Source organism: Primulina huaijiensis, chromosome 3 (assembly GCF_012295235.1).
Source record: "Primulina huaijiensis isolate GDHJ02 chromosome 3, ASM1229523v2, whole genome shotgun sequence".
Lineage (NCBI taxonomy): Eukaryota > Viridiplantae > Streptophyta > Magnoliopsida > Lamiales > Gesneriaceae > Primulina > Primulina huaijiensis.
Genome location: NC_133308.1, coordinates 17119439 through 17191527, shown reverse-complemented (window position 1 = coordinate 17191527; position 72089 = coordinate 17119439). Strand labels below are relative to the sequence as shown.

The window sequence follows — 72089 nt, the reverse complement described above, 5'->3', positions numbered from 1 at the left end:
TTGTGACTGACACGATGACACAATGACATGTAAGGCCCGGACTCAGTGGGCGGGTAATGCCGTCGCTGATGATCCTCGCCGCCGGGTACCGCGGTTACACGTAGATGGATCCATCGACTGACATGATGACATGATGATACGAAAGTCACAGCTAATGAATGGAATTCAAATTAAGATTTTAACACGTATATGCTGATACGATGATACATGCTATTACCATGTTTTAACAGGTCATGGTTACGCATACGATATGATAACATGATGAGACAGGTTTCGACACGTTATGATTTTGCACGACACGCTTATGTTAATGTTTTTAAGCTCATGAAATGTATGTTGATTATGTTATTTTTCACTGATGTGTGCTACGTATATGTACTTGTTATTACTGGTAAATGTGTGTTGAGTCTTTAGACTCACTAGGCGTGTGTGATGCAGGTGAACATTTTGAGCAGGGGACCGGAGGTGCCGAAGACTGAGTAGGCAGGCGGGGTGTGCGGTGACATGACCCGAGGACCATTATTTTTCCGCATATTGATTCATGTGTTTTGAGAGGAGTTACACATTTTATATGTTGATGATATTATGATTTTTACATGTTTATGTTTACGTTGATTTTGGATGACGTTAGTTATTTTTAAACTGCTCTATTTTTACAGTCAAGTGTTTAAGATCATTTTTAAATGTTATATTTTTCTGCATGCAAAATATTTAAATGTTTATTTTCGAAAAATGAGCTTGTAAAAAAAAAATTTATTTCCGCACTTTTAAAATTAGTGGACGTTTCAGTTGGTATCAGAGCAAGGGTCCTGTATAGGGTTGTGCCACCGCCAGCTTCTGCCGCTCAGTCTTCAAGCCTCAAGTCTGTAAGTTGTATGATATTACATGTTTTAAATGTTTTAATGCTATCACCTGCATGTTTACATGATATATGTTTACAATACATGTTTATCGGTCGCTATGTTTTGAGATTTAATGTTTTAAATTGTTTTTTCATGTTATGACATGAAACGAGAAATTATATGATTTCCATGCATACTGGTTTTGTGATGGAATTGGACATGATTAAGAATTTGGCTATTGGGCGTTAGGAAATGGTTGAAAATGATTTGACTAAATTGATTTGTGGTTAGTAGTACTGATGTTCTCTTTGTGGGTCATAAGTTAAACTTAAAAGTTATGAATGCCTTTGGGACTTGTAGATTTTCTAAGAAATTATTGATGGTTCGTGATCGCTAGCCGAGTTAATTTTTGAAGATTCCTTGTAAGGATTAATGATTCGAAGACTACGACGATCTTTGGAAGTATAAAACATAGAATTTATTTAGGACGCATGCTCTACCTATTTGGATTTAAGGATTGAATTGCATGAATTGAGAATCTTAAGGATCTAATTGTAATAACCAATAATTTGAGGACCTAAGTGCAAAAATAAAATTTTAAGGGACTATTTTCGAATTTACCGAATTTTGGGATTAAATTTTGAGTTCGAAGATTTTAAGGTTTAATGAAGCAAAAATCGAAAATTTTATGGGGACCAAAATGCAAATTTTGAAGAGTCGTAGGGTCAAAAATATAATTTTCGAGAACTTTAAGGGTCATATTGCCAATTTTGAAATTTTGAGGATTTAGTTCGAACCTTTGAGGAGCACTTGGGTTAAATCAGTAATTTTTCGAGGCTATGGGAATTGATTTTGGGTTTTATAAACTTAAATTTTCTGAAATTTAGGTTACAAGAAACCTATGAGGTGGAATTAAGAACGCCAAGAACTTAGGGGTAATCGTTGGATTCTCGAGATTTAGGACAAATGGGATAATATTCGATGAAAATAAGAATTAATTTTGCAATATTTAAGAAATTTGGGGGCTTGTTTAGCAGTAAGTGGGACGCGAATGGTTTAATTGGCCGGAATTTTGATGATTTAGATTTGAAGGGATATTTGGAACCTTGAAATATCTGGGTTATAATGTTACAAGAAATGGTAATCAAGTACATTGTAGGATGAATCAATCTTGGGCTTGAAAATTTAAGTGTTAGTGAAATAATGTTGTGGCAAATTAAGAATTTAAAGTGATGACAATTTAAGGTGAATTTGATCGGTTAGCTAAGTTAAAAGAATAGACATTGAGTTAGCCAACTTTTGGGAATTTAAGTTAGATGTAGCATAAGTTTTAACCATGACCTTAAGAGTTTTAAAAAAAATATTATACCTGTGTCAGAGTTAAAATTTTTCTAGAAGGTTGGGTATGACTTATGGTTAGATTCTTTGATAGACGCATGTAAGAATTGAGGTAGACACCTTATCTTGAGGAATTTGTGAAAGCCATTAAGAAACTTAAAGGTTGAGTGGATATGCATGTTGGAATTATGTACCTAATACTATTTGGGTTGCGTAAGCTTGAATTTTAAGTTTATGAAATAAGTGTTCGTATGAAAATTTGTGGAGTGAGATAAAAACAAAAGGGAATTAGTTGGGTACAACATAAATTACCCACGAAAAAATTTTAAGATTTTTATCGAGTAAGAAATATAACATCTTGGCATGGGGATTTTAGAACTCCAAGGTTTATAAGCGTAGTTGATTTATTATAGTTAGTCTAAGACTACCATTGGATAACTTATTAAGTTTATATGCTATAATTAATTAAGCATTAAGAATACATAAGAATGTGACATTTGTTCCAGTGAGGAAAGTCCAGAGTTTTAAGCCTCAACTATATTGTAATTGGGAAGAGAATAGTTTAAGCATGTAATTGATACTAGAATGGTTTTATTATTAGGTAGAAGATCGATAGTGTATATTTGGGTTTTATGGATTAACATTACTCGAATTTAAGATGTGCAACAATTTTATATTTGGAGTATACTTATAAATAGTTAAGTTACGTAAGTTTGGTGCCGTAAGATAAAGATTCGATTCAAGGATCTTAGGCTAATTTGGTTATGGGGTTGAGATAAAGTTTAACGTTTAAGTGTATCACCGAGGATAGAAGTCGGTCATTAAATTTTGGGGCTAAGATTCCTAAGTTGAACTGCCTAAATGCTAATGTAATAGGTTGATAAACAATATGAGTATTGTATAAGAAAAATGAAGTGCGATAAGTTTGAAAATCCATTTCTAGTATGAGGAATTGCGAGAAAGTCATAAATTTGAGGACATGGAAAAAATAGAACTAAGTCACTATAAGTTATTTTAAGTTGTGATCCGCAAATGAGAATTTTGATAGGCAAATTTAATTAGGATTGAGGAGACGTAAGGACGGTTTAACATTTATTTTATCAGAGTAGCACAACGGAAGCGTGGATTATTGGGATACTAGAATTAAGAGTCTAAACTTTTTGTTTATCAAGGATAAGCGAATTTCGGGGACGAAATTCAATTTAAGGGGGTAGATTGTAACGTCCCAAAAATCGAAAAGTCCACGTGAACCACATACATGGAAATTATCAAATTTCTTTGGTATTTTATTAAATTCTTTTAAAACATAAAATGCATGTTTATTTTATTAAATTGTGTTTAATTATTTTTATGCATTTTATGCATTATTATTGCATGATAGGATTTAATTCATGAAATTTTAAAAGTTCATGCTTTAGGGTTTCTAGATGCATTTCACACCCAATCGAAGAACGGAGACCGGAAAATTTCAGGAAAATTATTTTAATTGCACGATTTATTTTCATAAATTATTATAGGGTGTTTTTAAGTGTGTTTTTCGAAAATGGTATTTTATTGGGTATTTTTACTCGCAGAATTTTATTTTTATCGGTACGCAAATTTTATCGAATCGAGGGACTTTTTAAGGGTTCGGCTAATATTTTCAAAATTTTTCCAACACGAAATATTTTTCGGGAGTGCGTTTGGATTTAATGGGCCTACTTTTAAGCTTGTTGGACCTAAAATCTTTTATTTAGTTTTAATTATCAATTAAGGCCCATTAGTCATTTGTTAGCTATTTAAATAATACTAATTAACCCTAAAACTTATCTTAACCTAAACCTAATCTCTCCCAACAGCCGACACCCACCCCCAGCTGCTGTCACCCTCGTTTTTCTCATCAGCAGCTCAAAGAAAAACCTTCGGCCTTCATTCCTCTCAAAGGAGAAATTCACCCGGGTCTCCCTCCTCTTGTTTTGGTCGTCGATCAACATCAGGCACGCTTGTTACTCCTTTTTGCATCATGCACGCCAATATTAATGCTGTTGTGGATGCTTTTACTCAAAATATCTCGATTCATTCATGAACTTGCAAGGTTTTCGGGTTATTTGCTTCTTTTGCATTTTCGGTTGATGCTCACGTTTTTGTATGGTTTATGTGCAAGGGGCTGCTGTCATGGGATAGTAAGGGACTGTTCAGATCGTATTTGTTGCAGTTTAAGTGCTGGGGTGCGCAGCTGGTTGTGTTGTGATGATTTAGGTGAAGGCCGATCGGGTAGAAGATGGGAGGGGGTTCGATCCGTTCTTCCAGCTACACCAGCTGTGCGAGGGCCTCCTCCAGCCCTGGACCAGACCTTGGTGGGTCTGAGTTGGGGTCTGGAAAGGCTCGAACCACGCTGGAGAAACGGTACAATCGATCGAGCTAAGGCGAGACATTTTGGTCACGGTAGGAGCCTTTTTGGTGGGTCTTAGTTCTTAGGGGTCAGTCGCGTGCATGGGGCTGGTGGCTGGGTTCTGGGACGTTCCTTGGAGTCTGGTCTAGGTCCACTATAGGCTGGTTCATGGTTGGCACGATGGATTAGCTTGAGGCGTGAGTTTCTTGCGGAAGATAAGGAAATAGAGTACAAGAGAGAAGGGGCAAGATATTTTGTGATGTTCTGAAATTTCTAGTCGTGGGGTAGGGGACTGTTGGCATTAATTTAAAAGCATCATATTGTTTTTAAGGTGTGATATAAATTTGGGAAAGTTTTGATTAAATTTCGGGTCGATTCGGGTTAAAACAGGACCCCGGTCCAAGTTTTAAAATGAATCGATTAAGTTATGATTTGGGTCGAGTTTACGTCTAAGAATGTTTTTAAAATGTTTTGGGATATTTTAAGAAGTTTGGTAAGCTTCGGGTAAATTTAAGAGGTCCAGGGATGAAACGCTAATTTTCGGGTTCCAGGGGCAAAATGGTCTTTTTGTACCCGATGTGAGATTTTTGGTCCTGGCAGCGCCCTGAGCACAAATATATGATATTTAAAATGTTTATGCATCATGTTTATGATTTTTATGCAAGTATGATAAATACGGGGCATGCTTGGTTTAAAGGAAAAATTATGTATATGAATGTTTTTTTATTAAGTGATGAATATGATGACACGTTTTGAAGGAAGTGATTTAGTTGTGACTGACACGATGACATGTAAGGCCCGGACTCAGTGGGCGGGTAATGCCGTCGCTGATGATCCTCGCCGCCGGGTACCGCGGTTACACGTAGATGGATCCATCGACTGACATGATGACATGATGATACGAAAGTCACAGCTAATGAACGGAATTCAAATTAAGATTTTAACACGTATATGCTGATACGATGATACATGCTATTACCATGTTTTAACAGGTCATGGTTACACATACGATATGATAACATGATGAGACAGGTTTTGACACGTTATGATTTTGCACGACACGCTTATGTTCATGTTTTTAACCTCATGAAATGTATGTTGATTATGTTATTTTTCACGGCTGTGTGCTACGTATATGTACTTGTTATTACTGGTACATGTGTGTTGAGTCTTTAGACTCACTAGGCGTGTGTGATGCAGGTGAGCATTTTGAGCAGGGAACCGGAGGTGCCGAAGACTGAGTAGGCAGGCGGGGTGTGCGGTGACACGACGCGAGGACCATTATTTTTCCGCATATTGATTCATGTGTTTTGAGAGAAGTTACACATTTTATATGTTGATGATATTACGATTTTTACACGTTTATGTTTACGTTGATTTTGGATGACGTTAGTTATTTTTAAACTGCTCTATTTTTACAGTCAAGTGTTTAAGATCATTTTTAAATGTTATATTTTTCTGCATGCAAAATATTTAAATGTTTATTTTCGAAAAATGAGCTTGTAAAAAAAAAATTTATTTCCGCACTTTTAAAATTAGTAGACGTTTCAAAATAGTCCCATCGAGCCCAAAAATACTGCCGAAAAATATTTCGTTTAGGTAAGTTTTTGAAAATATTTCCCGAGCCCTCAAAACGTCCCCCGACTTATTAAAATTTGCGTACTGGTTAAAAATATGGCTCGGGGAGTAAAAAATACCCAACCAAAGCTCATTTTCGAAAATTAATTTTAATTACACCATAAATTAAATAATTATGTTGCAATCAATGAAAATATTATTAAATAATTACCCAGTCAAGGAAGTATTTCAGAAGATTGAAGCATCTGGACTTCGTCATTTCTTAATTTCGTTTTTCTCTTTAAAGATTAATAAATTTTTACCACTTCACAAGACTTAAAATTTTTCTCCCTTACACAATTTTAATTTCGTTTTTTTTGAAGTTTAATAAATTTTTTAAATCAAGAATATAATATTTTCGACTGAAATTTTTTTTTTATTTTACTGACAAAAATAGCGACGGAAAGCATAAAACACCGTCGTTAATATTAGCGACGAAATTGAATTAATACCGTCGCTAAATTTAGCGACGGTGTATAAAACCGTCGCTCTTTAGCGACTATTTTAATTACGAAATTGAATTAATACCGTCGCTAAATTTAGCGACGGTTTTAGCGACAATTTTAATTACGACCGTCGCTAATTTTAGCGACGTGTAACGATGATTTCCGTCGCAAAGTGTAACGATGATTTCCGTCGCAAATTTATTTGCGACGGTTGTTTAAAAACCGCCGCAAATTGTAACTACAACAACACTCTAAAACCGTTGTCTTTTAGCGAATTCTTTAACCACATGACCTTTAACAACGGTTTTGTATACCTACGACAACGGTTTTTCACCGTCATCTTTAGACGTCTACGACAACGGTTTTTCACCATTGTGTTTGAGCACACCCTTTAACCACAGGGCTTCTAACAACGGTTTTAAAAGGCCTACAACAACGGAGAAAAACCGTTGTCGTAGGCCTTTTTTCTTATAGTGTGAAGCCAAAATTTCAGCTGCTAGAGGACATTGTTGCCCAGGGCATCCTGGCAAAAGCTTGTTCTTTTACAACCCTCATTCTTGAAAAATTTCAAGTAATAACTGCAATTGTGAAAGGCATCAAGATGAACTGGTCATCCATCTTGTTCACGATTCTGAATAACATGTTGCAATCAACAAAGCAGTTGGAGGGATTTGCACTTCAATTGAGCAGGCTGATTGAGGACTTTGGGCTCTCTCTGGAATCAACCTAAACAGTCACAAAATTCAAGCTCTATAATGCCCAGAATGTTCAGTCGAAGAAGAGTAGAGTCGACGAGGCAGATGTTAAAACAAAGAAAGTTGTTAAGTCAAAAGCAATTGCACCTCAAAAGCCAAAGAGAAAACTAGTTCTGACAACCAGTGACTCGTACAAGACTCCCTCTCCCTAATTGATAAAGAAGCTGAGGTCTCAGAAGAACAAGCCAGCTGCAGCTCCATGAGCTCTACTGAGCTTAGACTAATTTCATTTGGAGCTGAGGTACCACTCCCTGAGGTTTCAATACAATTAGTCCAACCAGCTGCTGAACTCCGTCCAAGAGCAAAAACGAATATCATCAAAAGATAGTAACTGAACATGGGGAGACGTTGAAGACGACTGGGATTCCAGCTCCCCTTATCGCAATTATCCGCCCAAACATTCTATCTCAGGCACGGTCGAAAAGAGTGTTAATCAGAGAAGTGGTGGACACCACTGGTTCTGGATCGAATCTACAGCAGGAACTAACTGATCCAATGGGCAAGGCTAAGATGATTGAAGAGTCACGGCCGCAGAATTCCATTCACACTCATATTCATATTATAAAAGAGGAAACACTACAAAAAAAACGCCATACGACAACGGTTAAAAACTGTTGTCGTAGCATTTTTAAAACCGTTGTTAAAGCCCCTGTTGTTAAAGGGTTCGCTCAAAGACAACGGTTTTTCACCGTTGTTGTAGCTACAATTTGCGATGACATTTTGAAAACCGTCACAAATAAAATTAGCGACGGATTTATGCAAAACCGTCGCTAATTAGTGACGGTTTTGCTCAATCGTCGTTAAAATTAGCGACAGTTTAACTTAAAGTCCATCGCTAATTTTAGCGAAGTTTTTTTCGTGATTTCCGTCACTAATTTTTTCATTAAAATAAAAAAAATTACTTTTAATAATTTAATAAATAAAAAAAACTTACAATTTGACTATGCTAACAATATTCATGATCTTAACTAACACTTAAAAATTTACCAAAAATTAAAGCGAAAAAATTTACCCTAAATCGAAACTAAAATCGTTTAAGAGAAAAAAATTTTAAGTGTTGTGAAGTAGTGTGAGGAAAATGGACCAAAAACACGGATATTTATAGACAATTTACGACNTGGGTGTAAAAAAATGGATCAAGGTATTTATAGACAGTTTACAATGGTTATTTGTAAAACCGTCGCTAATAGCGACGATTATAGATAAATTGTCGCTAATATTAACGACAGTTATAGCGAAATGTCGCTATTTTCAAAATTGCGATGGTTTTTCTTTTAAACCGTCGCTAATTTTACAATTGCGATGTTTTTACTTTAAATCGTTGCTAATATTAGCGACGGATTACAAACCGCAGCTAAATTTAGTTTAAACCGTCGCAATTTTGAAATTAGCGATGGTTTTGCTATGACCGTTGCTAAATTTAGCGACGGTTAAATATGGCAAACCGTTGTTGTTTGTCCAAAAAACACTTTAATCGACAAAAGTTTTTTAGAAAACCGTTGTTGATTTTCCAAAAAAACACTCTAATAGACAACGGTTCATAGAACCGTTTTCATAAACGCTCAAAGACAACGGTTTATAGAACCGTTGTCATTGACTTTAAAAACCGTCAACAATTTTATAAAACCGTTTTCTTTTGCTTAAAAAAACGCTATACAACAATGATTTTCACTAAAACCGTTGTTTTCAATGATTATGCTGAGCTGAAGATTGAACAATTTGACGAATGGGTACAATTTAGGACAGTAACCCTTACCAAGAAGTTAAAGAAGAAATCAGTTCTAAAGTGTTTCATCTCACTTGAGTCAGCAGTTATGAAGGCAGTCAAATCCACTACTGTAGCCCATGCAATGTAAAAAAGAAATTACTTCTTCGATCTGATGAGAATCAAGCAACTAACTGAAGTGACTATGGAACTGAAGGCGAACTATGATCCAATTGGTCAAACTGCATATGCCAACCGGGCAGTCTTCACACAACTGGACTCTGATCTCATTACTTTTCAGCTGAAATTGAAAAATTGGGAGATGGGACAACAATTGCATATTCCAGTGGAGACCAACAGTTTAACACCAGTTGAGAAGTTCAAGCAAACTAAAGCTTCCTAACCGAACCAGTTGCTGAACAGGTTCAAGAGTCAGTTCATCACCTTATTTCTGAAGAATTTCAACCTTCCTCCTCCACTGCACCTATAGTTCTACAAGTTTTTGATCAAGCAGCTAATATCACCACGTGCACAAATGAAGATCTATCTTTAGTTAACGTGGATGAGCTACTGCTATCAGTTGCTAAAGATATTCAGCAAGAGTACACGGAAGACCAAGTGGCTGATGCAGTTGTTATTGTACCAGTGGCAGATGAAGAAAATTCCCAACAACTGAAGCTGAGGTACGAACTGTAGAAATTCAGTTGGGAATTGAACAGCTTACTGACGATAAAGCAAAGCCAACAGTCCAGGAACCATCAGTTTTACAAGAACTGGTCTCCACTAGCTTGGTGGTTCCTGAGGTTTTTTTTTTTTTTTTTAATCTCAGAAGCCTCTCACAAACTAATCTCTCTAAGGAAGACTGCTGAGGCACCAAGGGCTTCAACTGATCATCATGTTCAGCCTCGGAGTTTTTCTGTACAAGAAGAGACAATCAATGAGGTCGCAGAAGATATTGACCAAGATACTGGTCCTGGTCAGCTAGAAGTGGTGGAATTCAGTCAAAAAGGGAAAGGAAAAGCAAAGGCTACAACTGAAAATTTCTCCCCTGAACTACCACTCGCAACTGACATGATGTTGGATAGTATATTGTCAAATCTGATAGATCCTGGTTTGAAACATATCTCAAGTCAAGTTAACTCAAATACTACACTCTTTAAGTTTGGATACTCTCCAAGACCATACAATGAAAGACTTAAAGAAGTTGTCCAATTATGTATCTGCGTTATTTTCTTTAATTGAGAAAAATGAAAAGAGAAACAGTTACAACTCCTACATTGCTCTCCTCTAAGGAGCTACTCAGCAACATAATTGATTTTGCATACTCAAGCCTGTCTAAGAAGATTGACATTGTACAAAATCAGCTGGTTTAAATATCTGCACTTGTTAGTTCAGCATTCTTTCTCTTCTCTAGAGTAGCGGTAAATGACAAAAGGTGGGAAGAACAAAAGAAGGCAGCAGAGAAATCTAAGAAGTGCAGTGAAACAGACATTTCAACTGATAAAAGACCAACTGACAAGAAAGCAAAGAAATGATCAAGTGTCCTGCATCAATTATACAGTCTGAGGTGCGTCCATATAAATCGTGTAATTTTTTATTTTTAGAATTTCTATACGAAATTGTACTTACCTCTCTCAAACTTAACGAAAAAGTTCTTTCTTATTTTTTGTACGGATCTGTACATTTCTGGAGAACTATTTTATTTACAATCAGTTTTAGTAAATCAGTTAATATAAATAGTATAAAAGTTCAGAAATCTAAGTTTTTTCAAACATTGAAAAGAAGGAAATTGTTGGAATTTATGAGTTTCAGAGTTTGACAAACAAATCGGTAAAAGAACTGAAGAACCAAAATGAACTGACGCAACTGAAATTTCATATAAGAGTTCAAAAATCTTAGTTTTTTCAAACACTGAAAATGAGGAAATTGTTGGAATTTATGAGTTTCAGAGTTTGACAAACAAATCGGTAAAAAAACTGAAGAACCAAAATGAACTGACGCAACTGAAATTTCATAACTGATATCGAAGATTATAAAGTCTTATCGGACTGAAATGGATTAAGAACTGAAGTAAATAGACTAAATTTCTTATAAGTATAAATAAGTCGTAAAACTGATTATTCGAAGTTCATTAAATAGATTAAAGATCAGAACTAAAGACTTCGCAAAACTGAGCTGAAATGATCTAACGAAACTGAAATGTCCAAACTTAAAAGACATCAGTTAAAAATGATGTAGTCCAGCTAAACTGATCAGTTGACACTGATCAGGCGACCAATTTGAATCCTGATCAGTTAGCCATGTCATCAGTTGCAATTTGAATCTCAGTAGACAAAATGACTGACAGTACCATAGCAGGGCAGATGAAGCAGAATAGTCTGATACATCGTACCTCTGTTAGAAAAAGTCATCTACATGGACTAAAAGATGATTCTACGGATATTAATCATTAAATGCATTCAATTTGACCGCTGGAATCAAAGACTATATAGCTGACGAATTCAATTGAAGAAGGATGATATACAGTTAACGAACCATCCACGAACAACTATCAGTCAGTTGCGATTAATTCTCGAGTTTATTCAGTTTACAATCGCACAATTTAACTCTTACTTCATTGATTTATTCGTTGCGTTCGGGTTACTTATTAGATCAAATCAGTTATCAACTGATAAGTAAAAAAAATGCTAAGAGTTTTGGTTTAGCCATATATAAGTCCAAGTGAAATGGGTTATTACAATTCTTTGTAATCAATCAAAGTCTTTTAGTGAATTCTTATATTTGAGATAGAAGAGGTGACGTAGGAGCAGTTGAAGTCTCGAACATGCATAAAACTTTTTTGTGTCCATCATTATATTCATTTTGTTGTCGATACCTTATTCAAACAATATTTAATTTATCCTTCAGTTTATTTCCGCACTACTACTATTAGTTAACTGATAGATATTGACACACAATATTTCAAAATCAGTTTCTTAAAGAACTGATTCATATCTGAAAAAATTTCATAAACCGGAATATTTATTCAAAAACCCCTTATAAATACATCATATCATTAACCAATCCTAACAATGTTGAAGAAGTGTTTGTGGCTGAGCCAGTCAATCAAGCTGAGCCACAAGAACAAGATGCTTATTAGATCGTCTAGGCTACGCTTTAAGTTTCAATGGAAGAGTCAGTGAGTTAAGCTAACCCAAGGGTATTAATGATTGAGCAGGCTGGTCCTTCAAGCAGTCAGGCTCTCAATCTAACTCTTATTGTCACTAGGGAATTACCAAGCATCAAGCTCTCGTCTCCTGATCTTGATCTAACTAATTAATATACGCTGGAAAGAATTCATTCTAGTTTACCTTCATTGCTTCAACTCTTATTATTCTAATGAGAGAATATTCTCCATTTCTTCAACTCTTATTATTCTGAGGAGAGAACATCTGAATACTGAAGAAAACTTGATTAGCTTCAAGGATAAAATTCTAAAGAAGTTCTATGTGATGGGATCGATTATGGGGATCATCGTTGAGTTACAATAGTTCGGTTCTTGAAATATTGAACACCTATTAATTAAATCGAGTTTTGTTTTCAAACCAAGCGGAAGACACTCGAAATAGTCTTTCGTAGAAACCGATTAAACATTTTGTAAAGCATTTAAAATATATGCAAGTTGAATGAGTAAAAAATATTTTGGTTGAAACATTTTATCAAACACTTTGTATGCAATATTTTGATATTTGAAAAACACATAAAATGCTTCAAGAATGCATATTTAAAAACAATGAAAATGATAAGTAAATGCAATAAACAAATAGACATGAATTTGTTTATGAATGTTCGGAGACTTCAAATGCTCCTACGTCACCCCTTCTTCCCCTTGGTAAGGATCCTCTAGAAGACTTTGATTTATAAAACACCTTGTACAAACTCACTCCCGAAGAGTAGCACCCAACTAGAACTCATAGCACTCAAGATTGCAGGCAACACCTCACAATCAGCATATTGTTTAATGTCTCATATGCAAAGACTACAAAAATATTGTTTTACGTATTTGTGTGAAGACTCACTCAACTAATATTTGAAGTTCAACTCTCTTGTATATGTGTGAGTGATTGTGTGTGAGGAATTTATAATTTACAATGCACATCTCAAATTTATCCTCACACAAGGGCTTGTTCTCTCAACTGGCTGTTTTTTTCATGCTAACTGTCCATGTATTGAATCCTCTTCAAAATCTCTTGTTTGATCTTCAAGATGTTGTATTTATAAGCTCCAAAAATGATATATACGTTAGATAAAAGAATATGACCATTTGAAAAGTTTCTGTACTATTTCTGAAATTAAAAAAGTCAAATTCGTCTTGCTAAACATTTTCCCGATTGGTCAACTCTGTTCAACTGGTTCAGTTCAACTGGTCTGGTTCAGTTCAGCTGGTCTAGTTTAGTGTTACTGGTCTGGTTCAGTTCAGCTGGTCTGGTTCAGTTTCAGTTGGTTAGCAGCTGATTCAGTTCAGTTGGTCAGCAGCTGGTTCGGTTCAGTTGGTCAGCTGCTGGTTCGGTTCGGTTCAGTTCAGTTGGTGTGCTGAAATCAGTGTAGCTGATTTCAGTTTGTACAGAACCAGTAAATTCATTGTCATTTATCAGCATCATAAGCTTCGATTCAGACTTTGACTTCTGAAGATGATTTGTAGATCATTGTCTTATCTTTCCAACGCATACTGAATCCTCTCATTCCAATAAACGAGCTGAGAGATATGACCAAAATACCGCAATTGCTCATACCCAACTGATTGCTATTTTCGTGCAATCAGTTCGGTAATTCAGCGATCAGTTAGACCTTGATAAGATCTGATTTTGTCCAACTGACGTAAAATACGACTTGTTTCAAATTGAGTATTCTGATCAGTCAAGTTGGTGGATTTTCATTTGAATCATCTAGATGAGAGATATCATAAAAAAAACCAAAGCTCGCAAGAAATTCAGTTTGTGCACAGTTCAGTTTCAGTTTGCTTCTTGTGTTAATAACTTCAAATTTGAGTAAATATGTTAGAATCACAATAACAAGTTTTGTTAACATCAAAATCAAGATTGCGAATATGAAATGTTCCAACACTATGACATATCCAAAAACATGTTTGACTTCTTTCTGAAGATAGAATCGATCAAGAAGGCTCAGGTAGATACTGCTACTCATCTTGGTGGATAGATTCAGATGAATGACTTTCAGACATGCACCAAGATTGAGGAAGTTCAACAAATGTTAATGAGAAAATTGATAGAGTTAGTATTCAGTTAGCCACAATAGTGTCCTACCTAAAAGCACCTTCTGTGTTGACAAAAAAAAAGTTGGAAAACTGAATCCTCTAGCGGTTAACCTCACAAGAGAGAGCCAATTGATAAATCAAAGAAGCCAACTGATTCTAGTGAAAAATATTCATACTCTAGACTTAAAGATCATCAGAAGAGATAGAGATGGTGCAGTGCCTAGAACAGTTTTATACCTTACTTATTCAGATTCACATTTTTTTTAAGAATGTGAATTCTTTCAATCTATCAAATGAATTCAGTGTTTGTACCAAAAGTGCTTAAATTTTGTCAAACAACAAGAAAGGGGAAATTGTTAAAACATTTACGTTTTGGTGATTATACAAGGCTGATGAACCAATAGATAATTACAGATCCTAGTCGAACTAAATTCAAGAAGAAAACTGATTATTCACATGTATTTGTTTCATAAGCTAAACTAATAATCAGAGTTCTACCGACTTCCTAAGAAAAACTGTTAGTTTACTATTTGAAGGCAAAAAGATCACTGTTAGAAGAAAAGCTGATGCAAAAAGATCTCCGAAAAGAAGCCAGGATTATCAAAAAACAATTGACGAATCTTTTTTCCTTTGTGGATCAGTTAGTCAAAAAAAAATTCTTTGAACATCTAGTGATAATTCCCAAAGAATAAAGCCCAGCTGATGATGGGATAAGATCTTGCATAACATCTTTTTGGTCTGTTGAATGTCAGGGTTTATGCGCACTACCCGATGTGTACTATTTGTCAGAAAGGACGATAACGTGGCAAACGACATCTCTATTTGTAACATATTGACATATTCAAAAACTTAATTGTTGTAGTTGATGCTTATAAATAGATCAGTCATGTTAGACTCAAGAACTCTTGATTATTCACTTGATTATTTCTATCTATTTGAGAAAAGTTCTTCAAAGTCAAAAGAAATTTTTAAAAGCCCAATTAAATATAGTGATCACACGCTAAATTGTTCATTCTAATCGTTGATGATCATTTTGTGCATAGACTTTCTTGCAAAATCCTTGTATCTAAGAGTAAAAACTCCTACTCATTTGTTTAAGTCTATGATATGTAAGTTTCAGTTATGCAGTGTGTTAAGTCATGCTGAAGTGGGTAGTTGCAAAGTGTTGTAATTGTCAAAGTATTTTAGTGAAATCCTACCGCAAGAAAGAATACGTGACGTAGGAATATTAAATTTTCTGAACATCGAGAAACAAACTCGTGTTACTTACATTTCAGTTAGCATGTTCTTGTCCATTATTTGATAGCATAACTGTTCTTACCTTGAGCCATTTTTGTGTTCAAAACTTATCAATGATCATACTTCCGTACAGTGACAAGCTGTTGGCTCATTGATACCCAATCGACAAGAATTACATTTCAATGTTACTAACTCAACCGAAATGTTTCCATACTTTATTGAGATTATTTATTCACACATTCTAAATCAATCTTCTATCCTAACATACTAGTTTAGATGGGTCAAAATTCCACTAACTTCATATTGTTTATTTTATCTTATGCGTGGAGGAAAAACATATTCAACCCTTTTATTTTTTATATATTTTGAACAATATTTTCAAATTGGTTTTTTTTTTTTTAATTATGAGTTAATTTTTTAAAAAATATAAAGTTCTAACTGTAATAGTAACTGTAACCGAAACCGCCAAAAAAGTTACAATTAAGGGTCAAGATATTTTGACTGTCAAACTGATGGGTCCGAACCGTGGTTATGTCTAGTTGTTACGCACAATTAGCATGTGAAAATTTTAGTCAAAAATATTTTGTTCACTAATTAAGGATTGTGCAGATGGTTTTCTCAATATTTTAAGTTTTATGCGGGTTAAGATATGCATTTAATATATTATAAATCACTTTAAAATATAATTATTGTTTTTGTATTAAAAAAATGAACATATCAACCAACCAAAGGTAGATACTATGATAACCTCATTCTTAATAATATAGTAAGAGATAGTAATAGATATAAGTATAAATTGATAGAATAGTCAATTTAATCATCTAATTTTTTTCCGGTCAAATTTGTTTTTAGCCATGTAACTTTTTTTTTTTGTGTTGATTTTTCAGTCCTAATTCGTCGGAGTGCTGAAGTGGCGTTAGATACATACTCTATTTTTTTAATGTCACGTCGGTATTTTTTTAGTGTAACATTAGCAATTTTTGGTATCACATCATCGCTCTGATGAAATTAGGCTAAAAACCAACAAAACTCTAAACTATAGGACTAAAACTCAACTTTAACAAGTTCAAGGATAAAAAAACAAACATTACAATTTACAAGATTAAATTGACAAATATAAAAATTATTTAATTGGATTAAATAAAATATTAAGAATGTTTAATCTCTCTAAAATTACAAAAATAGTATATATCTAACATGTTTTATCCAATATAAAAATCTTTTAGTTTTCTAAAATTATTTATTCATCTTTATCTCTAGTATTAAATTTTAGGTCCACATTACTCCTAATATAAAGTTATGGACAAATAGGTAATTTGAAAATTGTAAAAGTTATCATATTTAGATAATCATTTCAACTATATAATAACACGTGGGAATAATAATAATTTTAGATTTTAAAAAAATGCAACATACAAGTGTACTAGTTTTTGTCCTGATTACATAAATCAAACCATAACATCAATTTGAAATCATAAAAAAATAAAAAATCAATAGTTTTGCGAAATTTTCCAAACGAGATTTCATTTGTAGTTTAAACCAAAATGATACATGTAAAATCAAAACTTTTATTGTTTTTACATTAAAAAAAATTTATTTGTTTTCCTCTGTACATGTGTCGTTTAAGGTTTTTTTTAAAAATAATTTAATTTTTAAAATTTATTTAAAAAATAATTTTAAAAAAAACTGCAATCCGTGCTTACGAAGCACGGACCGTGCGGACGTAGAGCAGGCACGGACGCTCCTCCACGTTGGAGCGTCCGCGCGGACGCCTCCACGTGGACGTCCGGGTCCGTGCTTACCAAAGCACGGACTCTATNCCATTCTTTTTTAGAAGTGATTTTTTTGTCCATTGTCCATTTCTTTTCAGAAGTTCACGTGAATTTTAAGTTCAATTATTGCAATGAAAATTAGCTTCAATATATAGATCATATATTCGACGAATGAGTTATCAATTTCCTCTTCATTTTTCTCTCAGATTTTCATTGACAAAATGTCTAACATCGATATACTCTTATATTTTGGTGGTCAGGTGGTTATCGATAATGGATCGGTTGAATATAGCATTCCATTTGTTAGACCGATACGAGTATTACGGTCTATTAATTTGTTGGAGTTCGTTGAAGTTGTGCATAAAATGTTAGGAATCGATTTAACGAATTTTTCTCTGAAGTTGTCAACAAAATATTCATTCATGGATAGATCATCTTGGAATGAAATTTAAGTCAATCTCGTTGATGATGATGCTCTAAAGTTTATAATGCAATGTGATAATATGCATATGTTGCATTTATACGTAGAAGTAAATTCAATTGAGCATGATGCTGAATTTGATGATCCTGAATCCTACATTCCACATGCATCCGATTCAGGTTTCAATAATCAACCCGGTAAATCTACATATGGTGGTTTCCAGGATGTAGAATCTTATGTTCCACAGGTTACTGAAGGACTCGGTAATATGATTTTCGATGATGTAAGTGGGTCTTGAGATCAATATATCAATGTCTCGTCGGAACAAAATAATGCTCCATATTGGCCGAATCCAACATTAGATACGATTACTCGTTGTCCGGATCAGACCAATAATGATGATATTTGGAGGACTGATTCTGAATCTGATATGTCATATAGCGAGTCTGAAGAAAAAGAATTGAATGTTGACGATGAAGTGAATATTTTTACAAATCCTGATGAGGGGACATCATCTCGACAACCACCTCGTGACACATTACAGAGACACACCGTACCATTTCTTTCAAACACTTCTGAAATTCCATCGTTTTTCAATAAATTTTTTGGGGAAGACCTCCTGATTCTGTCGATGTACCTTCTGGAGTGCAATCAAGCTATTACAATCCGGATAAAAGTGAATTATGCGTTAATATATTATTTAAAGATAAGAATGATCTTATTGCATCTGTGAAGGATTATTCAGTCAGAGTTGTCAGGCGTGAGTACCGTGTCATGGAAAGCACACGCAATTTGTGAAAGTTACGTTGTAAAAACAATTCTTCTACGGTCATTTGTCGATGGGGACTTCGCGCTTTTTTGAAGGCCAAGACTGGTTATTAGAAAATAACAAAATATGGCAGGCTTCACACATGTATATCTACCTCTGTTGGTATAGACCATAAGAATTTGAATAGTGATATGGTGGCACATACGCTATTGGGAGTTGTTCGTTGTGATCCTGCTTACGAGATTAAGTATATCATCGAAAATGTGAAAGATAAATATGGATATCAAATCTCGTACATGAAGGCATGGCGCAATTTGAAACGTGCTGTGGAAATTGCTTATGGTACATGGGAGAGCTCCGTTCAATTATTTCCCAAATATATGTGTGCTTTGTGCAAATATAATCCGGGAACAGCTGTGGAGTGGAATTGCGAAAGAAAAATGGAGCTTGGCTCATGATGGTGGTTGGCGTTGAGGGGTGATGACAACCAATATGTCGGAGTGTTTAAACAGTGTGTTGAAGGGTGTTCGTGGACTTCCAATATCTGCCACAGTACACCTGACACTTATGAGGTGCGTACAATATTTTATTGAACGTGTGACAAGAGGTGGTCGTATGGTTCAGGAAAATCAGCTGTGATCAGATTACGCATGTCGGAAGTATGAGAAGTGGGCAAGAAAATCTATTGAACATCGTGTTGTTAAATAAGATGTACATAAGCAAACTGTATCGGTTGCAACTGTAGGAAGGCCAAGTCGTGGCCAACATATGCAGGTCTTTAAGTTATCAACGAGTGATTGTTCATGTGGTAAATGGAAGATTTTTGGCATCCCATGTTCCCATGCTATCTGCACCGCTAAGTGGCACTCCTTCGATCTCACGACACTTGTGCAGCCCTGGTACAACATATCTGAGTACTTAGCAATGTACGAGGGCAGATTTCAACCTCTTGTAGATGAGCGATACTGGGATCCTCCAACTTTCGAGTTGCACCACAATCCGGTTAGACGTGAAAGAAGAAGAGTTGTTAGAGACAGAACAACTAGACTGAGAAATGAGATGGACACAGCGGTTTCTAGACATAGACAACATTGATGAAGTATTTTGTTAAATTGTACTAACGCTTGATAAAAAAGTACCGCTCGCCAGAACAGGGCGCGCCCGAGCGATAAAAAAGTACCGCTCGAGCGCGGCCCGCTCGGGAGAAAATTTTTTCCCTTCTCTCCTCTTCCTTATCTCATTCCTCATCTACACTTTCCCTTTCCCTTCCCTCAAATCCCTAACGCCAAAAAACTCCATTTTTTTTCTTTTTTCTTCACCAATCTCTTCAAGATCAAGATTCAAGCAACGTCTCGCACTTGTCTTCAAAAAACAAGAACTTTCTACTCTCCGGTCATCTTCTACAACAAACTTCACCACCTTCATGGCACCCAAGAAGTCGAAAGGCAATCCTAGCTTTTCCTCTTCTTCTTCTTTTGATAGAAGTAGATTTGTTAATCCTACGGCTAGGGCTCGGTATGAACATGCCAAAACTCATAGAAACCCGATTACCGAGCGGGGATTTCGTAGACAAAGGGAGGATCGATCTGTAGGTCCTCTTGTTGAGTTGGAGAATCGTGGATGGGAAAAATTTGGGGCTCAACCTAACGCGGCGGTTGTATCGGTTGTGCTAGAATTTTATGCAAATGTTGGTGAGAGGACGGATGAGAAGGCCTTTGTTCGGGGTAGAATTGTGTCGTTTGATTCGGGTACAATCAATACATTGTTAGAAACGCCCGAGGTCGATGATTCCGCCTTCCAGGCTTTGGTTGTCGCCCCTGATTACGCAATGATAATCGACACCCTGTGTCATCTCGGGACGATCTAAAAACAAATAGGGGGCACCGAGTTGTTTTGACTAGAAATATCTTACGACCGAGAATGCTCTTTGGTATTTGTTTTTGGCAAGGAGAATGATGCCGGTCTCACACAAGAGTGAAGTGCAGAAAGAGCGGGCGGTGGTGCTATATGCGTTATTTGAGTGTTACAGCATCAATGTGGGAAAGCTCGTCAATTCTCAAATCATGATGAGCGTTCAAAACAGACACATCGGGCTTTTCTTTCCGACTATAATAATAGAGTTGTGTGCGAGGGCAGGGGTTGTCTTCCGTGATGATGAGGAGTGGCTGCAACCAATGAAGCTCATCTCTGCGGAGGACTTGTAGCGGAAGTACGCAAAACAACAGTTAGACTTCCGCACGCATGAGGGAGATACAGGTGGATCGAGCACAGCCACCCCGCGTCGCCCACAACCCCACAGACGGTCCCTAAACGACAAAGTAAATGAGACTCTTGCCTTCCATTCTCATCAGGAACAAGTTAACTTGAACCACAATGAACATTTTGCCTATCTCGAGTCCATGACGTAGACAATGCTAATCTACATGGGTGTTGACCCAGGGACCATCCCTCCAAATTTGATAACATAAACGTCTTTTTTTTTCATCTTATATGTCGGTCGTGTACTTTCTTGTGTTCAGACGTGTAAATGTTAAAATATTTTTCGTACGTGTTTGTTTAATTGTGCTTCTTTGTTTTTAGTCGGCACTTATGATTTTTTTTCATCTGATATTCCGCTTATCTTTCGCTTATTATCAATATATTGTAGAAATGATACAATTTATACGATGCAACAATGCAAATGATACAATAATAGAATTGATATAGTTACAATTAAATAGAAAATTCATCGTCATAATTATAATGATACAAATGGCTCTCGGTCCCACAATTAGGTGGATTGCGTCTTCTCGTCCCTCTACGCAATCCTACATGTTCAGGATTTTCCTCATTTGAGTAACCTGGAAAAGTGATAGATGAAATAAAATTCTTCTGAAGTCGAGTGTCATGCACAAGATGCTGAGGACCAACATTAAGCATATTCGTAAAACTTTGTGTGTTCGACCAATACGGAGTCTGAAAATCCGGCTGACCAAACGAACGAAAGTCAACAAACCCCGAATCACTTAAAAAACCAGGTTGAATAGTTGAGGTTCCTGCGACATTCAATTCGGTTGACGGAATAATATTAGAGGTTCCTGCAAACCCAGTTCATTGTGTAACCATGTCACCTCCCCACCCGAATGATGACTGATGTGAAAATGGAGAATGCGTACTGAAATTTTGCTGAACATTATATTGTCCAACAATCATATTGTACGGATATGGTTGAAAACCAACTACAGAAACAGCAGGTGATATGATGCACACAGTTATTCGATTATACCTTTGGAAGTAGTCTTCGTCAGTTCGCATCGATCGCCCATGTCGCACCCTTTTAGCAACATATCTCAACCTATTATTCCACAACTCAATTGAATTTCTATGATACTCTCTCCAATCGGTGTTTCGATGTCCTATTCTGGTGATATTATGCATATCATCATTGTCGACGGCAGACCCTGGAATTGATTGTCGTCTTCTAAATTGTCGCATCACCCGATTAGGACGGTGCATCTCCACAATGTCAAAGCATATAAGAGGAAAAACACATCGCCATATTTTGTTGTCGTATGAATCAATAATCGTCTTCACATCTATGTCACTCTTCTGATAAACGACCCAATTAAACTTTAAAAAATTAAAATGTTCAAATTAGAAATTCATCTACTCAGAACAAAACAATCTTCATTTAATCACTATTAAGTATTAAAATTATATAATACCTCGTTATTATTCATACGATCTAGAGAATCCCTTATAATTCTTATGGCATGTGTTGGCGAATGTGTGTAACTAAATTATATTTTCCACCTACAAATAAAAAAAAAATTACATATCAAAAATTTATACGATATATATATGATTTTACCACAATAATTTGTAAATATTACTGTGCACCATACGGTGAAATTGGAATAATAGCATCTGGATCAACGGGAGGTACACCTAATGTTAACCCATCTCGGTCGGGGTTAACACATTTAATCCTACTCTATGCCGATATCTGCTTACAATAATAAAAAATAGTTCAACAAAAATAACAAAAAATTTGTGTTGAATAATCACATTACATTAACGATACCTGCAGGATATATAAAGGTCCAGCCATTGTTGTCTTCTCTATATGTGACGCGTTACACAACTCACGGTATAGAAATGCTAAAACTGCACTACCGCAACTATAAGACTTCACGTTATCAATATCCCGTAGGAGTTGCAAAAATATTAGTCTAGCAAATCCTCCTTGATAGTCAGGAAGCATTATTCCTCCAATAATCATTAACGCTACACAACGGGTAAATTTCACAACATATACTTCTGAAGTGTCATCAGTAACAAGGTTAGACATACAATGATCGTATAATGCAGTCATAGACAGATGACCACCTTTTAAATGATTTGATGATGGCAAAAATCCTAACAAGTCGAAACATAAGTGTTGTCATTCCTCAACTTTATGTGAAACATCTATTACAGTAATTGTTTCACCATCAATTGTTAGACCCCAAATTATTGAAACATCTTGTAACGTGACAATTGCTTCACCACATGGAAAATGAAACGTGTGTGTCTCGCGTCGCCAACATTCAACAAGAGCAGTAATCAAATTATTATCAAAAACTTTTGAGCCACATTCTAAAACTCTATAGAAACCTATATGATTCAAAAATGCAAACACACGATTGTGTATATAATTATCAGTGTATAACTTTCAAATCAAATTGTCTGACCTCTTGACTTTAATAATATCATCAACGGTTATGGAAGAAATTGTTGACGACATATGTGTTGCTTGTAAATAGAGCACACTGGGATCTTCGGGACCTCGATTCTCAGCCATTCTGAAATATGTTGTCGATCTTCTAAAATTCAATATATGGTAAGCAACGATGTCGAAAAATTTTTGAGACGAAAGGAAAAATTATGAAGAACAGAAAAGGAAAATATGGATGGGTTAAGAAGGAGGAAAGAGAAGATAATGGATGAGGGATAAGGTGTGGGGGGAAACGGACACATGGAGTGTCCGCTCCAACGAAGCACGTACGCTAGAGCGTCCGTGATTCGTAAGCGCGGATGGCTCCATGTTGGAGCGTCCGCGCTTATAGAGCGCCGACGCTCCAACATGGAGCATGGTCCGTGCCATGCGGAATTGCACGGATTACCGTAAAATTGCAAATATTTTTTTAAAATTATTTTTGAATTAAATTTTAAAAAATAAATTATTTTAAAAAAAAAACCGTTTATATTGTTAGTAGTATTAGTATTGCACAGTTGTTAATGGTATGTTACTTAAATTACAAATTTGAACCATAACTTAAAAAAAAAATCAAATTAAGGAATTTTATTTCAAGCCCCAAAAATGGAGTGAACAATAATATGAAAAGAAATTTCTTACATCATGCCAGAGATGCTCAAATTATCTTAATAGCTAAAGGGCATTTACACACACAACCTGCAGAATTTTACATATACAAATTAACTTTCAAAGAAATCTGCCATATTTTTCATCGAAGAACCTACCTGAAAATCAAAATCCCTAACTAACCCCTTCAATCTAGCCCAAAAGTTCTTTTCAGCTCGTCTCTCATCAGATTTCTTCCTCGAGAGCCCGGTCATTTTCTTCAACTCCACGGCATTTTTCAACAAAAAATCAGCCAGATGAACATGCGGCTTCTCCCCCTTGAACCCACGAAACTCGACTTCTTTAAGGTGAGACACAATACAACATGGCATCGATTCCACCAAGTCATAATCATAATCATTCCACATCCACTGTAAAAGAAAGACAATGAACGTTGACTTGAGCTCTGTGGAAAATATAAATAGGATGAAAATAATAACTCAAGAGGAGATTAATATTTAAAATTTTCTAAATAAAGGGAATAACAATAGCTTATTGTAGATGCTGGATCCACCCCTAACATTTTCTTAAAGAGAAGGCCGGAGTTGATGACAAACTTACCATATTTAACTTGATCCATTGAAGATATGGCGTCGAATGAAGAAACTCTAGAAATGCTTCACTGTTGCATTTTGTAGAAATTTCTAGTCGTTTTAGCATATTAAAATTTGGAAGTGGAGTCCCTTGGTTTGATTGGGCGATAGCCTATCACAGATAGATAAAAGTAATATTAATAACAATAAGGTTTCATTAAATTTCACATTTCGTCAAACCAAGAAACTAGAGCTAGCTCAGTTGTCAGTTTGCAATATAAGTTAACAAGTAAAAAAGAAAGCATTCAAATACAAATATACTTTAAGTTACTGACATAATATAAAACTCAATATTACTGACATAATATGCCAAGGAGCTCGAAAGCAAGAAGTAGGTAATATAATAAATTGGTTTTCGTTTATTCTTGGGTGAAACACAATTCTATGATAACTAACAATGTATCAACCTTGTGATGTAATGAGAGTAACATGGCTACACAATCTAACCTCCACAGTATCACCTGATAGTTGTAAATGATTTAAGCCAGAGCATCCTTTCAATAAGAGACGAGCTTGTAATCCATTCTTTCTAATTACTTGAAGATCATCTTGAAAACCTTCATAACCAATCGCTGCTGAAAAAACCGATGATGAACTTAGATCAAATTTTTCTACAAAATAACGATGAAAACCAATTTCCAGGAGCTTGGCTCCAGTAATCTTAATGTAACAGTTCTCTACTTCAGGAAGATCCGAGTAATGTATCACTTTTAACTCAGTTAATGCTGGAGCCTTGACTTCCACAAAATTCACTTTCAACCATTTGCAATCTCTTAGCTCAAGCGTTTCCAAGACCGGAAAGTTAAATATAAGTTGACTATTATGGTCGTTTAGAATTTCAACTTTACCAAGACGCAGAACTTTAAGATTGGAAAACCAATTCTGGACTGGCCTGAAAACGCAAGGCAATTGTAACTTCAGTTTTGTCAATGGGATACAATCAAAAAGGCAACGGGGTACAACAACACCTCCATAATCATAAACTATTAGCAAATCCTCAACGTTTCTCATCAACGCAGCAGATATCCAAGTCATTATTCGACATGCATCATACTCCTGTTGAAATGCAAGGTGAAACCTTTTTAATCTCGAAGTATGAGAAAGGATGAAAATCCTGTTGACAAAATAAACAACACTCTTCCTCCTAGTTGTCTTAAGAGAAAATCGCTTGCTATCGTCGATGACTATATTGTAAATAGAAGTCCATTTATATTCCCAATTCTTGGACAGAACACAAGTTCGCAGGGCGTCCTTTGTTGGTAGGAGGGACAAAATTCGACTAATAATACTTTCAGGAAAATTACTAATGATATCTTCACCATCGTCATCTGTCTGGCTCATTCTTGGTTTGTCACCTGCATTGCTGTCAATTTGAACACTTACCTCCATTATTGTAACAGTCAACCTGAGTCATTAAATAAAATGTAGAAGGTCGTTACTGATCAAAATAGCATATCCTATCACGCATCGACCCAAGAATTAATAAAATGGTACAAGGAGGCGGGTGTAATCCATCTAGGGCAAATTTTCATTTTAAGCAAAATTACTTTATATATCCATTTCCTGAGAGGTACCCCGATTCACCCATTTATGATGTTTCGTTCCTATCATTGAATGCAGAAATCAATTTTTTACCCCAAAAAAATGCAGAAAGCAAGAATAATAGACCAGATAACATCAATACATGCATCCTGACACAAGAACATGAACAGATACAACCAAAAGCATAACAAAATCTACGGCGAAAATCCCTAAAAGCACATACAAAGAAGATATTCGCAAAATTTACCGGATGAACTAATTGTTCTCGATCCGATAATTGATGTTTGTTTGTTGAACTCGTCACCTGTTAGGAGAAACTGCTACATGCGCATAAGATGTTTGCTGAAAGTTCCGACGGTTTACATAGGTCGATTTAAAATTGGAGTGAGCTGATACAAGAGACGCTCGGAGGCTCTACAAATTGACCAAATTTATATATTAAATAAATAATATAAAACAAAAACAAACAAACAAAAATTTAAAAAACAGAAAACTATTCAAATTAAATTAAAGGAAAACTTTCAATAACTCTCTATATCCCTCCTCAACTTTATTTTTACTCCATATCCCTTCAATTCTTTGTTTTAGCTCCCCAATATTTTAAAATTTCCAAGAATACCCTTATCCTCTTATTTTAGTAATTGATTTTTATTTTAAACATAAAGGTCCTTCATGCTTCCGTAAAATAAATTAAATCTTTTACCTCTTTGACCGGAGTACTATCGGGTTATATCCACCGTAATTTACGAACTGCTCCTCACAGTCCAACCACACAATCGCAACCGATGGTTACCGACGCAGATTCCTTCAACAGTACTTGGCACAACCCTAAGTCGTTTCCCACTTTACGGTGTACAGTAAAAGATAAAATTTTGAAAATAATAAATGAGAGGGGCTAGAGCAAAGATTTCTTTATTCAAACACAAACATTTATTATTACATTGAAACCTCCTGCAGAGGAGGAGGAACTTGCTTAGCTACTTATAGTAGCCGAACTTCAAAAACACATACACTTGAAAGAAAAATATTACAATTTATTTGTTGAAAGAAATGAGGAAAATGTTCGATGATCTTCACTTCCTTCTTCCTGCTTTATTTATAGAAGGCTTCTTCGGTTTTGAAACTCGAATTCCAAATCTTGATAAGCCTTTACAGCTTGCACATGGACCATGTAGTGGTTGAATGGTCCATTGAGGTGGTCCCTCTATTTGAAATGTCTTTTTCTATATCATTAATCTAGAAATCAACTTCTCTTCTTCTTTAGAGATGAGCTTGTAAGTTATCTACTGAAATCTCGTCTCTTTTTTCTTTGTAATGTTTAATTATATATCGGAGAGGTTCCAGCTGATCTCTATATTTCTTGATTCTTCTTTTCGAAACTTTTAGATATGTGAAATACATCCTTAAGTTTCGTTCTGGTGTGGTTTCACTAGTTCCATTTACCCTTATTTATAGTTTATTTATAGTTGGGATTGAGTCCAGTTTTCTTGTTTTATTGGATTCTCTTTATTAAAGATAAGGTATCAAATGTACTTTTGTCATCTACCACCGATTATTGGTGGTCCTTGTCTTATCACTCACATGGTGGTCCTTCTTTTCTTAGTGGGTTTGGTCACCTATCCCTTTTAATTTTGTCGAAGAATATTTGGCTTTTTGTTTCCTCGAGGAAAATGTGATTGTGGTCCTTCCCCACTTGTCCTTGTTTCGGTAAAATGTTTCCGATCAGATCTCGGTTTGAAACATTTACCGAACTCCGGTTCTTTCTGATTATGGCATTCAGAACAGATGTTTTCTGACCATCTTCCTATATGTGCCATATTACAAAATTTTCGGCGAGTCTCTTTACTGGCCGGCAGCTTGCTGTTCCATAGAAGATTTCTTTTCTTCTCGAATAAATCTTCTGCAAAACTTGTTGTCTTTCCTGTCATAGTGTTTAACAGGAATGATCCATTTAAAGAATTTTGGTAAAACTTAAATGAAAACTTGACTTTGTCCATCTCCGTGAGACAGACCTAGATACCCCATGCTCTCCTGGTAGATATGTCATCTTCATTGAATGAAGAGACTAAGGGGGTTTCATTTGTAGGAGGATCCTTTATAAATTTTTGAGAATTCATGTCTAGCCTCCTTAGCTTGATGAAATGAAAGGCTTCGTGTGAGCCTTTCCCTGCTGATTCTAGTGCTGCACTGAAAAAATACAGCTCCAAAACATCTCATCTGGACAAATGATCATTGTTCGTCCAAGTTTCATGTACCGCTTCCTGTATCCATTTTGGTAATGCTGATATCTCCGGGAAGCTGGGCGAAGTAGTATAAACTGAGGCAAGAGCCCCAAATTCATACCAGGCTTTGACCTCCTTTGGATATGAATTTTGTTTTATCCATACCCTAGGATATTTTCCTGCAACATCAACTAGAACCATGGCTGGGTTGATGCCAATTCTTGTGTTTAATTTCTCCCAATTCTGTTGGTAAACCTGAAATGGAGAAATTGCATTTTCATTAGTACCAACCTTAGTTTTGCCTTTGTCAGTACGAGGCCTAACGTTGATCTCTCCCTCTTCAATGCCCGAGATGAAAGGTTGACTTGACAACTCGAGATAAGGATCTGGAGTCTCAATTTTTGTTTCAGCCGACTCATCGGGAGATGATCCCGACTTAACACTTGTGCTAGGGGTACTTGAATCCTCTGCTCCAGGTATAGAGTCCTGTACTCGAAAACTCTCCATTTGGGAAACCAATGGTTTCTCAATGCCTTGGAGGATAGGCCTTTGCATTACAGACTATAACTGAGTATATGCCTGTAAACATCCAGTGATTCGATAAGAGACAATTCTCTTATCAGCTTGTTGAAGCCTTCCCGCAACTTTTGCGTTCAGTGCTAACTTGTTAAACTCGGTTTGAAGCATTTCAAGGTTTTCCCTCAAATGCCTCTGCATCTTGATAATAGCATCAATGTCAATGCTGTCCATCTCTTGTTAAAAAATCTGCAAGAATATTTTCATGAGAGTTAATTATCACAATATCAAAAATGTAATTTTGACATAATGCTTGCCATCTTAATAATCTGGTCTTCTCAGGTTTAGACTCAATTCTATTTCTTAAGAAAGCTTTCACCTGTGTGTTATAAACTTTTAAAGTGAATTTCTTTGCAAGTAAAAATAATGACCATTTCTCAAAAGCCCTTTTTACTGCATAAAATTCCTTCTCGTTGATATGCCATCTGATGGCTTCTGCATATGAGAATAAACCACTACAATACCTGCATGGTTGTTCTCCATCTGGTGTGAGCTTAGTAAGGAATGCTGCCCACCAATGATCACTAGCATCGGTATACAATACCAGATTATCCTCATCTAGAGGAATAGCCATCTTTGGAAGTTCTTACAAATCTCCTTTAATTGGCATAGTCCCTTTGTGTGTTCATCCTTCCATATAAATCTAGAATCTTTTTTTAATAATGGACTAAACATGTAGAGCCCAAAATCAGTACACGTAAAGCACATGCATTTATTTAAATTGTAAAAAAATATTTATTTAAGTTTAAAAGGAAATTTTAAGTTATTGAGTATTTATTTTATGACAATTAGTATTTTTATTTCCCCTTAATTGTTGTGCAACTTTTGTAAATTTAAGAATATTTTATGAATCAGTTTTCAAGCCTCGAGTAGTCTAAAATTTTATTTGGACTACACCATATAATGATTAATTAGTTTAAACCTAATCAATATATTTAAGTTATCCCTAAACTACTCTAAATCAATCCCACTTGCCTCAAATTTCAAGACTTTGGCCAAGTCTTCTCCGGAAGAAAATCCACATGCCCATGAATTCTCTTCCATTTCTCCTCATTTATTTCCCTTCTCTCCTCAAGGGTTCTTGAGCTCCATTTCCATCTATTCTACCATTTGAGAATAGCAAGAAGCTCCAAATTTCTTCCTCGTGTCCGGATCGTTGATATTTGCAAGATTTCCTACGTTTCAAGACCAAAGACATGTATATTCTTTAGTTTTGTGCATCGATCTCATCATAGTAGATATTTTGATGTATGTTATGCGTGAAAGTTTAATTGTTATGAGAAAAGTTTGAGCGATTATGAATTGAATCGATTTCTGAAACATTTTGGATCTCAAAACATGAGTTTGCTGTCATTTTAAAAAATGCAACTTTTTGGTCGATATTTTGGAAAAACTTTCAACATATAAAACGTAGAACTTTTTGAGACCTTCGATTTGACAGTAAATGCAAAATATTTCAATAAGAAATGAGTGAGTTATGATTGTTTTTGTGGGACTGCTCAAACCGCAATTTGTATGAAAATGTGTTCTTGAAGTTTTATTGTTGCAGGCTTCGTTGAGAATCGACGGGTGTTTGCTGCTGTGTCTAAGCATGTTGAGTATGACGCTGAGATGGTTTTTGGTGTGTCGGTTCACATCGATAGGCACTTGTTTGCATTAGAAGTCGTAGGATGCGTTTTGGTGTCAAATGGCATGTTCACGGATTGGGTTGCGTTGCTTGTGATGCATAGTTGTTTTGGGGTATTTGTTTGAGTTTGAATAAGTGCCTTAGCATCCTAGGATGGGTCTTGAGGTAGGATTAAGTCACAAGTGTAGGGAATTCCGTTTGTTCACGATTACAGCACCTACACGGACCCAAAGCCGTACCTGTACACGGAGTCCGTGCCATTTTTCCTTCAAAATGCGAATTTCCCGCATGTACCCGGACCCCTACACGGGGTCCGAGTACCCCCTTTTTATAAAAAATAAAAAAATAAAAAAATAATTTTTTTTAATTTTGAGTATAAAATGTAGGATGTGTTTTATGATTATGAATATAAATATAGGATTTATTTTGTGGTTATAAATATAAAACATAGGATTTTGTTTGGGGTTCAATATCATGGTTTAGTACGATTATTAAACGAGGTCAAGTTTCGAGTGATCTAGAATGTCATAAGCTATTTATTTATTGCGGTGGCGAGCACGAATATCTACGTCTAAGCTATGAAAGATAAGTGTTTGAACTCATGTTAGTATGTGCAGCAGTGGCCCCAAGTGAGATCCAACGAATCCCTCAACGCCAAGTAAGTATGTTCGACGTGCAAAAAGAAAATACTTTTAAGTTTTTGAGGTATGCTAAATGTCTTGTGACCAAATTATGAACGGGTTTGGAAGTCGGTGAACGTGGCCGATGACCTCTCCACCCCGGTAAAGTATGACCGGGTTTAGATCAGGATTGGAAAATGGTAAAGCATGACCAGGGACCAATCCACCCGTTAAAGCATGAACGGGGATCTCATGTATGTGGTAGTGGACTTTCCCTGCCAGCCCAGTACTGTGGTTTAGTCTGATCAGGCACATTTATGTATGGGTCACTTGCTTTGAAACATATCTCTACGCAAAATGATGTTATGTATGCTCAAGTATGTATGATGCAATCACGTTTAAGAAAAGTTTTATGATGATGGCACGTCTACGTTTATGCTATTACGTTCAAGTTCAAGTATGTTTATGCTATTACGTTCAAGTTTCAAGTATGTACGCTCTATTTTAAAGATGCATGTGGTTTTATTACGTATTACTTGTTATTACCAATTTATACATGTTGAGTCTTTAGACTCACTAGACTTGATCGATGCAGGTGAGGATGACGTTGAGGAGACGAGGGGTGGGGACCAATGAGCCGGCTTGGACTGAGCAGGAGGCTAAACCCGAGGACCGCCCATGTTTTTAAGACATTATGCAATGTTTCAAATATTCTGATTTCATGTTATTGTGTACGATATTTAAATAAGTGTTTTTAGAAAACTTTATTTGTGATATTTTCATTGCAAATATTTTAAATGATCAGTTTATTATTATCTCAATTTAAAGGTTTCTATTTAATTAAGAAAATTTTTATTTTTCCGCAAATTTTAAAGTAGTTAAAATTATGGTACGTTACAGTTGGTATCAGAGCGGTGTTCTTGTAAAGGGTTATGCCTTCTGCCAATTGCGAGAAGCTCACGAAGTCACACCTCATGTCTGTAAGTTTTAAGTTTTCCTTGTAGTAAGCATGAAATCATGATTTCAGCATGTACATGTTTTAAGTTCAAATTTCTTGCATCCAGCGATATTTATATAAGGCTATTGTATGCTGGGTTACGTTTTGGGTAACTTTTTAGAACGGTATGCCTCCTAGACGTTTGGTTGATCGTGAAGCAAGGGATGAGGACAGAGAGACTTGTGATGGGGAGAGGGCCACTCCTCCTCCACCGCCAAATATGCAGGCACAAATGCTTGCAGGTATGACTCAGTTCTTCGCACAGTTTGCGGGAAACAATGCTGCAGTAGATACAGGGGCGAGGCACAGGCCGGAGGCAGTATATGAGAGGTTCAGGAGGATGGACCCAAAGGAGTTCTCGGGGACTACTGACTCGATGATAGCTTAAGGATGGATTAAGTCCATCGAGATGATTTTCGATTTCATGGAGCTGCCGGATATAGACAGAGTTAGATGCGCCACCTTTCTGTTGTCAGGATATGCTAGATTGTGGTGGGAAAGTGCATCAGTGTCAGTGAACTTGCAAACGCTGACTTGGAATGGTTTCAAGGAAGTATTCTACTCAAAGTACTTCACTGAGGAAGTACGTTCCCGACTGACCAGGGAGTTTATGACTTTGCGACAGGGAGATAGTAGTGTCGCAGAGGTTGTCAGAAAATTTGAGAGGGGGTGTCATTTTGTACCCCTGATTGCGAATGATGTCCGGGAGAAGCTGAGGCATTTTATTGATGGGTTGCGACCGATCGTGCGCCGTGATGTGAGGGTTGCTGGTCTTACTACCTATGCCGTTGCTGTATCTAGAGCCTTGGCGGCAGAGCAGGACCAAAGGGATATCGAGAGTGATAAGCAGGGAAAGAGGCCCTATCAGGCACCTCAGCAACAACAACAGCAGCGACCCTAGTTTAAAAGGCCCTTCCAAGGTCAGCAGGGAAAGAGGTCATTTCAAGGACCGCCGAAAGGCAAGGGTCCTATTCCTCAACAAAAGGCTCCTCAGAGACCCGGTGAGTACCCAGTGTGCCCGAAGTGCAACCGCCAGCATCCGGGACAGTGTTTATTTGGATCGGGCAAATGCTTCAAGTGTGGAGCCAGTGATCATAGGTTGAGGGACTGCCCGCAATGGAGGCAGCCGAACCAGGGGAGAGTGTTCGCCATGCAGGCAGAGGAGGCGAACCCAGACACGACCTTGTTGACTGGTAATTTATTTAACTCAGCACTGTATAATTTTTGCTATGCATGTTTCAAATTTGATTTGGGATTATTAGCGTGCTAGTTAGTATGTTTGGTGACTTGTATAGAGATTTTCTACTATGCTTGAGGTTAAGATTAGTCTTTTGGGATTTATGTTTTGTGAGTTGTGTTAACCACTCTCAGGAAATATCTTCATAAAGAGTGTAGCCACGAAGGCCTTGATAGATTCCGGGGCCACTCACTCTTTTATTTCGGAGACATTCGCTAATCATTTGGATGTCAAGTCCATTGGGTTAGACGTAAGCTATTCAGTGACAATCCCATCAGGGGAAGAGTTATCAGCTACTAGTGTGGTCAGAGACATCGATCTTGAACTACAGGGCCACCTAGTGTATGCCGATTTGATTGTGTTGCCATTGCCAGAATTTGATATCATTTTGGGAATGGACTGGCTGACGAAGAACAGAGTTCTTATTGATTTCCAGAAAAGGTCAGTGTTGGTCAGTCCTTTGGTTATGGATCAGTTTCTCTTTGAGCCCGATAGATGGAGAAGTTTCCCTCGCATAATCTCTTGCATGCAGGCTCGGAGACTTATTCTTAAGGGGTGTCAGGCTTTCTTGACCAGCGTTATTTCCGCACCTGACGTAACCACTCCGTCATTATCTGATGTACCAGTAGTCAGAGATTTTCTTGACGTCTTTCCAGCTGACATCACAGGCCTTCCATCAGAAAGAGAGGTGGAGTTCGCCATCGACCTTATGCCAGGCACCGTGCCGATCTCGAAGGCACCGTATCGTTTAGCTCCAGCTGAGATGGTAGAGCTCAAGCAGCAGATTCAGGAGGTCTTAGACAAAGAATTCATCCGCCCTAGTTTCTCACCATGGGGCGCACCAGTGCTCTTTGTAAAGAAGAAAGACGGGAGTATGAGGCTGTGTATCGATTACCGAGAACTGAACAAGGTAACGATCAAGAATAAATACCCACTACCAAGGATCGAGGACTTATTCGATCAGTTGCAGGGAGCTACATTGTTCTCTAAGATAGATCTTCAATCAGGGTATCATCAGCTGAAAGTAAAGGATGCAGATGTTCATAAGACGACCTTCAGAACAAGATATGGGCATTTGAGTTCTTAGTGATGCCGTTTGGAGTGACGATTGCTCCAGCAATTTTTATGGATCTCATGAACCGAGTATTTCAGCCCTACCTAGATCAGTTTGTCATAGTGTTTATTGATGACATTCTTATTTACTCGAAGAGCCATGAGGAACACAGTCAGCATTTGTGTACAGTTTTGCAGATCTTGCAGAGTTGCAAGTTGTATGCAAAATTCAGTAAGTTTGAATTTTGGTTGGGGAAAATAGCATTTTTAGGTCATGTAATATCTAGCAGTGGTATTGAGGTGGATCCAGCTAAGGTGGTAGCAATTAAAGAATGGATTAAGCCGAAGAATGCGTCAGAGATTCGCAGTTTCCTAGGCTTAGCAGGTCACTACAGGAAATTTATTCAAGGGTTTTCTTCGATTTCAGTGCCACTCACTTCCTTGACTAAAAAGAATGCTAAATTTGTGTGGAGTGATGATTGCCAGAAGAGCTTTGATACTTTGAAACAAGCTCTTATCACAGCGACAGTGTTAGCCATGCCAGCAGGGCAAGATAATTTTGTGTTGTACACCGATGCTTCTAAGCTCGGTTTGGGTGCAGTATTGATGCAGAATGGTCGGGTTATAGATTATGCCTCCAGACAGTTAAGAGTTCATGAAAAGAATTATCCGACTCATGATCTCGAGTTAGCTGCCGTGGTCTTTGCGTTGAAGATTTGGAGACATTATTTGTACGGCGAGAAATGCCAGATATTCACTGATCACAAGAGTCTCAAGTATTTCGTCACGCAGAAAGAGCTTAACATGAGACAAAGACGGTGGTTGGAGTTGGTAAAAGACTACGATTGTGAAATTAGCTACCATCCAGGGAAAGCTAATGTTGTGGCAGATGCTTTGAACAGAAATATAGCAATTGTAGCACAGCTGTCAGTGCAGAGACCTCTTTAGACAGAGATTCAGAGGTTTGGCTTAGAAGTTTATCCTAAGGGCAGAGCTCCCAAGCTGTCTAATCTGACAGTCCAGTTTTCTTTGCTAGACCAAATCCGTAAAGGACAGTCTTCAGATGAGCAATTACAGAAATGGAGACTGAAGGATGAGACCAAGGGCAGTGTACTTTACACAGTGTCTGATGATGTTGTGAAATACAGAGGGAGAATGTGGGTGCCGAGTGTTGATTCGATCAGAGAAGATATCTTGTCAGAGGCACATACATCTCCGTATTCCATCCATCCAGGATGTACCAAGATGTACAAGGATTTGCAGATGCTATATTGGTGGCCAGGTATGAAGCGAGACATCCGTCGATTTGTATCTGAATGTCTCACTTGCCAGCAAGTGAAAGCAGAGCATCAGAGGCCAGCAGGAATGCTTAAGACGCTCCCTATTCCCGAGTGGAAATGGGAGAATATCACCATGGATTTCGTTGTTGGTTTGCCGAGGTCAGTTATCCAATGCCATTTGGGTTATAGTGGATCGACTTACTAAGTCAACACACTTCTTGCCTGTGAAGACAAATTTCTCCATGACTCAGTATGCGGAGCTCTATATCAAGGAGATAGTTCGTTTGCACGGGATCCCAGTTACGATTGTGTCCGACAGGGACCCGAGATTCACATCGTCCTTCCGGAAGAGTTTACATGCAACCATGGGGACGAAATTGTTATTCAATACTGCATTTCATCCGCAGACAGATGGCCAGTCTGAGCGAGTGATTCAGATTTTAGAAGACTTGCTGCGAGCTTGTGTAATAGATTTCCATGGGAATTGGGAATCGAAGCTACCTCTAGTGGAGTTTACCTACAACAATAGTTTTCAATCCTCTATAGGTATGGCTCCTTCCGAGGCATTGTATGGGAGAAAGTGCAGATCGCCGATTCATTGGGATGAAGTCGGTGAGAGATCAGAACTTGGTCCAGAGATTGTTCAGCAGACTGCAGATGTGGTGGTCAAGACCCGAGACAGGATGAAGACCGCATAGAGTCGTCAAAAGAGTTATGTTGATAAGAGGAGGAGGGATCTTGAGTTTGCCGTAGGTGATCACGTTTTCGTGAAGATAGCACCCATGAAGGGTGTTATGAGATTTGGAAATAGAGGCAAGCTTAGTCCGAGGTTTATTGGACCGTTCGAAATTCTTGACAGAGTTGGGACACTAGCTTATCGTGTAGCCCTACCGTCGAATCTGGCTGGAGTGCACAATGTGTTCCATGTCTCGATGCTGAGGAAGTATATAGCAAACTCTTCGCATGTTTTGAGTTTTGAGCCGTTGCAGTTGGCTCCAGATATGTCGTTTGAGGAAAGACCTGTCCAAATTCTAGACAGACAGGAGCGGAGACTTCAGAACAAAGTGACCAAATTGGTCAAAGTTCGATGGCTGAATCAATCAGTGAAGGAGGTCACTTGGGAGACCGAAGCAGATATGAAAAGTCGCTATCCGGAACTGTTTGGTAAGGTTTAATTTCGAGGACGAAATTTATTTAAGTGGGGGAGAAACTGTAGAGCCCAAAATCAGTACACATAAAACACATGCATTTATTTAAATTGTAAAAAAATATTTATTTAAGTTTAAAAGGAAATTTTTAAGTTATTGAGTATTTTATTTTATGAAAATTAGTATTTTTATTTCCCCTTAATTGTTGTGCAACTTTTGTAAATTTAGGAATATTTTATGAATCAGTTTTCAAGCCTCGAGTAGTCTAAATTTTATTTGGACTACACCATATAATGATTAATTAGTTTAAACCTAATCAATATATTTAAATTATCCCTAAACTACCCTAAATCAATCCCACTTGCCTCAAATTTCAAGACTTTGGCCAAGTCTTCTCCGGAAGAAAATCCACATGCCCATCAATTCTCCTCCATTTCCCCTCATTTATTTCCCTTCTCTCCTCAAGGGTTCTTGAGCTCCATTTCCATCTATTCTACCATTTGAGAGTAGCAAGAAGCTCCAAATTTCTTCCTCGTGTCCGGATCGTTGAGATTTGCAAGATTTCCTACGTTTCAAGACCAAAGGCATGTATATTCTTTCATTTTGTGCAACGATCTTGTCATAGTAGATATTTTTATGTATGTTATGCGTGAAAGTTTAATTGTTATGAGAAAATTTGAGCGATTATGCATTGAATCGATTTCTGAAACATTTTGGATCTCAAAACATGAGTTTGCTGTCATTTTAAAAACTGCAACTTTTTGGTTGATATTCTGGATAAACTTTCAACATATAAAACGTATAACTTTTTGAGACCTTCGATTTGACAGTAATATCAAAATATTTGAATAAGAAATGAGTGAGTTATGATTGTTTTTGTGGGACAGCTCAAACCGCAACTTTTATGAAAATGTGTTCTTGAAGTTTTATTGTTGCAGGCTTCGTTGAGGATCGACGGATGTTTGCTACTGTGTCTAAGCATGTTGAGTATGATGTTGAGATGGTTTTTGGTGTGTCGGTTCACATCGATAGGCACTTGTTTGCATTAGAAGTCGTAGGATGCGTTTTGGTGTCAAATTGAATGTTCACGGATTGGGTTGCGTTGCTTGTGATGCATAGTTGTTTTGGGGAATTTGTTTGAGTTTGAATAAGTGCCTTAGCATCCTAGGATGGGTCTTGAGGTAGGATTAAGTAACAAGTGTAGGGAATTCCGTTTGTTCACGATTACAGCACCTACACGGACCCAAAGCCGGACCTGTACACGGAGTCCGTGCCATTTTTACTTCAAAATGCGAATTTCCCGCATGTACCCGGACCCCTACACGGGGTCCGTGTACCCCCTTTTTTTTAAAAAAAAAGATAAATAAAAAAATAAAAAAAAATTATTATTATTATTTTTTTAATTTTGAGTATAAAATATAGGATGTGTTTTATGATTATGAATATAAATATAGGATTTATTTTGTGGTTATGAATATAAAACATAGGATTTTGTTTGGGGTTCAATATCATGGTTTAGTACGATTATTAAACGAGGTCAAGTTTCGAGTGATCTAGAATGTCATAAGCTATTTATTTATTGCGGTGGCGAGCACGAATATCTACGTCTAAGCTATGAAAGATAAGTGTTTGAACTCATGTTAGTATGTGCAGCAGTGGCCCCAAGTGAGATCCAACGAATCCCTCAATGCCAAGTAAGTATGTTCGACGTGCAAAAAGAAAATACTTTTAAGTTTTTTAGGTATGCTAAATGTCTGGTGACTAAATTATGAACGGGTTTGAAAGTCGGTGAACGTGGCCGAGGACCTCTCCACCCCGGTAAAGTATGACCGGGTTTAGATCAGGATTGGAAAATGGTAAAGCATGACCAGAGACCAATCCACCCGTTAAAGCATGAACGGGGATCTCATGTATGTGGTAGTGGACTTTCCCTGCCATTCCAGTACTGTGGATTAGTCTGATCAGGCACATTTATGTATGGGTCACTTGCTTTGAAACATATCTCTACGCAAAATGATGTTATGTATGCTCAAGTATATATGATGCAATCACGTTTAAGAAAAGTTTTATGATGATGACACATCTACGTTTATGCTATTAAGTTCAAGTTTCAAGTATGTACGCTCTATTTTAAAGATGCATGTGGTTTTATTACGTATTACTTGTTATTACCAATTTATACATGGTTAGTCTTTAGACTCACTAGACTTAATCGATGTAGATGAGGATGACTTTGAGGAGACGAGGGGTGGGGACCAATGAGCCGGCTTGGACCGAGCAGGAGGCTAAACCCGAAAACCGCCCATGTTTTTAAGACATTATGCAATGTTTCAAATATTCTGATTTCATGTTATTGTGTACGATATTTAAATAAGTGTTTTTAAGTGTTTTTAGAAAACTTTATTTGTGATATTTTCATTGCAAATATTTTAAATGATCAGTTTATTATTATCGCAATTTGAAGGTTTTTATTTAATTAAGAAAATTTTTATTTTTCCGCAAATTTTAAAGTAGTTAAAATTACGGTACGTTACAAAACACTTTCCTGTGTTTTGCTAGATTCTTGATAAACATTCCAGCAAAATTAATAACTCCTAAGAAACTTTGAAGTTGCTTCTTGTCTTTGAGACTTTCTGGAAAATTCTGCACTTTTTCTACTATGTGTTCTTGCAGAATAATTCCTGACTCATCGATTTCAATTCCAAGGAATTCAATCTTTCTTGTAGCAATGCCTTATTTTTTTCAGATAAAACCAGTCCTTCTTTTTTACAAACATTGGAAAAAATCTCGAAATGTTTAACATGTTCATTCATATCTTTAGACGCTATTAAAACATCGTCAATATAAACAAACATAAACTTAAAATAATCTTTAAAAATATTATCCATCTTTCTTTGAAATATCTGAGGTAAATTAGCCAATCCCATTGGTAATACCTCCCAAATATAATGTCCTTGTCGTGTAGATAAAGCTGTGAATTTCTTGCTTTCTTCTTGCATCCTAATCTGGTAAAATCAAGACTTACAGTCGAACATAGAGAATATCTTGGCATTGCGTATGCAACTTATTAGATGTTCTCTACTAGGTATAAAATACCCATCAAACTACAGAATCTTATTAATTTCTTGATAATTAATAACTAATCTGGGTTTTCCTCGTTTTATCTCACCATGATTTCTTACCAGAAAACCTGGACTGCTATATGGTGACATTCCTTCTTTGATTAAACCAAGGTCCAAATGTTCCTTGATTATAATATGTATATCCCTTTGATCAATTATATTCAATGGGATGGGCTTGCAACGGACAAATTCATACTCTTTGCCTTCCTTAATTTTAAGGCAAGCTTTGAGTTGATTTATGTCCCACCACGCCAAAGCATCTTCATTGTAATTTTTTTTTATCCTTTGCTTGACATCTTCTAAGAATACTTTAGATTAAAACTCTACTTTATTTTTATGCAGAGTTATCTTAAGGTATTCTATTTCTTCTGGTTGGAGCTCTTTATCTGCTCTCAACTGGAGCATCGTTTCTCCAAACCTTCTAGAATCTTTCATTTTTGGGTTCAGAAGTTGTCCTGAATCACCACGCTTGATGCGAAACTAGATTGGCAATTTTCTGTAAATGCCTCTCTTAGTCTCTGGGCTATAATTTTGTGTTTACAAGGAGTTGTAAACACTAATCTTCTAGTCTCATTTTCTTGAGTATAGGATTTGAACATTTGTAGGAAATTGTTTCCTAACAAAATATCCGCTCTTGTATCATGAAAATAAATTGATGGTGTCTTTACCTTGTACCAAGGTGTTTGCCCAGCACCGCCAATCATGATTTCAGTCATCTTAATCCCTTCACATAAAATTAAGATTCTTCTGGAAAAATCTCTTACAGCAATCTTTGGTAATTCTTATTCCAAATTATTTGGAAAAACTACTCGTTTTGCTGTACAGATTCCAGCCCCTGAATCAATATAAGCAGCAAAATATTCTGCCTTATATTGTTCATATAACATTCCTACTGGAATGTATATGGAGAATGGACTTGTGGTCATTGGATTTTCCACATCTTATTTTCTGCCATAAACTTCATTCCATACTCTAGACGTTTCCAAGGTTTATGTTCCTCGAGAAACTCTAGTTCAAGAACCAATTGATCTGGTTCTTTTCCTGGAATCCCTGTGATATGAACTTCAATTCTCCAACTTGGATCATTCCTTGGTAAGTTCCTATCATAGGTTGTTCTAAATAGTAGATGGTATTACAAGGAAATTGATTCCTTTGTTTCGTAATATCAAATACTATTTCGACCTCCTTCCACCCTTCTGGGCATCTAAGCTTTCCTATTGTTGAAAAACTTTTTAGCTCTTGTTGGGTTTCTTGGACATGGGTTTTTCCCCATCTGTAGCTTGTAATTCTATCTCCTTGAAAAGATATTCTTCTTGATTCCAATCTAAGACTCTGATTCTTTTGTAGAATTGGTTTGTCTTGTATTTGGATATATGTTTCCTGTATTACAGGAAATTCAATTCGTTCTGGATAAATTGCCTGAGCAACTTTTCCAAATATCTCAGGTATTTCAATGTACTCATTTTTAATAAACAATTCTGAATGATGTGTTTTAGATAGAGCATATGAAATCTGATAAGTAATAGAATATAGTCTATTACCTTCCTTCATCAGCCTTTTTTCCTTGAAATTTTGATGTAATGTCAAGGCTCGACTGAAATCTCGATCTGTCAGGTTGTAGGCTATCATTGGATAGATAACTCCTACAATCTTGCCTGCACAGAGATTTCCTGAGATAATTCCCAGCACTGAATCTTGAAGGTTCCCCATTCTTTTATCGCATATAGCAATATCAATGGGTGAATCTATACCTTCTTTGAAAGTAGCTTTTATCATAATCTGGATTGCTTCAATATGAATCCAGGACATAGTCCTTGCTACTTTGATCTTGAGTTTTTGTAATTCCTCCTTAATTTCTTCAGAAAGAATTAACTGCATCTCCATTCTATTTCCAGTAAGTTCCATTGGGATTGCCATTTCCCTTCTAGAAACTTTATAGATATGATAATGCTTTCTATTTTTTAGACCAAGATTTTCTAAGAACTTTTCTACTTGTCCTGCAGAGAATCCTTGATATCTCTGTAGACTAGGATTTTCTTTCATGATCATTTGGACCATGTTATTAGATATTGTTGTCTGGCTAAAGAACCCAAACAAATCCTCATGTGTTTCGTGTCGAAACACCTCGTATTTAGTCAGATTCCGATTCAGTTCCATCGGATTCTCCCTGACATCGGTATACCTGAATAAGGTCTTGGTAATAAACTGCTTCTTCAATATCCGGAGTTGGATCGAAGCGTTTAATACCTCTTTTTTCATTTTCTGGACAGTTGGTCGAGATATGACCTCTTCCGCAATTACAATCCTTAAAACTTTCATTAGCCCGTGTATGAACCCTTCTGAAAGTTTTCTTTGTAGGTGTTCTTCCTGTGCTTCGAGATGTACTCGATGCTTGAGAGGATGTTCTACTTCTGGATGGTCCGCTTCTTTGTTCAGATTTATAATATCTGGCTTTCTGTCTAGACCAAACTGTTCTTGGTTTCCAAGAACTTCTTCCACTTCTAGCATAAGGATGAGTCCTGAAACTGTTCCTTTTATGCTTTTGTGGTTTACTTCCAATAATTGTTGGAAGATCATTTTCCTTACAACACAAAGGAATAAGTTTGTTAATACCCCTTAATCGTTTGTAATGCTGCCAAATGGCATCATTCCGCCAATTTTCCTTTAAGGAAAGAAGCTCTTCGTGCTAATGTATCTGGATTTCCAGGTACATATTCCCTTATAAGCATTTCTCTCCAGGGACTTGGCATCTTGGCAAAGAATAGCTGCATTGCTATGTCTTCTTCAACCCCTGAATTCCATCTATATTTAGAGAATAACATAATATATTCATCCACCAAACATATGTCATGTAATTCAAGACTATACAGAGCTTGAGTATATTTCTTCCTCTTCTCTGTATCTTGACTGTTAAAATAATATACCCCTATAAATTGAGGTTTAAAAAGGGTAGCCATTCTTCCGGCTATCTCGCTTAGAGATTCTCAGGCTAGGACTGATTCTTTGGTTTCCACCGAAGTCATGTCCCAAGCAATTTTCAATGATACCATAAGACTCATTTCTAGGAGTTTAATGAATCCTTCTCTGTTGAGATCAAGTGTTTCTGCTGCAATTCTCATAGCAGATGTCCAATCGTCTATGAGTTCTTCTCTGTTTTTGAAATCTAATACATCAAGGTTAAGCATAACCCCGTAAGGATGTATAGGATCTAAAGCATTTTTCCCATAGGGTGTTTGGTGCAAGGGAATTTGATATCTCCTGGTCTTTGTTCCCGTAGGATGTGATCCTCCACTAGTATGTAAATCAGTTTGAGATTCTCTCATATGTATATTTTGAGATCCCACACTTTCCCTTGGTGGTTCCTGAGAAGATGACCAAGTTATAGCAGGTGTTTTACCTCCTGCCGTGTTCATATTTAGATCTACAACTTTGAGATTTGCGAAAGATTCTGCAAGCTCTTGTAGATCCTCTAGACCAATCCTTTCTAAAGTCGTCATCAGATTAATTTCTTTTCTGAGACAGACTTAATTAGATTGATCATCTTTTCTTCTTCATTCAAAGGTTTTGACACCACTCTGGCTTTCTCTTGTTGATGTAACAAAGGTTCAGTACCAAATGATGGTGGTAACCATCCTCCTGAAGTTCTTTTACTAGAACCGGGTTGTTGTTCTACTTTCTGAATTCTTGTTTGAATATCCTTTAATTTTCCAAGAATTTCTTCCTGGTTTTCAAGGATTTTCTCTACTCGTTGCGGTACAAAGTATAGCATGTTGCCATAATTTTGTACTGTCTTCTGAATTTTTCTAAGATCTAAAGAGAGCTTAGAGGAATCTGGTATTATTTCCATAAACTTATTAGATTGAATCATAAGTTTACATGAGGGTGCTGAAGATTCCCTTTCTGTTCTGGATATCTAACAATAGTTAGATGTTCCTGTGTATATTCCAAAATATTGGAATAATCCTTGTAAATTATTTTTCTCGAACCTAAGTTCGGATTCATAATTTTCAAAATTCTCCTCCTCAAACATTTCGTTTCTTTATAATAATAAATAATGTGTTTGAAATAAATTAACCTACAGCTCTGATACCATTTTCGGGAAGCAGGGGATCAATTAAAATAAAATATAGAATAAGGGGTGTTTCTTTCTTTTTTAAACTTTTAGGGAGTTTAAGCAAATGTTTTTAGGTGTAGGGAGTTAGAATAAATTTGAGTTGGGTGTTAGGGATTTATTTACAATTTACCCTTAAATTAATGGAAAAAACTATTGAATTTAATTTAAAAATATAAATTTTTTACTATCCATTCAGTGTCATGTTCACTTGCCTCAATAACAAGATTATCAAGCAATATGCATTTCATTTTAATTGAGGATTGTAATTTCAACTGAATATGTTCCGAGTATTTATGTACTTCTGATTATTAATATGATTCCATTTCACTTACCAATAAAAAAAATGTAAATTTATCCGGTGTTCGTAAAATTTTATTTTAAATAATTTTATATTTCGGTAAATGTGTGCGTGTGTATGGGCTGTGGGTTCTACTAGCTTGTAGTTCAAATAACTTCATTCTCAAATCATGTGAGTCACCAACAAGCTAACTTCATTCTCAAATCATGTGAGCCACCAAAACAACAATTCAATGCAAGTTTTCACTTCCCTGAGCTCCGTTTTCATTCGTGACCAACCAGTAAACACAAAGCAGTAGAATTTCATGGTTGCACAACGATGTTTAGGGGGGTATTGTCAACATGCGTTCAAGTGGTCTAAAAAGATTTGGAGTACACCGATCATTTTCATTATGCACTTGTCAGAATTTTTATCCGACATTCCTCAACTCCGTACATCTCCACCTTTTCAACCTAAGGATAGAATTTCACCCTCTTTTGGCTCTCCCTCACCTTACATCTCCTTTTTTTGTCTCATTATTAATATTATTATTTTTTAAAAAGTGCATAATTTTCTCATGTGTACTCCCTAGGCTCTGAATATATGGCATGTACGTTTGTGTTGCCCAGGGAATGATTTTCAGGTTCTATGCATGATTGAGGAGAAGGTTATTCCAGGTTTACAGATGCTTTCTACTCTAGTTCATGCTACTGGTTAGTCTCTCATTCCACAGACATTCATTCAAGTTCTACTCACATCTCAAGTCTCTCCAGTTTTCCGCACAAATTTTTAAACTCAACTATTATTCACACAACTACCAAAACCCACTTGTGTGTGCATATATCAAATAATTTCAAAATTCAAGTAAAACTGCATGCTTTTACCAAATGGAGTATCAATAACGAGTGACAAGACTAAGAAACATGTAACTCATCAATCCAAATCATCATCGGCTACCAACATACTTGATTATTTGGATAAATTAGAAGATAATAATTTTCCTATGACCTTTATATAAATTTATGGTCTAATCAATATAAAAAAATTAATAATTCTTAAAATTTACAAGCATTACTGGGACATTTTAATAAAATGTCTATTTTTGAATATTTTTTTGAAATTTAATTCTATTGCAGACATTTTTTTTCTTGTTCATTCTTTCGGTGAACTTTTTTTAGTTATTTTGAATATTGACATAATTTAATTATTAAAAACAAAGCATATATAAAAGAGAATTTTCTCTATTTTATCAAAATCTATATTTAATGTTAGTTAGTCAATCTAGTGACTATCATTTAATTATTTAAAAAAATGCAGATATAAAAGAGATTTTTCTCTTCTTTATCAAATCCATAGTTAACGACAACAATACAACTATAATATTTTAAATCATATAAAATTTCAAGCGTTCAATTCGATCGTACTAGGTAGTAGAGACCTTCATCAGTTACAAAGTCTGGAGTATGAATTACGGAGAGACGCCGCTTATATTTGATTTCAGTTGCCTTCTGTTCATCAGTGGCAACTAATATATCTCTTTGTATAGTCTGCAGATCATGAATCTTCGTCCAAGTGGACATTAGTTTATCAAAGACAAAGTCTTTGATTTCTTTCTTCCAAGTTACCACGAATGATAGCCTTTTTGCAGGATTGGGCTTATTGGAACTGCTTGCTTTGTCAATCTGCGCTTGATTAATATTATCTGCTAAAATATTTTGTATCTGATAAGTTTGATCTTATTTATAGATAGACTCTAACTGAAGAAACAGAAGAAAAAGAAGAGACATTAGTCAAACATATGCAATTAATTCATCGAAGATGAGATTCTCTTACTCTTTTTACTTATATGCATTTATTTAGGGGGAATGTCGATTTTAGATTGGTTAACTAATAAGACAATTATCAGTTGACCTTCAACTGAACTGATTTAGTTCTCAACTGATCACTTAGTTATTGACTTAACTGATCATATCAAATAGGTTGACTGATTATCGATAAAGAATTCCACATTAAGTGATGTGACTGTTAAAATTACGCATTTATTTATGTCATTCATTGAATAGTGATTGGTAACGTAACCCCACATAGTCCAACCTACTCTTATTCACAATTACACACCACATACACACGTTTTATTCAAATCAATCTTGGACTGACTCGTGTCCAAAAATTTGAACAGTCACCACATAAGTAATTGTACCGCTTCTATTCAGTTTCTCTACGAGCATTTCAACTTTCAGAGTATATCAAACAAACAAAATTTTTCTTTTCCGTAGATATTCAAATACTCAGCAATGGCAAGCCAAACACCTGTGTATATTATTAATGCAATGGCTATTGACGTTGAGTCAGTCCTCTCTGTCAAGGACGAAGCTGTTCAAAATGTCTTTCTCAAGCTAAAAGCAGCTGGACTAAATAAATTTTTTGGGTTATCAACTCAAGAAATTTATGAAAAAGGATCGATTAAGGTGCCCGAAAGTGCAACGGAAGTTTTTTAAAAATTGTTTTTCAAGGCAAAAATCGAGCACCTCATATACTAGTGTGTAGCAAATACAAAAACACCAAGATATGTCATACATATGGCGTTTTAGAAATGTACCTATCAATCTTAAAGATTGATGTTTGGCTCCAACTAAGGTGTAAACACCTTGTGGGGCCCTTAGCTCCTAATCGTTATTACAATGCAATTTGATTAGGGTTAATTAATCACAGCGGAAAACGAGTTTAAAATTTTCTTTACAATGAGCCCAAAACATATACTATTTGAATACTAAAAATAGTATTCCATCTCATAACATAAGACATGCCCACACATAATCAAAATCAATCATATACAAACAACTCATAGCCTCGGGACATGCCCCGATATATAGATACATACATATACTGGGAACAAAACATAAAACCTCAGCTCAAACTGTGCCTCCCTCCAAAAGTACCCTCTCCGGTCTCCTGATATCCTGGAGTACCTGCCATTGTTCACACACAAAGACAACAACAGCCCCCCTTGGGGGTGAGCAAAGCTCCGTATGGAACATATATACCACAGATATCTAAACAATGATATATTAGATGCAATGCATGTATGTCGTGGAGGTATCGGGTCAAATGCCCATCCACTGAGCACATGTCAGAATCAAACGAATCGCTATCAAATCAATGCTCGAGCTGGCACACCGGCCTCAATAAGGGATACTCGTATGATAGCTTCGACAAAGCGCCATCAATTCCCAAATCTCATATCCAATCATCGGGGCCACAATTGTCTATGCTTTACGGGTCATATAATACCGGCATAGCGATTGTGTTCACAAACCCCAGAATCCAATCAGATCATATCAGGGTATCCAAGAATCATAGCTCAGCGTGCATGTCATGTATCGATGTATGCATCAAACGATGTGTGTTAACAAAACATTTATTTTATACATCGATATCTCAATCTCAATGTCATGTATGCCACATCAATCAACAAATAAGGCATATAGACACATAATCTCATTCCAATCAATCCAATCAAACCGACATATATCATATAATACAGATACCTGTCGTATGTTACCCGGTCGCAACATACCTCAATTCTTCGTTCCAGTTGATGTAGCCTGAAGATATCGGTATACTACTTTATCTACATCAATAACATACTCATTCCAATCAACACCATAATCCAAAATCATTAATATGAGTTTCAAATCTCATTTGGAACTTCAAAAATGCATATCAAGTCAAAATCATATCCTAATGCAATTCCGACTTTGAATATGAGTTTCTTGTCGGTTATTCTACTACATATAAGAAATTCAACTTCAAATACATGCTATTCCAGCACTTTGATATTTAGAGCTGCTGGAACTAGAAGAAAATTACCTCAATAGAAAGCTCTTGACGCTAAGATTCCGAATATATAATTTGTTTCGCGTTTAGACAGTGTTTCGAAGTCAATTCAGGCGAAGAAAATCAAAATCTCTCGTTTAGTCTCGAATTGTAGCGAAGGAAATAAAGAAAATGAGAAGGAAACCTCGTTCTTATCACTCCACCGCTCTCGCGCTCGGGCGGTAGCAATCTCGCGCCCGAGCGCGAGACATTCTGTCCCCGAGTTACATTTGTGCCGCGCTCGAGCGGTCAAAAGTTACCGCTCGGGCGCCGCAGGTTCTGCCCGAACACTAGAAATCTTGGCGCTCGGGCGGTCATTCTCTACTGCCCGGGCGCCACACATTCTGTACAAAATATTAATTTTGTACTATATTGGCGTCTGGCTTCTCCACTCGAGCTCTTACAACGTCAATACTTATTTTCTCATTTTCATTGTCATAATATACATCAACTACATAATCACATGACAATTTCATAAATTAGCGATAATCACACAGGATTTACGATAATACGATACACGGTCCTTACATTTCTCCCCCTCTTAAAAGATTTCGTCCTCGAAATCTCAAACATCTTTATATACATAACATTGGTAAACATATAATACGTCACCAGTTATAGTACATATCAAAACTAAAATCAGTAAGTGGATCAGTATACAGTGAATACAATGGAACAGGTGGAATAGAATCGAACAAGTGCGGATAGAATTCTCGCATCTTGCTTTCCAATTCCCATGTTGACTCTTCTACACCATGTCGTGTCTATTGTACTCGAACCAAAGGGATCGATTTATTACGCAATATCTTCTCTTTCTGATCCATAATGCGAACAGGTTGCTCAACATAGGATAGTGAAGGATCAAGTTCAACCTCATCAGGTGCAAGTACATGTGATGGATCTGGTTCATATTTACTCAACATAGAAACATGAAACACATCATGAATGGTAGATAAAGCTGGTGGCAATGCCAATCGATACGCAAGATCACCAACTCGATCAAGAATCTCGTATGGACCAACATAACGAGGAGATAATTTTCCTCGCATACCAAATCGAACAGTGCCTTTAAAGGGAGATATTTTCAAAAACACTCTGTCACCTTTCTGGAATTCCAAGGGTCGTCTTCGTTTATTCGCATAACTCGTTTGACGATCCTGAGCGGCTTTCATCCGCTGCCGAATTAACTGAACCTTATCATTCATTTCCTGTATCATTTCAGGTCCAGTCAATTGTCGTTCACCAATTTCATCCCAGAATAACGGTGATCTGCATCGTCTCCCATATAGAGCTTCAAATGGTGCCATACCAATGCTCGTCTGAAAGCTATTATTATAAGAAAATTCAACCAATGGTAAAGCATCTTGCCATCCCATTCTGAAATCCATCACAATCGCACGCAACATATCCTCTAACGTTTGAATCGTACGCTCAGTTTGGCCATCAGTTTGAGGATGATAAGCAGTACTCATAGCCAAACGCGTACCCATCGCTTCCTGAAAACTACCCCAGAATTTAGAAGCAAACCTGGGATCACGATCAGATACAATTGAGACTGGCACACCGTGCTGTCTCACAACATTCTCAATGTATAAACGGGCCATTCTCTTATAAGGATAAGTCCGTTCATACGGAATAAAGTGTGCAGAATTCGAAAGCCGATCAATAATGACCCAAATAGCATCACAGCCCTTGGGCGAACGAGGTAAATAAGTCACAAAGTCCATAGCAATATGTTCTCAATTCCACTTTGGGATTTCGAGACTATGGAGTAATCCTCCCGGTTTCATTCGTTCGGCTTTCACTTGCTGGCAGACTAAACATTTCGAAATAAATTCAGCAATGTCCTTCTTCATACGTCTCCACCAAAATTGAGGTCTCAGTGTCAAATACATTTTCCGACCTCCAGGGTGAATACTGTATTTGCTACAATGTGCTTCACGAAGAAGGGCAAATTTCAAATCAGAATTATTAGGGACTACCAGCCGACCATTCAGTCGTAAAGAACCATTAGAAGAAATCTGAAATCCAGACTGATGTCCTGCAGATACAAGTTCTTTCGACTTCTGAATCTGAGCATCGTTTCGTTGGGCCTTCCGGATTTTCGATATCAAACTCGGCTCAATTTGTAATGCTGAGACAGTGACAGAATTCCAATTCGAGTGAAAAGTCCAACCAGAAGTACATATCTCCTCATGTACCTTGGCGATACTGACAGAAGCTAACACAGAATCATGCACCCTACGACTAAGGACATCCGCAGTAACATTCACCGATCCCGGGTGATATTGAATCTCACAATCAAAATCTTTCAGGAGATCCATCCATCTGCGTTGCCTCATATTCAAATCAGATTGAGAAAAGAGATATTTCAGACTCTTATGATCTGAATAGATAACAAACTTTTCTCCGTACAAATAATGGCGCCAAATCTTCAGAGCAAATACAATGGCGGCCAATTCAAGATCATGAACAGGATAACGTGTTTCATGAGATTTCAATTCACGGAACGCATAAGCAATCACTTTGCCATGTTGCATCAGAACACAGCCCAAACCTTTACCAGATGCATCTGTACACACTGCAAATCCTCCGGTACCTGAGGGAATAGTAAGCACAGGTGCTGTGGTCACTCTCGTCTTCAATTCAAGAAAACTAGCTTCACATTCATCTGACCAAATGAATCGCTGATCCTTCTGGGTCAGTTGAGTAATAGGTTTAGCTATTTTTGAAAATCCTTCAATAAAACGACGATAATAACTAGCTAAACCCATGAAGCTACGTATCTCAGGAACATTCGTAGGTCTCGGCCAATTCAATACAGCTTCAACCTTAGCAGGATCAACAGATATGCCATGTCTCGAAATGACGTGGCCTAAAAATACCACTTTGTCCATCCAGAATTAACATTTGGACAATTTAGCATATAAATGGCTAGTACGAAGAGTTTGAATTATCAGTCTCAGATGTTCAGCATGCTCCCTTTTTGATTTCGAATAAACAAGAATATCATCGATAAATACAATAACGAATCGTGCAAGATAATCTCGAAAGACACGATTCATTAGATCCATCAATACAGCAGGAGCATTCGTGAGACCAAAAGGCATAACCAAGAATTCATAGTGGCCATACCTGGTACGAAAAGCAGTTTTAGGCACATCTTCTTCTCGAACACGTACTTGATGATACCCAGATCGAAGATCAATCTTCGAGTATACAAAAGTACCCTGAAGCTGATCAAAGAGATCATCAATACGAGGAAGTGGGTACTTGTTTTTCACAGTAGCCCGACTCAATTGCCTATAATCGATACACATTCGCATAGTACCGTCTTTCTTTCGAACAAATAAAACTGGAGCTCCGCAAGGTGATACACTCGGTCGAATATATCCCTTGTCGAGAAGATCCTGTAATTGTTCTTTCAATTCTTTCAGTTCCAATGGTGCCATGCGATAAGGAGCTTTCGATATAGGTGCAGTCCTCGGCACAAGATCAATACTAAATTCAACCTCTCGATGAGGAGGAAAATCATGAATCTCATCGGGAAAAACATCCGGGAAGTCTTTCGCAACAAGAATATCAGATAAAGATGGCTCCTTTTTCGAGACATCAACAGCGTAGATAAGATAACATTCATCTCCGCTAGTCAAAAGTCGAGACATTTCCAAAGAGGATACCAATGGAATTTTGGCTTTGGAACCCTTGCCATAAAAATTCCACTTGGGTCCATCAACCGGTCGAAATCGAACCATTCCATGAAAACAATCGACAGTAGCTCGATTTACCGTCAAGATATCCATGCCATCAATACAATCAAAGTCGTGCATTGGGAGGACAATCAAATTCAAGGACTTCACATTATCCTCATATATCAATACACAATTATGCACAACTTGCTCAGACAAAATAATCTTTCCTGCTGGCGTGGCTATCGACAAAGTATCGTACAACGGGGTACACTCAATATCGTGAGATGCAACAAATGCATGAGATATGAATGAATGAGATGCTCCTGTATCAAATAAAACACGTGCAGGATAATCGCAAAGTGTGCAAATACCTGCAATCACACCACCAGGAGCTTCTCTCGCCTGATCCTCAGTCATAGCATACACTCTCACTTGAGGAGGAACCTGGGCATTCTGACCACCTGGTCCTCGATATCGTGGGACACTCGACTGCTGAAAAGAGGGAACAGGAACAGCAGGTCTCATCATGCTAGGGCCACCTCTAAATCCTGGCTGGGGTTGGGAAGAAGTCGTACCCCTGTTCGGACATACTCGAGAGAAATGGCCTTCCTGCCCACACTGATAACAAGTACCAAACATACCTCGACACTACTCGATAGTATGTTTACCTCCACAATAACTACAGTAGGGAGCAATCACAGGACTCCCTCGCTGTGATCCACTCGAACTCGAAGAAGACGAAGAAACAGAACCAGTCTTCTTGAACTTCTTACCCTTTGGACGCAATGCAGGCTGCTGAGCTGACACTGGTGGTGGAGGAGTATACTGTGGACCTCCTCGCCTGAGTCCAGCCTCAGCTGCCTTAGCTCGTTCAACTGCCTCTGCGTAGCTCGTAGGCAATCCAGAAACAACATAAGTATATATAGCAGGGTGTAAACCATTCACAAACCTGTTATATTTTGCCTTCGCATTCCCAGCTACGTGAGGTGCATACTTCAACAGAGTAGAAAATTTTGAAGCATATTCTGCAACAGACATCGTTCCCTGCTGCAAATTATTGAATTCATTCTCCTGAGCAGTATAATAAGAAGGAGGAGAATACTGCTCCAAAAACTGGGCCTTGAAGACATCCCATGTGACTTCAATCCCGGCCTCTTTCACTCCAATCTCGGCGGCTTCCCACCAAGATTTTGCTCGGTCTTTCAGCTGATACAAAGCAAGTTTCAGTCTCCGAGCCTTGGAATACTCTACAATATTAAACATATGCTCAATATCCTTCAACCAGGCCTCTGCTCTTTCTGCACTCTCAGTGCCAAAGAACCTCGGTGGTTTCAAATCCTGGAATCGAGCCATCACTACATCCATGGACAATCCTTCAAATTGTCCAGCAATCCTCTCAGTACTGCTACTCGCAGTTTCATTCGTGGGATCCATCTACAAATCAGAGGATCAATATCACAAATCAATATCAATGTCACATCATCATCATCTCATATCATCAATCTCATCAGATACTTACTCAAATCAAATCAAGTAAGAGCAAGTAATACAAATAATTCAAACACAAACGCACAATTCATTTGTGCCTATTCAAGTGTACACAAGACTCAATCGAGCATTCCTAGCTATGCTCTGATACCACTCCGTGTGGGGCCCTTAGCTCCTAATCGTTATTACAATGCAATTTGATTAGGGTTAATTAATCACAGCGGAAAACGAGTTTAAAATTTTCTTTACAATGAGCCCAAAACATATACTATTTGAATACTAAAAATAGTATTTCATCTCATATCATAAGACATGCCCACACATAATCAAAATCAATCATATACAAACAACTCATATCCTCGAGACATGCCCCGATATATAGATACATACATATACTGGAACAAAACATAAAACCTCAGCTCAAACTGTGACTCCCTCCAGAAGTACCCTCTCCGGTCTCCTGATATCCTGGAGTACCTGCCATTGTCCACACACAAAGACAACAACAGCCTTCCTTGGGGGTGAGCAAAGCTCCGTATGGAACAACCAATCATATATACCACAGATATCTAAACAATGATATATGGGATGCAATGCATGTATGTCGTGGAGGTATCGGGTCAAATGCCCATCCACTGAGCACATGTCAGAATCAAACGAATCGCTATCAAATCAATGCTCGAGCTGGCACACCGGCCTCAATAAGGGATACTCGTATGATAGCGTCGACAAAGCGCCATCAAATCTCAAATCTCATATCCAATCATCGGGGCCACAATTGTCTATGCTTTACGGGTCATATAATACCGGCATAGCGATTGTGTTCACAAACCCCAGAATCCAATCAAATCATATCAGGGTATCCAAGGATCATAGCTCAACGTGCATGTCATGTATCGATGTATGCATCAAACGATGTGTGTTAACAAAACATTTATTTTATACATCGATATCTCAATCTCAATGTCATGTATGCCACATCAATCAACAAATAAGGCATATAGACACATAATCTCATTCCAATCAATCCAATCAAACCGACATATATCATATAATACAGATACCTGTCGTATGTTACCCGGTCGCAACATACCTCAATTCTTCGTTCCAGTTGATGTAGCCTGAAGATATCGGTATAATACTTTATCTACATCAATAACATACTCATTCCAATCAATAACCTAATCAAAAATCATTAATATGAGTTTCAAATATCATTTGAAACTTCAAAAATTCATATCAAATTCAAATCATAATATAATTCAATTCCGACTTCGAATATGAGTTTCTTGTCGGTTATTCTACTATATATAAGAAATTCAACTTCAAATACATGCTATTCCAGCACTTTGATATTTAGAACTGCTGGAACTCGAAGAAAATTACCTCAGTCGGAAGCCCTCGACGCGACGATCACAAATATATAATTTGTTTCGCGTTTAGACAGCGTTTCGAAGTCGATTCGGACGAAAGAAAATCGAAATCTCTCGTNCTTGGCGCTCGGGCGGTCATTCTCTACCGCCCGGGCGCCACACATTCTGTACAAAATATTAATTTTGTACTATATTGGCGTCCGACTTCTCCACTCGAGCTCTTACAACGTCAATACTTATTTTCTCATTTTCATTGTCATGATATACATCAACTACTTAATCAAATGACAATTTCATAAATTATCGATAATCACACAGGATTTACGATAATACGATACACGGTCCTTACATACCTTAGCTCTTGAATGGCAAGACAATCTACAAGCTCTCCTTGCTTCAAAATTAGGCCCAACACTTGCAAGCTAGAACCCCTCTTATTTTGCACTAGAAAAATAAGAGGATTTTTCAAGGAGAAGTATTTTCTTTCCTCAAATATTGAAGAAGAAAATTGAGAGAAAAATGAAGAATGATGGTCATCAAAATTTCGGCCATGTCATTGTGTAATGGGAGGAGGATGAGTTGTCTTGGTTGTGGGAAAAACTAAAACCACTTTTAGCATGTCAAGCCTTGGAGATTGAAAAAGAAATCTCAAACCCTTCACCTCTCATGCATGCAATTTTATTTGGTTTTTAACAATTAAAAACCCCTGGACTTAATTTAATTATCTCAAACAAATTTGAGACTAATTAAACATTACTTGAATTTACTCAATCCACTAGTTGAATAATTATTTTACTATTGGGCTTAACCAAACTTTAACCATGGCTTACTAACACCTAACTAACCCTATTTCATCCCAAACCAATCCAATTAAAACTTTGAACAAGCCTAGACAGCTACTGAACTTCTTGCCTTATTTCCGAACCCAAGCCCTAGCCCTAGCCCTAGTCAAGTCCAAGCCATTCGATCCTAGACCTTAACCACCATGTCTAGACCCTAACCAACCCTCTTAGGACCATGACTGACCCCTAAGGATCTTGCTTGACCCAGCTTAGGGAGCCTAGCACCCACAGCCCCCAAACCCGAGCCCTACATCGTCCGCGCGCCCAAGGAAAACGCTACAACCCTTTCACTTCGAACCAGCCTTCCCTCAATCAACCAAGAACAATGAATAGACCCTATTAGAACCCCTGAACATGTGCCAACAGCAGCCCACAGTCATGCCCTTCTAAACCCAAATTCGAAAACCCTAGTTCCTTAAAACCCAAGTTTTCGTTCAGCTCTTGCATCCCTACTGTCTAGCCCTTAAACATGCATCTATGGACCCGTAAAGATATTGAAAAACATCCTTTCCCATAGCCCTATCTGTAACGCCCAAAAATCAGTCCACGTAGACCGCATGCATCAAATTATTAAATTGCTAAAATATTTTAATTAAATGATTTTAGAAGCATAAATGATTTATTTTGAGTGAATAGATGATTAATTGTGTAATTTTTTCTTGTTTTCTTAATTTAAAGATTTTCAGAGGACGATTAAGGTGTTAAATATTTAAAAGCTAAAATTTTATTTTAGTTAAGAATAAATTAATTGATGGGACCAAGGAATTTTATGTATTTTATAAGGATATTTTTGGAAATATATATTTTAAACCTTTTTAATTTAAGCCTAATGATTTTATTAATCTTGATGAGCCTAATTTATTAATTAAAAACTAGTGTTGATTAATCCCATTAATTAAAAAGTTAAGAAGACTTTTTTTTTTTTTATTTATTTATTTAAACCTAAACCTAAACACACACACACACACCTAAACAACTATATACACCAAAACACACACACACGATACGTGAGATTGTAGGAAAGAGTAACATCAGCCGTTTCTTCTTTGGAAGTCAAGGAAAGTTTTCGATTTTTTCTCCTTCGTTCTTCGACTTTCTTCCTCATTCTTCCTTCCAACAACGGTCACTCGACTCCCATGCATCCCAAGGTGGGTTTTTGGTGGGGTTTTGACAAGAGAAAAGGGTAGAAAAAAATAGAAATCGTCATCCGTTTGTCACCGACTTCCACCGCTATGGTATTCATATTTCAAGCGTTTTAAACGCAAAGACACGTTTCTAAACCTTTTTTTTGCACCATTCAAATCATATTATGTGTGTTTAATCATGTTTGCATGAAAAATCCTTTTATTTTCGTTTTTATGACCTAACATGAACAAAACTTGAGTTTTTGTGTTTCTAAATTCATGGTTATGATGCACAAAGGGGTTGCAATGGTAGGGCTATGGGAAAGGACGTTTTTCCACTTGTTTAAGGGTCCATAGGTGCATGTTTAAAGGCTGAAAAAGATAGGAAAATAATGTGAACGAAAATTTGAGTTTTATGGGACAAGAGTTTTGAACTTGGGTTCTAGGAGGGAACGTCTGTGTGATGCTGTAGGGTCACATATAGAGGTCCTAATAGGGTCTAGTCATGGTCTTAGATGGCTTGAGGGAAGGCTGGTGCAAGGAGGAAGGGCTGTAGGGTGAAGGTTGGTCGTGTGAGTCCAAGGTTGCACGGATTTGAGGGCTCTAGCGTGCAAGGGCTATAGGTGTGAGACCTGGGGCCGAAGAGGGCAGGGGGTGATCGCCGGTGCCATGGGATTGCACGGACAATGAGCGGCTCCTGGCAGGCGTCTAGACGGAGGGAACATGAATGAACAGATCTTACACCGGAAGGAGGGGGATTCCGAAACTGTTCAATGTAATGGACTGTACAGTTGAAGAGGGCTTAAAAGATTTGATATGACTACTCATACCAATAAGATGCATCTTCTTTTCGGTAGCTCATCACATAAGAACACAAAAGTTAAACGTGCTTGACTTGGGGCAATTCTGGGATGGGTGACCTCCTGGAAAGTTTCCTAGGGTGCGTGTGAGTGAGGACATAAGTACGCTGGAAAGACTCGTTTTGGTATAGTGAGGATAGTCGTCGAATCCGGGGTGTTACAATAGGGCTGGTCCAGTAGGCTCTAAGGGGTTCGGTTAGGGTCCCTGCAGGGTGAGCTAAGGGCTGGATGGGTCGGTAGAGGCCTAAGAACGAAGGGGCATATGATTGGTTCAAGCTACGGTGTTGGAAAAAGAGTGCCGAATTTTCAGTATCTTTTTAAGCTGTTCTATGGGTTTTAATTGTCTTGGTATGGGATGAAAAAGGGTTAGTTAGGTGTTAATAAGTCATGGTTCAAGTTTGGTAAAGTTTTGAGTTCATTCGGGTCAAAACCGGAAGGTATGTCTAAGTTTTAAAAACGAATTTGGGAAATTAGTCTAGGGCTTAAGTTTACGTCTAAGAAATATTTATGGGTGTATTTTAAGGTGTCATGTTAAGTTTAGGGATGAAATGTTTATGTTTAAAATTTGGGAAGAAAATATTAGTTTTTGAATTTATTCGGGTTAAAAACGCTTCATGGTTCTATCATTAAGTTATTAAATCGAAAGGCTCGGGTTTACGTCTAAGAAAAATACTATAGGACAAATTTAAGCTTACATGATGATTTGAGATAGGCTCGAGTCAATAAAAGTAAGAAATAGTCAAAATCGAGAATTTTAGGGTCCAAGGGTAAAATGATCATTTTGCGTCCCGAGTAGTACGAAAGGCTTGGCAGTGGCTCGAAGAATCATAATATATGCTAAATAATATTTTAAAATGTTTATGACAAAAATATGGAATTTTATGATTTATGGTAAAGCTGTACAATTTTTACTGTTAAAATGATATTTTTCGAATGTGGAAAGATAAGATATTTTATTATTAAAAAGTAAAACAAAAATATTTTGAAGGATGTGAATTGACTGTGACATAAAATATATGATATATGATTTTTGAGAATATCGTGAGGGAAAAGGCCACAGAGAGAGCCCGTTTACGGGAAAAGACCCCAAAGAAAGCCCAACGATCGTATTTACATTTTACGTCTGTGCCTAGTCCCCGTACCATGCGCAATGGTGAGCTAAGACTGATCAATCGACTCGAGGATAAAGGCTAGTCACATTCAAGGATCAAAATTCACCCAAAATGATAAACGATTGGCAGCTTTATGACTTTACGATTTGACGATTTATTATTTACTTATGATAAAAATGTTATTTTAAATAAAAGTATGATTTTAATGCATGTGCTTGTTTATGTATTATTTTTTACTCCTGTTTAGATCGTGCTGAGTCATTAGGCTTAGTAGGTTTTAATGCTGCAGGTGATGATGATATTGAGGGAGGCGCTGACACTTGAGTGGATTGAGTTCGGCAGTACAGTCTCGAGGACCTTTATTTTCCGCATTAGCTTAATAGTCAAAGTTTTAAAATATTTTTTTAAAAGAGTTAATTAGAGATTTTTATGTTTTATTTTGAAGTTATTTTGGATCATGTTAAATGTTGAAGTTGGATTTTTGTTAATTGACGATTTAGGGATTTTATGCACTCGAGATTTTAAATGTTAAATTATATTGATTTATGGAAATGTTAAGTTATTTTAAATGGTGAATTTCGAAAATATGTATGAAAAATTTTTTTAGTAAGATTTTAAATTTAAAAAGTAGTAGTCGTTTCACTATCATGGCAACCCCTTTGTGCATCAGAATCATGAATTTAGAAAGATAAAAAATCAAGTTTTATTCATGTTTTGCCATAAAAATGAAAACAAAAGAAGTTGTATCATATTTTTCATGCAATCATGTTAAATACACATAATATGGTATTAAAGATGAGTGAAAGAAAATTAATATGTGTCTTTGCATATTTTACGTACGAAAAACAATCATTGACGCGAGGGACATTGGAGGAGAGACGGGGGAGAAGACCTTTGCTGAAATTCCTTCAAATCCACATGAATAGCTTTAAAAAAAACGTGTGGTGCATGTTTGTGTGCTGATGGAGAAAACCCTATATTTCTTGTGTGATATGAAGTGTTATGAGGTTTAAGAACTCTCTAATTTGATATAAATAATTGGGTAGGAATTTAGGCCCAAAAACCTTATTATAATAGGCTCATTAGACCCATTATAATGTAGGTAAAATATTTCGTTTAAGAAAGTTTCCGAAAATATTAGCCAAGTTCTCAAAAAGTCCTTATTTTAGTCAAAAATTGATTACCGGTTTAAAATACGAATAGACGCGCAAAAATATCTCAAAAAGCATCATTTTTGAAAATACCATATAAAATATACCATATATTAAATAAATGAAAATAATCATTTAATAAAAATAATTTTCCTTTATGGCTCCTGGTCTCCGTTCGAGGATCGTGTCTCGAATAACCTTTAAAACGTAGTTTTATGCATTCTAATATAAAACTCTATTTTAAATATGTAAATATGTCTATCACATTTAATTAATGCAATATAAACAATTCAATCAGTCATTTTCTATTTTTCTTAGATTTGCATGCAGTTGGGTTACGTTATCGTATTTTGGACCTATATACGTAGTGGCCCTAAAAAGTAGCGGTTATTTTCACATTTTTTTAAAAAAAAATTATCTCCTTGAGTAATAGTTCCAAGAAACCTTCAAATTTAATAAAGATTCTTCTTTTATCCAACCTCTTCTTGGCACGGGGATGAATAATTTAGATACAATTTTGTAATTTATTATGTGGTTAATTTTGTTTAATTTTATGGGCTTTACTGCAGAGAGTTCCTGGAAAATGGATGCGAGAGGCACTTTGTTGGCAGTCCTTTAGGTCATTTCTTGGTTTAAATTTTGTTGCATTGCGTTGGGTATTATAGTTTTTTTTAGTGTCAAAGATTCAATTTTTATGTTACACTTCTATTTGCTTGCACTCAATCTATTTAAAGTTATTTCTGTTTGGGCAGAGAGCATGTCAATGCACAAGGATCATGAGGTTGTGAAATAATTTTAAATTTGAGTTTTGAAGAGTAGAGATTTTTCGAAGTTTATTACAAAGAGTCATAGCTTAGATTATAGAATAAAATATTTCATTCCTAGCTCAGATATGTTTCCAATGAATTATATGCTTTGATCTTTTTCCCCATAGGTGTTGGTTATTGTGTTGTATTTACTTTCGGGTAAGTTATCCACACTTCTGTCTCATTTCAATTGTGTGGCAAGATACAATTATTATTTTGGACCTTTAATCTCAACCTAATTTTACTTCATAGCACACTTATTATTACAAACATTACACTTTATATTCATGTACAAATGTCGCACACGCATTGCGTGTGTCTCAGTCCCTCAAGAGAAATTTGTATTGGTGTTGAGTTCAACCAATTTTTTTCTTTGGATCAGTGGACCATACATGAAAACATGTGGCACATATGCTCCAAAAAGACTAGTATTTGCCATCTTTTTAGAGAACATTATGAAAACTGATTTCTTGTGTATAATTACCAAAAGTTGCTTCCAATTTTCACCTCTTTTGAATCCCTTTTTAAAAAATCCTTAAAGAAATAATTATTTTTCAAAAATATGACGACAATATAAAAATGCCAACATTCATACCAACAATCAACACGCAAAGCAGCCAGCGGAATACTAGAATGAATTATCATACGCATTTAGTAACTATAACAGAGTACTCAAAACAAAATTGAAAGGAATATTTTATTCTTTTATTATTATTTGCTAAATTAATAATATCAATTTAATATTTTTCATTTCTAGATTATGAAATCTTGTTTGATTTATTTCTAGATGATAAGATCTTGGTTGATTCATCTCTAGATATTATAGGATTTTTTTTAATATGGTTTTTATCTCTATGATATTTTATCCTTGTTTAATAGAGTTGTATTCCTAATAAACTCTTGTTTTTCTATTTTTTCTATAACTCTTTTATGGAATAGTTTTTAGGTCAAGCAATGATTATATATATGAATAAATTCACGGACGCAAAAGTAGTGGTGAGGAGAGAGTTGGACTAGGGAGCTTTTCACAGAGAAGAAATTATAAGAGTCCAACATATATTTGCTCTGCAGTTTTTATGTGATCGGGTGGTCACTTTATTGTGCAGCTGTTGAATTTTTGTGTGAACGTGTGATCCCTTTGCTGTGGAGAGGATCGGCTGGAGGTTTTCGGAGTGCACGTAGTGGTCGACAAAAGAGTTCTTTCATAGAAGAATATAGGAGAGCCAAGCCTTTTTGATGAGAAGTTTTCTTGTGATCGGTTGATCACTTTGCAGCGCAGGAGTGTTGCTAGAGTTTTTTTTTCTGAACACACTCATAGTTCAATAATGAAGAGTTTCGTGTGAAGACTTTGAGTGATTGATTCACAGACCTTCCGTGTTGCTGATTGGAGTTGATGACACTCAAGAACAACACTGACGCAGAGTGTTGATCGAAGAGTGGTTTCGTTTGGTTTTAAGCAATACGTTTATATTTTATGCAACTAGTGAAACGTCTGCTATTCGTTTTATTAAAATGTGCTAAAATTTTTTTCCCAAACCTCACTAAATTGGCCGAGATGCATAATCACATGCATAAAATATTTTGGAACCATTTTAAAATTAAAACAACCAACTATTTTACCAAACCTAAAAACATCATTTGAAAAGTATAGCCCATACTAAAACCTCTCAAAAACCACTCATAATTAAATCGTTGTAAAAATATCTTTAACATCACTTAAAATCATAAATCATAACTAGTGCGGAAACTTAGCGTCGGTCCTCGGGTTATGTGCACCTCCAGTCTAGTCAGATCATCCATCAAGACCTCCAATAACATTACTATCATAATCACATGCATCAATCACACCTAGTGATTCTAAAGACTCAACACACCATAATCTTGATAACAACATAATACGTATACAAATCACATACAACAGTGAAAAATACTTATACATAATATATATATCGTTTTCATGAAGATGCATAAACTTTAAACATAAACATATTCGTAAACAATATTTCATGATGTATAAACCATAATTAAAACCATTATCATAATGATGCATCATCTTTAAACATTAACATTTTCATAAACTTTATCATAAACTTTTTCATATCATTATAAACATATCCTTATTCATCATATTCATATTCATATCATCATAAACATATACGTGTTCCTTTTTCCTTTCGTTGAATTCAGATCGTTAATTGTGACTTTCATGTTCATCTACGTCTACGTGTTGGACGATGGATCCATCTACATGTAACCACAGTACTGGGCGGTGGGGACACCAGCAACACTCTCACCGGTCAACTAGGCCTTGGTCTATCCTCATCGAATAGAAATACGATCGTCGGGCTCCCTCTAGGGCCTTCTCCCATAAATGGACTCCCTCTGTGGCCTTTTCTCTCACGATATCTCCATTCTTATCCTCATATCCTCATATTCGTATCAATGGAAATATGATCGTCGGGCTCCCACTTGGACCGTCACCCTCAAGATATCTTCAACATATCATCGTATTAGTCACAATTACTTCACTTCCTTCAACGTTTCATATTATCATCACTTTATAAAATATAAACATTTATATAAAATTTTTCTGTTAAACCAAGAATACAACATATCTTTTAAAGTTATCGTTTCCTCATAAAAATCCATAAGCATTTTAAAATAAACCTTTTAACATATAAAAATCCATAAATATTTTAAAATAAATATTTTAGCATATTAAATCATAAAAACATCCATAAACATTTAAAATAATCATATTAGCATATAAAACAGCATTCAAGACACTGTCATGTCTTACATTCTGGCCAAAAATGGGGAGTAGGAGGACCAAAAATACAAATGAATGATGCTGAAGTATCTGAAGTTGCTGAGAATTTGGGTTGCTCTTATATCTGTTTGCGTGATTAGTGAATTTTTTCTTTCGTATGTCTTCTTATGTTTCAAATGTTCTAACGATGGTATTGACATCACTGTCAACAACACCAGCACTCTAACATGTTTAATCCAGGGGGAGATGAACTTTGACTCAGAGGGAGATACACTCTAACGCAGGGGCAGCTTAACTGACTGAGATGCTTGCAAAGATTATCATTTTTGGATGTTTTATCCAGAAAAGCAAAAAGAGGAGATTGAAAGAAATATTTTATTCTTTTATTATTTTTTGCTAAATTGATAATATCAATTTAAGATTTTGACTTTCTAAATTATGAAATCTTGCTTGATTTATTTCTAAATGATAAGATCTTGGTTGATTCATCTCTAGATATCATAGGATTTGTTTTTAATATGATTTTTATTTCAATGATATTTTATCCTTGTTTAATAGAGTTTTATTCCTAATAAACTCTATTTTTTATATAACTCTTTTATGGAATAGTTTTTAGGTCAAGCAATGATTATATATATGAAGAACTAATTCAAGGACGCAAAAGTAGTGGTGAGGAGAGAGTTGGACTAGGGAGCTTTTCACAGAGAAGAAATTATAAGAGTCCAACATATATTTGCTCTGCAGTTTTTATGTGATCGGGTGGTCACTTTATTGTGTAGCTGCTGAAGTTTTGTGTGATCGTGTGATCACTTTGCTGTGGAGAGGATCAGCTGGAGGTTTTTGGAGTGTACGTAGAGGTCGACAGAAGAGTTCTTTCATAGAAGAATATAGGAGAGCCAAGCATTTTTGATGAGAAGTTTTCTTGTGATCGGTTGATCACTTTGCAGCGCAGGAGAGTTGCTAGAGTTTTTTTTTCTGAACACACTCATAGTTCAATAATGAAGATTTTCGTGTGAAGACTTTGAGTGATTGATTCACAGACCTTCTGTGTTTTCGATTGGTGTTGACGACACTCAAGAACAACACTGACGCAGAGTGTTGATCGAAGAGTGGTTTCGTTTGGTTTTAAGCAATACGTTTTTATTTTATGCATCTAGTTTTTAGTATTGATTTATTTTGATGTATTTTAATTCCTTGGAGTGTCAAGGAATTTTGTATTGGTATGCTCACTAGTATTGTTTTGGTGTAAACGATTTACATAATTTTCTAGTGAATTTTTGCCATGAAGCCTTGCACAAGTATTTGTACTTGTGCATAATTTAAATCCAGTGTTTATTCATTAAAATTTACGTGTGTGTTAAAAATAAATTTCCGCTGCATGTTGTGCGCTTGTGTTGACAACACCAAAACACAATACTAACTTCTTATAAACACAACATATCTTTATTTCCTGTAGGTTTATGATCAATAGCCCTTTCAAAAATTAATACAATGATTCATACTTCAAAGTGCAGGATATATANTTTTCACCCAAAGAAACGTTCAAAATCTGCCATATTTTTTATAAAAGAGTCGACCCTAAAATTTCCATCCTTAAATGCATTCTTCAGTTTCGTCCAAAAGTTCTCCTCGGTTTGGCTTTCGTCGGATCTCTTTCTGTAGAGCCCCAACATTTTCTTCAGTCGTACCGCATTCGTCAACCAAAAATCTGCGAAATGAACTTGTGCTTTCCTCCCGTTGAATCCACGAAACTGAACTTTACTAAGGTGACATGTAATACAAGAGGGCACAGATTTCACCTCATCATATTTGTCATCATCCCATAGACACTGTAAAAACGTAAGTATTAGCTAGGATAAGAATCCAGAGGGATCGATCGGGCACTCGATCAGTTCTAAGGAAAAAAACTAACCATATCAAAGACGATCGTCTCAAGAATTGGCATTGCATGAAGCATCTCGAGAACTGCTCCAATCTTGCATTTGTCCAAAAGTTCTAGTTGTTTCAACATTTGAAATTCAGGAAGTGGAGGCCCCTGTTTCGATATCACAATGCCCTAACACATAAAAAAACAAGGTAGAAAAACCAAATAAATCACAGAGGAAAAATGTAAGAGTCGGATTCAAGCTAAAACAAAAAACCGCCTCAATTTCTGCAAATCACCCTTGCTCTTTACATTGGAAAGACACTAATCACAAGACCTTCGATCAATCATATCTATGTAATGAGATAGAGTAATATGGTTGGGGAAACTAACCTCCACTACACTACCTGCTAGCTTCAAATGTTTTAAGCTGAAGCATCTTTTCAATAAGAGACGAGCAGATAATCCATCCTTTTGGACAAATGGAAGATCAATAGCAAGAAAGCGACAATTAACAATTACGGAAAAGACTGATGACGCGCTTAGATCAAAATTCTCTACAAAATGGCCGTAAAGATGAAACTTCAGAAGCTTGGCTCCAGATATCTTGATCCGGCAATTCTCTCCTTTAGGAAGACCCGAGTGGTTTGTCACATTGAACTTAGACAGTGCCGGAGCCTTGATTTCCACAAAATTCACTTCCAACCATTTGCAATTGTCTAGGTCAAACCTCTCCAGGACCGGGAAATCAAACATCGGTGTATTGGAAACACAAGCGTTTAGAATTTCAACTCGGGCAAGATACAAAATCTTAAGGTTGGAAAACCAGTTGCCCGCTGGAACTCTGAGAGTACATGGTAATCGAAGTTTCAGTATAGTCAATGACTTGCAATTAAAAAGACAACGGGGTAAAACAACACCTTCATGATCATAGTTTATCTCTAAATTCTCAACATTTCTCATCAATGCAGTAGATATCCATGCTCGCAGTCGACTAGGGCTGTACTTGTATAAAAATTTTAGACGAAAGGTTTTAATGGTCGGAATCTGTGCAAAGAGGAGAATCCTATCGACAAAGTTCACGGCAGTCTTCTCCCTAGCCTTCTTCCTCTTCCGTGAAAACCGCTTTGTCTCATCTATGTCTATATTGTAAATACAAGTCCACTTGTATTCCCAATCCTTGGACAATGCAGAAGTTCGAAGAGCATCCTTCGCCGGTAGGAGTGATAGAATATGACTGATAATATTCTCCGGTAAATTACTAATGATGTCTTCACCATGGTCGTCTGTAACCGTCTCTTCTCTCGGTTTCTTACAGGCGTTGTTGTTAACACGAATGCTTTTACTCATGATTTTTAACAGTGAGACCTGAAATATGAATTAAAATAATCTGTACAACTCAGTTTCTATCAAAATAAGGCGGAAAAGTGGGAAATCATATCATGAAATTTAACAACACGTGAACATGAAAAGATGAAAACCTAACGAAATTTATTAAACAAAACCCTAGAGACAAGTACAAAGCACTGGGATTCAATCCCAAACAAGAAAATAGTAGGCTGAAGAAATTTAGAAAACCAAATAATTATTAACAATTAAGGAAAAACCTGAAGAAATTTATGAAACAAAACCCTAGAGACATGTACAATGCACGAAGTGTTTTCTGGAATTACTTTGGAGTGCCGGCTGGAATTTGAATGAGCGGTGAAGCATTTTTTTTTCTTTTAAATTATGAACATATTTAATTTACCTTGATTATATATCTACAATTTTTAAAATTTCATTATTTATAGCATCTTTAATTTACCTTGATTATATATCTACAATTTTTAAAATTTAATTGAAATAACATTAATTTAACTTTTATTTTTGGAAGAAATATCATAATGAATATTTGAAAATCTTTTGGTGAGAACAAGTTATTTTCTTGTTCCTAAAAAAAGGGGATATGAGTATAAGTAGCGGTAAATCACGATATTTTAAATTTTGTTTAGTCCTAAAAAAATCTATGCGTGGTAATATTGTCAAGTGAAATATATTGAAGTGGTTTATTCTCAAAAAAAATTAAATAAATTCTTGGTGGTATATATACTAAACACAACAAATTGAGGGATTTTAAAAATATTATTAATAAAAGTAAAATTAAATCTTTAGATATATACCCGTTATATGTATTCTTAAAATATTACGGTTATAAATTTCAAATTTATATTATTAGTAATATGATTACTTTAAAGTAAGTTCATGAGATTCTTTAGTAATTTGCTATTTCTTCTCCTACACTTTTTTGTTGGGTGAACGGGGAATTTTCTTCTTGGTTGATTAATTTTATATAGATGAACAATCCTTATCAATATACGTGATACAAAATTACCATTCAAAATAAGTTATAAATGATACCAAATTGTGGAAGAAAGAACTCATTTTGGAATCGATAAGATTCATTAAATAAAACGATATATTTATCCATATGTCCTCTCCACCTATAAAAATATACACATATTTCATTCTTGAAAACATCAACCAACTGACATTTTAAAATCAAGTGAAATAGTCATAAAACGAAGTCGTCAAATGTTTTACCAAACCTAAAAAAAACAATAGTTTGAAAAGTGTTGCCCATACTAACTTCTCAAAAATCTCTCAAAAAGCGTAAATAAATAGTCTTAAAATCTTCAATTATAAATCATGATTCATAAGTCATAAGTGCGGAAGTAAATAGAAGCGCTGGTCCTCGGGTTGTGTGCTCCTTCAGTCCAGTCAGATCATCCATCAAGACCTCCCTCAAACTCACCTGCATCCATCACACCTAGTGAGTCTAAAGACTCAACACACCATAATCTTTATAGCAATAATATGTATAAAAACACATGCAACAGTGAAAATACTTTTAGGTAAAAATAACATTTCATGACATGCATAAATAAATCTTACTCTTTTTCATTTTTTTCTTATCATGACATAAATCATTTTAACATGATCATAAATATTTTCCTTTTCCCTTTTTCCTTTTCCTTTTCTTTTTCCTTTGTTGAATTCAGATCGTTAATTGTGAGTTTCCTGATCATGATCATAAGAGTCGATGGATCCATCTACATGTAACCACAGTACTGGGCGGCGGGGACATCAGCAACACTCTCACCGGTCAACTGAGCCTTGGCCCATCATGATTCGAATATAAATACGATCGTCGGGGTTCCCTCTGGGGCCTTTTCCCATAAATGGGCTCCCTCTGGGACCTTTTCCTCTCACGACATTCCCATTCTCACCGTTACCACAAATCCGTTACCACATAACCGTTACCACATATTCTCAATGATGGAAACACGATCGTCGGGCTCCTACTAGGACCATAACCCTCACGATATCCCCACCATTAACGAATTAGTCACAATCAATTCACTTCTTTCAACATTTTTTATGCTCATTACTTTAGAAAAATCTTGAATAGCCTTTACATTTGTTTCCTTTTTGAAACCAAGCATGCAACATGTATTTTTAAATGTCTTCTTAAATCATAAAAATCCCATGGACATTTAAAATTCATAATTAAATCATGAACATCTCATATACATTTAAAAATAACCATAATATGAATAAAATAGCATTTAGGGCACTGCCATGACGTTACTAATTTTCCGGTGTAAAAAGACCGTTTTACCCCTGGACTGGACATTTTTTGATTTTGACTTTTTCTTGATTTTATGACTCTAACATGTCCCAAATAATTATTTAAGCCTAAATTAATTTTCCCATAATTTTATTTAACTTAAATATTAGACTTTTTCATTTATCATTAATTAATTGTTTTGACGGTGTTTTAATCCCGAAAAATCCCAAACTTTAATATAAAATTCCTAAATTCTAAATTTAGTCTTTTTATATTATTTTAGCCCTTATGCACCACGACTCGACCCCCGTGAGCCGTTTTCCAATTTTTCTTTATTTAAAAACCCTAATTGACACCTAAACTTCGACCCCGAGTCAACTTTCGATTTTCACGAGTTACCCCCGAACCATGTTGGACCAAAACTTGACCAACATCCCAATTAACCTACTGGGCCCTTAAACCACTAAGGAACCAACCCAAACAACAAAAACGAGCCCTCTCTTCCTTAAACCTAAGCTGGCCGAGAGTTGCACTAGACTAGGACTCTTGTTTTGCTTCTAGGACTCTTCCCCCCGCACCCAACCACTGAACCCACCTACTGTACACCCTCTAAGGACCCTAGTGAGACAGACTTGACCCCATGAACCAGCCCCCTAGCTTGAAACCGAAGCCCCGCTCCAGCAACAAGCAAGGCCGAGACTCCTAAGGTGCATGGACTCTACGTTTTTGATTGCTAGGTTCCAGCCGACGCACCAGCCCCTGAACCAACATCCTGAGCACCCTCCTAGGACCCTTAACTCTTGACCTAGCCCATACTGAACCCCCTACACCAGACCCTGGCTCCCTTTGTGCTGCTGCAATAAAGCCGCGCAGCATGCACTTCTCGGACACGCTAGGACTCCTTCCCCAGCCCTTATCTCGAGTCCTAGCTTGGCTAGGACTCTTCTCTCGACTCACACCCATCCCTGGCTAGCCTTGACCCCATGCCAAGGCCCTACCAGCCCCTTCACGTGAAAGCCGAACCCCTTTTGTACCCCATGACAGAAACGTTTCTCACATGGTTCATCTTTTCCTCGGCTGTGATGTGGTTTAGGCGTATGTGTGTGACTCTAAAACAGGTGTAAACCACTCTTGATCTTACCTTATGTCATGGCAGCCCCTTAACCAAACAATATACAAGTTATTGGATTCAAAAATCATGTTTTCTCATGTATACATGCCATAACCCGAAAATTCTCAAAAATATTTCATGTTCTTCATGCATACAATAATTCAAACAATAATATGATATGATGGATGAGAAAAGGAGATGTATGGCGTGCCTTTGCGTTATTGACGCAAAAATATACGTTGTCGACGAAGAACGGAGTGAAACCTAGGCTTGTATACCCTTAAGCCCCTTCGAATTTCCTTCCCAAGGCTAGGATGTGTAGTGCCGTGTGTGTGGTGTCTTGGGAGAGAGTTTGTGACTTTTAAAAGTGGGTGGCCGATTGTTTGATGCTAGGAGTGTAGGGTTTTGGCGATTAAAAACTTTTAAATAGCTAATTAATTTGCTAATCAAGCTAGGCCTATTAAGCCACTTAAATTAAGCCCATTAGTCTCAAATAGGATTTAATTAAATCATAAAAGTGGTTTGATAAAAATAGTTTGGTGAATTTAATAGCCGGGTTACTTAAAAGTTCATATTTTTGATGAAAAACTGACACCGATAAAAATTACGTCCCGGCGTATAAAATCACCTCAAAACTCTCTATTTTCAGAAATACTAAAAAAACAATAACCATATTTTAAATAATTAAAAATAATTATTTAATAAAAATATTTTCTATTTTTCAGCCCTCGGTCCCCGTTCCTCAATCGTCACTTGAATATTCCTTAAAAATACAATGTTATGCATGATGATAATAAAATCATATTTAACATGTAAACATGTATGTCACATAATTAAATGGCAATTAAAATCAGTCATTTACTTATTTTTCATTATTTCCTAGATTCATGCAGTTGGATTACGTCGTCTTAATTTTCGACCTTACACATATGGTTTTATAAATAAATATTCATAGGGTGTTAGAATTTATACCTTTGGTGAAATATTCACAAGACTCCAACTATTCCGGGGTTAGCGGAGATAGCTCTTGATTAATTCCCTACGAACTTTGATCATAAACTCATTTCTTTATTCTTTGAATCAGGTCCACGACTAGAAGATTTATTCCTCTTCTAAATTGCATTAGAAATTTAGAAGATGTTTTTCGTTGAAGATTAAAATTAAAGGTGTCACAAAAACTCCTAAAATCCTAGGAGTGGTGGCCGAAATTTTGAGAGGAGAAGAGTTGTGATTTTCGAAAATCACAAAGGGGGTGGAGGCTAGGGTTTTTCAAAATTGTGAATGAATTATGTTTAACTCTAACCCTAATACACATATATAAGCTTAGAGCCCATTAATTAAATTAAATGCCACTACAAGAAAAGTGGGTTTCCGCGGCGTGCAATATGCGCCGTGGAAATGTATCCGCGGCGTGCATGGCACGCTGCGACGCACGCTGTAAAGTTGAAAGCCGTCTTAAGTTCGAAACTATTGGCAGCGTGCAGTTTACGCTGCGGTTGACTCTAACAACGGCGTGCGGAGTGTGCTATTGATAGTTATCTTTCGGCAGCGTGCGCCGTACGCTATGGTTAAAAGTTTCAACGTCGTGCCAAACATGCTGTTGATATATTGACCAATTGGCAGCGTGCAAGGCACGCCGTGGTTAAAAGTATCCATGGCGTGCGCAAAACATACTGTTGATATGTTCACCAATTGGCAGAGTGCATTGCACGCTGCGGTTAGAAGTATCCATGGCATGCGCAATATGCTGTTGATGATTTATTGGCAGCGTGCAGTAATATGCTGTTGATGATTCATTGGCAGCGGGTATTGCACGCTGCGGTTCAAAGCAGCAATGGCATGCGCACTCTGCTGTTGATAAGGCGACATGCAAGCTGTAATTGATATATTATTGTACGCTGTCGATTTGGTTTATCAGCAACGTGCAGCACATTAACGTTATTTATATTATTATGAACCAAATTTTAAACAATAATATCGAAACTCAAAAGATTTATCACACAACATCCAACCAATCACCAGAATTAAAACAAAATAATAAGATAACATAAAAACTAAGTAATTAATGTCAATTCTCTTTTATCCAATAA

The 72089-nt window shown here is 36.5% G+C and overlaps 3 protein-coding genes across 4 annotated transcripts; all 3 read right to left on the bottom strand.

Annotated features, from left to right (window-relative positions):
- Positions 1-23868: 23868 nt before the first annotated feature.
- On the bottom strand, positions 23869-26451 carry LOC140973550 (F-box/FBD/LRR-repeat protein At1g51370-like). Of its 2 annotated transcripts, none has more exons than XM_073436453.1 (4): positions 26295-26444; positions 24953-25868; positions 24474-24617; positions 23869-24283 (listed from the first exon to the last, which is right to left on the bottom strand). In XM_073436453.1, exons 2-4 carry the CDS (start codon positions 25844-25846, stop codon positions 23987-23989), a joined length of 1335 nt encoding a protein of 444 aa, XP_073292554.1. In that variant the 5' UTR covers positions 25847-25868; positions 26295-26444; the 3' UTR covers positions 23869-23986. The 2 variants fall into 2 exon arrangements, with proteins under 2 accessions (XP_073292554.1, XP_073292553.1); XM_073436452.1 differs by having other exon boundaries at positions 23870-24283; positions 24953-25910; positions 26295-26451.
- Positions 26452-47206: 20755 nt separating this feature from the next.
- Positions 47207-53638, bottom strand: LOC140972191 (uncharacterized). Its single transcript, XM_073434649.1, has 2 exons — positions 52260-53638; positions 47207-47289 (listed from the first exon to the last, which is right to left on the bottom strand). The coding sequence occupies exon 1, from the start codon at positions 53320-53322 to the stop codon at positions 52537-52539; it is 786 nt and encodes a 261-aa protein (XP_073290750.1). The 5' UTR covers positions 53323-53638; the 3' UTR covers positions 47207-47289; positions 52260-52536.
- An 11302-nt stretch (positions 53639-64940) lies between these two features.
- On the bottom strand, positions 64941-66645 carry LOC140972521 (F-box/LRR-repeat protein At4g14103-like). Its single transcript, XM_073434937.1, has 3 exons — positions 65672-66645; positions 65327-65470; positions 64941-65243 (listed from the first exon to the last, which is right to left on the bottom strand). Exons 1-3 carry the CDS (start codon positions 66626-66628, stop codon positions 64941-64943), a joined length of 1404 nt encoding a protein of 467 aa, XP_073291038.1. The 5' UTR covers positions 66629-66645.
- Positions 66646-72089: the final 5444 nt, after the last annotated feature.

Bases quoted from the DNA above. Each gene is read 5' to 3' on its own strand.
- LOC140972191 (XM_073434649.1), bottom strand. From the start codon at position 53,322: ATGGATCCCACGAATGAAACTGCGAGTAGCAGTACTGAGAGGATTGCT.
- LOC140973550 (XM_073436452.1), bottom strand. From the start codon at position 25,894: ATGGAGGTAAGTGTTCAAATTGACAGCAATGCAGGTGACAAACCAAGA. The intron at 24,618-24,952 runs GTTAGATTGTGT...TATCTGTGATAG, and splicing joins TATCAGGTGATACTGTGGAG to GCTATCGCCCAATCAAACCA. The intron at 24,284-24,473 runs GTAAGTTTGTCA...TTTCTTTTACAG, and splicing joins AATGGATCAAGTTAAATATG to TGGATGTGGAATGATTATGA.
- LOC140972521 (XM_073434937.1), bottom strand. From the start codon at position 66,628: ATGAGTAAAAGCATTCGTGTTAACAACAACGCCTGTAAGAAACCGAGA. The intron at 65,471-65,671 runs GTTAGTTTCCCC...TTTATGTGTTAG, and splicing joins TAGCAGGTAGTGTAGTGGAG to GGCATTGTGATATCGAAACA. The intron at 65,244-65,326 runs GTTAGTTTTTTT...ACGTTTTTACAG, and splicing joins AGACGATCGTCTTTGATATG to TGTCTATGGGATGATGACAA.